General features: G+C 29.7%; 3 protein-coding genes and 2 non-coding genes across 5 annotated transcripts in view; 2 read left to right on the top strand and 3 right to left on the bottom strand.

The window, feature by feature from the left end:
- The window catches only part of LOC107446634 (L-xylulose reductase), a 13,738-nt gene extending 241 nt beyond the window's left edge, over positions 1–13,497 (bottom strand). The window contains exons 1-7 of the mRNA XM_016061325.4: positions 13,273–13,497; positions 6,722–6,819; positions 6,193–6,347; positions 4,359–4,401; positions 4,082–4,246; positions 1,237–1,363; positions 1–9 (exon numbers count right to left, since the gene is read on the bottom strand). The exon at positions 1–9 is cut by the window's left edge and continues 241 nt beyond it. Of these exons, the coding sequence (XP_015916811.1) occupies positions 1–9; positions 1,237–1,363; positions 4,082–4,246; positions 4,359–4,401; positions 6,193–6,347; positions 6,722–6,819; positions 13,273–13,324 (649 nt within the window). The 5' untranslated portion in view covers positions 13,325–13,497. The remainder of the gene's footprint in view (positions 10–1,236; positions 1,364–4,081; positions 4,247–4,358; positions 4,402–6,192; positions 6,348–6,721; positions 6,820–13,272) is intronic.
- On the top strand, positions 2,913–2,983 carry TRNAG-GCC (transfer RNA glycine (anticodon GCC)). The gene has a single exon. It is a non-coding gene; the product is annotated as a tRNA-Gly (tRNA).
- On the top strand, positions 3,215–3,285 carry TRNAG-GCC (transfer RNA glycine (anticodon GCC)). The gene has a single exon. It is a non-coding gene; the product is annotated as a tRNA-Gly (tRNA).
- Positions 13,498–25,608: 12,111 nt separating the features above from the next.
- Positions 25,609–38,481, bottom strand: LOC107446635 (peroxin 12). Its single transcript, XM_016061326.3, has 7 exons — positions 38,127–38,481; positions 37,949–38,057; positions 34,904–35,091; positions 32,542–32,762; positions 30,996–31,161; positions 27,995–28,074; positions 25,609–25,944 (listed from the first exon to the last, which is right to left on the bottom strand). The coding sequence occupies exons 1-7, from the start codon at positions 38,244–38,246 to the stop codon at positions 25,830–25,832; spliced, it is 999 nt and encodes a 332-aa protein (XP_015916812.2). The 5' UTR covers positions 38,247–38,481; the 3' UTR covers positions 25,609–25,829.
- An 8,688-nt stretch (positions 38,482–47,169) lies between these two features.
- LOC107446637 (zinc finger protein 271) lies at positions 47,170–49,020 on the bottom strand. The gene has a single exon (XM_016061327.4). The coding sequence runs from the start codon at positions 48,739–48,741 to the stop codon at positions 47,677–47,679; it is 1,065 nt and encodes a 354-aa protein (XP_015916813.3). The 5' UTR covers positions 48,742–49,020; the 3' UTR covers positions 47,170–47,676.
- Between the last annotated feature and the right edge of the window lie 23,069 nt (positions 49,021–72,089).

Raw genomic sequence — 72,089 nt, forward strand, 5'->3', positions numbered from 1 at the left:
CAGACACCTCTAAATAATTCAGAAAGAGTAAAAACAGCATATTAATTATAAAACAATATACAATGAATGACACAAAAACAAAAATAATTACATGGCTGAAAATTGAAGAGTTTAGTGAATGAGGAGTTCGGAACTTTATTATCGTCACACTAGAGCTGCATGAGGGGCTATTGGCTTCAGTTTTGGAAACATCCCCGAGGATTATCCGAAGACATGCCATCACAATTTTGATCCTCTACAGAAAAGATGGCTTTTCCGCTTCGGTAACCAAATAAACAGCGCGCGAAGTCGAGCACTATTCGGCAGAACAGTTTAACGAGAACCGATACCGCACACCCTCGGCCCCTTCACAGACTAATCAAAGTCGTCACTTATTGACAGCAATCAGTGATCCTTGCCTTTGGTGTTCCACTGAGAGCAATGTCTTTGCGATCAGTCCATTGAGGGACAGTTTAATTAAGGAAAGTTGTAAGCAAAATTTTCAAAAAAAATTGAGTTTTCTCGTGGCAGAATAGAGATTCATTTTCAATTTGTTTAACCATACAGCATCGATTTATTTTGCTAAATCATTAAGTTTCAAAAATCTCAAATAATGAAGGTACTAAATGACAATCCCTCGTTGTCGAAAAAGATTATTACGCGTGCATTTGGAGTCAAACAGTTGACAACAATCTTAGGAAGTTTTTTTTTTTTTTTTTTGTAGACGGTTGGTCCGAAAGATATTTAAATACCAAACGGGTGAGTGTCAAGACGCGATTAGTTAGAAGAGGAAGTGGTGGTTTCGCTAATTGGAAGCTTAGAAGAGTCTCTGGTCATCACACATGCTGACTTTTCCCTTCTCCGATCCAGTTGCTTGACAGTAAAAACTATGATATCTATTACTTTTAAGAAAAATCTTGTAAACTTTAATATCTTCATTTCACGATAAATTTATTTTGAAAACTTGAGAAAATTAGACAAGATGTTTTGGAAATTAAATGCACTGCATTCGTTTAAATTTGCATAATTTACAAGAGTTATCTGGCAGTTAAAAGAAATTTCGACAGTTAGACATGCTACACACTGAAGATGCAAGCGGTAAAAAAGAAGAGTGTTAAATTCCTATGCAGATGCGTTGAGGAGGTCTTCGTCGCATGCAATTGCAAAAGCATGTGAATGTGCCTCTCGTATGCCCCTTACTTAATGCTTGCCTCTTCAGTGTCTGTTTCAAGAGTCAATAATTGTAGAATAACTTACCAGCAAACCTTCTCAGAGGCGTTCTCTCTTTCATACGGTTTGCGAACTCATTACTTGGATCGAATAAACCCTGGCTTTCAGTCATTCTGGTATGAATAACAGTAGGATTGACAGAATTCACACGAATCTAGATGGAAATAAACAATCACAAATTTTAATATTTAAACAACTTCCAATCAAATTAGAGTTATGCTTCTGTCGAAGTTATGGATAAAAAAAATTATTTCTGAGTTTTGGTCAGAAATATCTTTAAATGCATGTGAATCGGACCCCAAAACAGACTTTCTCTAAATAAATTTCAGTTTTATTTCGGGGGAGGAGGGATTTGATTTTTTTCTCTCTTAAAATATGAAAAAGGGGAAGTCATAATTTAAAAAATATCGTCCAAAAATTGGTTAGACAGGAGAAAGGACAAAGGCTTGGTTCCCTAATAGCTATTTTACCTTTTATAACAATTACATAATTTTATTATAATTATAGTGACATAAGTCATAAGTATACTTCTAGTGTGGATCCCTAGAGCTATAGTTATACAAATAAAATTACTTTCACCAATTGACGAATCTTGTTTAACCAAAAATAATTGGAAAAAAGCGAGTATTTTTTAATATTTTTTCTAACCACAAGTAAGTGGATAAGAGAGTGCGCAAAAATTAGTGTAACTTGCAATTGAAATATTATTTGAAATTTAATAAATTAATCATGGATATTTAATTTATATTTTTTGCATCTCGTTGAGAAAATGAACTTCTTAAATTAATTGACAATGACGTATGATCGAGAATTAATCAGCAATAATGTATAATTAATTCTCGAGATGCGTAGGACGAAAATGCAAGAAGTAAAAATAATTTTAACCAGCAACGCGCGAACTGAGTGCGAATTAAAATCAGGGCAAATGGTGCTATTGAAAATTTTAGAAAAAACTTACTACTGAGATTTTTTTCAAAATTATAACACATAGAAAATACATTTTTTAATTTTTTTATTTTAATTGACGCGTAGACGTCATACGTACAGTAATAGAGATTTGGTCAAATGTGTATACGAATCGCAATAGAGATTCGGTTTGACGAGTATACGAATCGCAATAGAGATTTGGTCCGACGTGTATATACCCATCAAACGCACTTAACTGGTTCAGAAAAACGCAATTAACAGGATAAGAGGCCAAAACATTTGACAATTCTCAGAACTACAGTAATGAAACTATATTTTTCAACTTGTTGGGTAATGTTGCTCGCCTCCCGTGACTTAGGTTCACAGGTGTCTAAGGGATAATGTTAAATGAGCAACACTTCCAGCATCCTCCAAGGTGAGGATGGAGTGTTCAGTACCTGACATGAAATTTTTTTTTTTAACTTGCTTCAAATTCAGAACCATATTCCAAAATCAGTTTAGATAGAGCCACGCAGATGGCCGTAGTTCGATTCCCGGCCGATACACATTTATATTTTAACTGATGAAAATATTTTCTTTATTAATTACGAGAGAAGTTTTAATTCGTTTTTTTAAACAGTATATGCAACCGGAGTAATCTCTATAGAGTAAAGAATAAGAAGAGTAGGTATCACATCGCAAGTGAAAGCCAGGTGATCGCAGCTAATAATTTGAAATAACATGATTCAGTTGAACGCTCTAAATGAACGGCAAAATAATTTATTACATGTCGGTAAGCATCGGTGGTTCAGTGGTAGAATGCTCGCCTGCCACGCGGGCGGCCCGGGTTCGATTCCCGGCCGATGCATATTTCTTTTTTAACTGATGAAAATATTTTCTTTTTTAATTACGAGAGAAGTTTTAATTCGTTTTTTTAAACAGTATATGCAACCGGAGTAATCTCTATAGAGTAAAGAATAAGAAGAGTAGGTATAGCATCGCAAGTGAAAGCCAGGTGATCGCAGCTAATAATTTGAAATAACGTGATTCAGTTGAAAGCTCTCAATGAACGGCAAAATAATTTATTACATGTCGGCAAGCATCGGTGGTTCAGTGGTAGAATGCTCGCCTGCCACGCGGGCGGCCCGGGTTCGATTCCCGGCCGATGCACATTTATTTTTTAACTGATGAAAATATTTTCTTTATTAATTACGAGAGAAGTTTTAATTCGTTTTTTTAAACAGTATATGCAACCGGAGTAATCTCTATAGAGTAAAGAATAAGCAGAGTAGGTATAACATCGCAAGTGAAAGCCAGGTGATCGCAGCTAATAATTTGAAATAACGTGATTCAGTTGAACGCTCTCAATGAACGGCAAAATAATTTATTACATGTCGGCAATCATCGGTGGTTCAGTGGTAGAATGCTCTCCTGCCACGCGGGCGGCCCGGGTTCGAGTCCCGGCCGATGCATATTTATTCTTTAACGCATAAAAATATTTTTATAAGTTAACCTGCTCCCATCCCCAGTAGTGGTGAGATGGAGAGGAGAGTGCAAACTTGTTACAAGAACCTGTCTTGTTGAGCCGCTAAATGTTGTTTTTCCCTTTATACGAGGAGTCCCTGATACGAGGGAAGCATGCCTAAGCTTAGGTTTAACCATAGCTGGTTTAAATTACGCCAGTGAAAGCTAGAATCTTTCCCTTATGTATATCCTTTGCCCAACACAAGAAATTCTAGGGGGGAAAAAACGCAGTGATTTTTGCGACAGTTTAAAGATATGGAAATGAATTCGCTAAATATTCTGTAATATTCATTCATTAAATTTCGAAATTATTTTTCAATGATTACGTAGTTTTAAAAAAATCCGGAACAATGTTTCCTAAATAGTTTGTTCGTTTTTTTTTAGTGAATAGAGAATATTAATTTTATTAATAGAAACAAATCGAAAATTAAAAGTTATTTACTTTATGTGGTCCAAATTCACAAGCCATACTTCTGGTCACCTGACCCGCTGCACCTTTACTGGCACAATAAACGCCGTATGCTGGACCCACTTGCAATCCTAGCATGCTGGATACGTTCACTATCGACCCTCCTTCACCCCGTTCTTTCATCTGATTGGCTATTAACTGCAATAAATTTATTCATTTAAAATGATATTCATATTATTGACTTATAAAATAAATGTACGGGTTTTTACTTAAGTGCAAATTTAAAAAGAAATGTTTACTACACTCTTACCTGACTTATATTAATAATTGCTTTCACGTTTATGTCGAATGTCCTAACAAAAAAGAATTTCATGAATAAATAATGCATCAAATAATGATAATATGCATTACATATAGTAAGAGAAGTATATAATGTCATAAAATCATATTTTTGTCAAGTGATAGATGTATTTGTATGCTTTATATTTTTACACATTAACGAAATAAATATGAGAAAAATTGTTAAATATTTACATGCAGTAGTTTCAGTTTGAAAACTTTTTAATTTTCCAGGTTTTTATACAGGAAAAAAAGCTAATAAAAACAAATACCATTGGCATTGTTATTACCAATTTTAATATAAATTTTTAAAAACCTTGTAAAAATTTACATAAGGGGTCACATATGAGCTAAGAATAAACAAGAAAAAGAAAGTTATCAAAATCTGACTATAGAATAAGTTGGGATTAAACCAGTTTGACAGCAGGAGGCAATTTCTTCAGACATTTTCATAATATAATTATTTCAAAGCTTAAGGAACGTTTTTATTTTTTATTTTTTTAAATATTTTTTTTTATTTCCAATGAGCTGCACAATCGGTCTTGCTGATGAGCAGACCTAGTGCGTTCTCCAGAGGTGGTATCTACTTTTTCAGGACCACCACAATGGGTGAGATACCGTTTGTCATGTTAATTTGGACGTCTGGTTTCTGCCACACTGGATGACAGCACCGAGACTCTATTTGGATGCTAAAGTGCAGGTCCAGGGGTCTTTTACATAAACATACGACATGGCCGCTGATGATTTTCTGCATCCCGAAAATCCGGTGTCTGGGCCGGGGATCGAACCCGCAGACTTGGGCTCATTGGGCTCAGATGTCCGACAACAAACCAACTGAGCCACCCAGCCACTAAGGAACGTTGTATTCATAATGAGGAGGATTTTAACGATTGTTTGCAGAACCACAGTACAAAAAAATTTTAAGGAAAAAAAATGGTACTAGCACAGATTAACTTCAAATAAATTTATTTAGCAACTACAATACACTCATGATAGAACTGATAGAACATTGTAGTTAAGTTGTATTAAACAGTGGTTTACAGCTTTTAGATAGCTTTTTTAGGGTACAAATATAATCTATTTTGACAACTATGCAGACTAACGTATGGCATTTTAGAGTTTCTTGTGACAATTAGTCACAGTTTTTTCAGCAACGCAGTTTTACTAATTGTTTACCAGGGTTGGTTGCAATCTCCAATTGTTCTCTCCTGTAAGTCCCATACATGCTCAATATTACACGTTGAGGATATTTTATTTTTATTTTATTACCGCCGTTAAATAGCCGACCCAAGTTTTGGGTTTACGACTACCAATGTTTAACGCTGTATCCTTGCAATTTTTGAACTCAACCCGGAAAACAAGTGAACTCCTGGATCAAGTATTGGGAGAGATGTTGCATTCATGGAGGACTTTTTTGATGGAACAAACCATTTTCGTTACATGGAGAGGAAGACCACGAGAACATCCCATGGTTAACCTGACAGCAAGGGGACTCAAACCCATGATCCGTCTACCACTGAGGATATTTTACGTCAGCACTGTGGTTGGTGCAAGTCGGATGCGAAATTCGTTTCGACCATGTTGAGGATATTATTTTATTGCTTGTTTTATCTTAATGTAATTATTATGAGAACTTATAATTCTTAGAATTTTTACCTGTCAACTCTTTGATCGCTGATATTTCTGAACTCTTTAACGTCCATCAGCATTATTTACCAAGAAATCAATTTTACCCACATTTTTGAGTATCTCTTTTATCTTATAATGAAATTATTATGACAACTTGTTAGTCTTAGAATTTTTACCTGTCAACTTCTTGTTCGCTGATATCGCCGTACTCTTTAACATCCATGATTGCAGCATTGTTTACCAAGAAGTCAATTGGACCCACATTTTTGAGTGCTTCCTTAGTTGCACTCCACTTGCCAATGTCCAAAAGGAGAGTTTTGATCTTTGGACTCTACACAAAAAATAAATAAATTTGTTCATTAAAATTTTCTTATTCTGAATACGAATGCAAATTTTTTTTAAAATTTTATTTCAATTGCTATGAATTAACATATTATGTACCTTCATTAAATTATTGTTTTAAAAATATTTAAGTTTATATCATGGCTCCTATGAAGGACCATCATGAATAATATAATGGTTGTTATCAAAACCTTTCATCAACAAAAACCATCTAATTCTTGACGGTACCATCAAGACTGACCATTCCTCCATGTTAGGAATTGGAGCGCGAGAATGTACGAAATTCTAAAATAGCCAAATTTGATGATTTTAAGGATCATTAATTTGAAATCCAGATTGATGTCAGGAATATAAAATGCTTACAGTTTTAGTTAAAGCATCTAAATCAGATTGCGTTCTGCTAACAGCGAGCACCTCAGCTCCAAGCTCAGCAAGTTTCAATGTTAAAGCTTTTCCAACACCTGTTCAAAGAAAAAGAAAAACACTTTTAACAGCATGTATGAATGATTGACCGAATGTAAACAAGTACAGGCTTCCAAAAACCGGAAGAAATTTAGAAAACTTCCGGAGTATCCTTCCGCTTATGTTATCCTTACGAGGCGATGTGTGAACAGGCTTAATACAGTCGGACTTCTTTTTAACGAACTTCCTTTTTGCGAATTTCTCTATTTTGCGATTTTTTTCCGAGGAACCAAGAACATTTTGGAAATTTCTTCGTAAAATAGCTTCCAAATAGCGAAGTGAATTTTCTGTTTAACGAACTTTTCTTTGAGATCCCCTTACCCTGTTTCCCAAAGTATTTCAAAACATTCCAAACTTGTTAACGCATTTCATGGGGGAAATAGCCATAAATTGATTTTCGAAGCTTCTTAACTTTCAGAGAAAGCAATAAAATCCCTTTCCTTTTTTGTTTGCATTTCGAATGAAAAACTCTGACAAAATGAACGGATTTTATCAGTAGCAACTAAACTTAAGAACGCATGTGGTAATGTACGTTTGAAATTACTTTTATAATAAATGCAGATATAATTTCATGCATAAATTTAGCTTTTTTTTTTAGTTGAGAATGTATCTCGCGTGATAGTGTAACACTGGATAATGTTTTGCTTTATTCTTGCTTTCCGTGCAGATTTCTTTCATGGTTAAGATTTATAAAATAAATAGTAGATACCAGTTACAAAATAAAGGTGTATCAATTGTTATTTTAATTATGCCTAGTGTTTATGAAAATGTGTGTTGAGTTGTACTTCAAAAGGTAATTTTCTATTTTACGAATTTTCTATATAACGAACATATTATCGGTATTTAGCGACTTCGTTAAATAGAGGTCCGACTGTATTTATTATCGTGATGTGTGTTTAAATTTACGCGTAATTTTACCAATCTTAAGAGTTTTCTGTAATTTATAAATTCCAACAGATCGTGAGAGTAAAACAAATATGAGAAAATTGATTTCACAGCCATAAATAAAGTGTAAGGTTTACCATGTTTTGAGCGTTATCCTTCATTTGGCTATATTTGTGTCCAAAAAAAATCACCTTTTATTTTATTTTTGATGGCATCATTGTAAGCTTGTATAGTCTCCGAATTCATTTGTTGTTCGTTTAGTTGAAATTTAAATTGAAAGAACGCGTTATATTGTAAACATTACGAGTTATTACACTCGTAATGTTTACGGGAGTATCGGATGGCGGTACGGATTACGGGTGTAACGGAATATCGGATGGCGCGCTTTTCAAGCATAGGCGTGAAAATCAATTGAAAGTAGTAACTCGGAAGTCTTACGACTAATTTTAATCACTAGCGCCATCTGTGCTTAGTTTTACAAGCTCAACCATCCATAGTTTTAATGAAGTCAAACAGGAGATTTCAGCAAAGTTCTTTTTATGTAAATGACTGCATACATAACTTCGTAAAACTCAAAATATTGTTCAAGAAAGAATATTTTTGTTTCAATATTCAATATTTTCTAAATTCAGACTGAGCCAGTCTCAGACAAATTTTTATCTTAGCACTCAATTTTAAAGGCAAAAATAATTTTGCCTAAACTGATATCAAAGTTGAGTAATCCTAAGAAACTGAAGTGGAAAGATGTTATTGTATCTCGGGATCTTTTCGGATATTGGTTTGAAAAATCGGTTTGGCAAAAAAAAAGTCCTTTAAAGTAAAATTTACTGATAGGACTTTTTAATTACTAATGTAACTATAATTAACAATAGCAAATGCATGTACAATCTGGTTTTCACAAATTTTCTTTGTTTAAAATGTTAGCAAATGTTTTATTGGACATTTTAATCACAAATTCAACACGATAACATTTTCGTCAAATCTTAAAAATTCCTCAAAACGCCCAAAATCTAAATGTGCAAACATGCAAAAGGTATAAACTCAACCAACTCTGACACCATCAATATGATTTTATACTTAAATATTATTTCAATTTTTGAATGCATAATTTTAAATCTCGAAATATTTGAAATTCTGCTTTTTTAAAAATGCGGACCAGCTGATCGCTGGTGGCGGCTAGTTATAATTAAAGGGCCAAAAATAATTTTACTCGTAAGGCACGTGGCTTACTTTGTTTTCAATTTTACTCTCGGAACTTATTTTTAAAATTATTTAAGAACATAGAAAACAAAAACGAATGCATCAAAACGATTCATTAATCAGGTAAAATCTATTTTGTATCCATAGTTACAAGGAAAAACATAAAAAAGCTTTTTGCGTTTAAACATGCAACTAGATACATTGTATACATGAAATCCAAGGTTTATTCCAAAGTAAACCAAGAAAGAAAAAAAACCGAGTTGTTAAAAAAATAATAACAAAAATTATACTCGTGAAACTCATTAAATTGTACAATTTATGAGTTTTTATTTTTCCACGAAAAAAAACAATTTTTTTTTAATCCATTATTATCCATTTAGTTGTGTAGTTAACATATTTTTACGTAGTTTTTGAGCCGGGATAAGTTTTAGCATATTTTAAGAGAAATATTATTCACCATCGAGCTTCTCACGGTATTTCGTTTGTATATTCATAAGGTTTATAAATTTTTTGAAACAAATTTAAAATTCTAGTAAAGTATAAACTTTTATTTAACATTTAATTTCGCCATTTTATTTTTAAATTTCAATTAAATCGAAATTAAAATTATATTTTAGACATTAAAATTTAAAATTAATCTATTTTTAAAACAATGCGTTTCAGCAATAATTAGGTACTTGCACTTCAAGAAGATCACGGATACCTACACATGTGACCTATGACGTCAACGATAGGTGATCATTTATAAGCAAATTGGTGTGTTGAAGTTGAGCTAAGTTTTGGTCACATAAGATAGAATGTTAATTAACATGAAGTTAATTAAACACAGCGTCGTATCTTACACCGAATTTGTTGAAATATACTCCTTTCTTGTCTGCGTCTTTAACAAAACTTAGATTTATTATTTGTTTATGAATTTTATAATAATCTTGGTAAATTTTCGATTTGTGTACTTAGCAACTTCGATGCATACTTAGTTTATGTTCTACATAGCTTCATACCAATCCTTGTGCGATGTGAGAAGTATATAGTGAAAGAAATGAAATCTTAGTGAAAGAATCTTTTTGTAAGAATGAAGAATGTGTCGCTTAATATTTGACGGGCTTGGCTTACTCGAAAGAGAATAGAAAGAACAGTTGCTAACGTAAGCAAATGCCACTTTTCAACAACCAATCAAGATCTAAATACCCAAAACTACGTCACTTGCAGGTATGCCATTAAGCTAAAGATTTAAAAATTACAGAAAGATGATATAAAAATTTTAAAAACAATGTTTATCAAGTAGATTGGAAAAGAAGAAGTAGCATTATTTTTGACAGATATAAATTTAGCACGCATCAAGATGTTGGGAAAAATTTCAGTGATGATAAAAGTTATATCGGGTCCATATTTCCCAGATTGCAGCTATCATCTAAATTTTGGGGGGGGGGGTCAGAAATCCGAATCAGTAGAAAAAAAGGTATATTTATTGAGAGGAAATACGTTGAATCTAATTAACTTAAAATATCATTACTAATTAATTAACATATTTGAGGTAACCTCCTCAAAACATTGCGATCGAGTGAAGATCCGATCGTTAAATCAAAAGTTATTCAGGGTAGTGCGTTTATTTTTTTGCGCACTATACAATAAAAAAATATTTGATTTATATGTAGCTAAACTTTCAATTTTTCAATAAGAAAAGCAATAGTTTCGTAACACGTAATTTACTATAAATAATCTTTATCTGCAGCGACAAGTGCTAAAAGATAAATAAATAAAGTGATACATTCGATTACAATTTAGCGACGTCAAGTAAGTACAATTAAGTACAATTAAGCACAATTAAGTACAATTAATTACAATTAAGTACAATTAAACACATTAACATACTTCAATTTTGGTTCATCAAATCATCGTCAGTGCTCAAACCCATATCTTTGATTGAGGACACTGATGAAGGTTTTTTTACATTACAGAACCGAAACTATATTGTTTATGTGTTACAATATGCACTTTCCTTACGTTGTTCATATTTATTCATAAAAGCACAACGTTTGCCAATTTATAACTTGAAATCGATAAGTTTTATTGAAAAATACATTTATTAGAAAACATGCAGAGTATTAATAAAATGACAACAAATGTTCCGATAAAAAATAATAGACACAGTAACAATCATGACAAAATCGCAATTTTACATTTAAAAAAAAACTAATTCTCTAGTCTGAAATAGTTATTTTAAATTCTTTAAAATTTACATCTGAATCATACCTATACTTTAGAAAAATTATGATCAAAATATATCATAAAAGAATTATACAATTTTGGGTGAATTCAGAGTGTTCCGTAATTGCCCCCTTTAATGCATATCTTTAGAGTCTTTTTAAGAGATAAAAAACTGTGGATCAAGTTTTATTTGAATAAAAACTGAACAACTGAATAAAAACGAGTTTGTCAAAACTCAAAAGAACGCGTTTTTTTTAGTTTTTTATTTTTTTTAATTTTTTTTTCGCTGTCCGGTTTATTTATGAAATATTTGGATTTTTATTATAATTTTTTTAAACCTTTCTGAAAACAACGATGAAGAAAGCGAAAGTTGATATAAAAGGAAAAAAATTATTACTTTTTAAGCAGCCAAAAGATTTTCTGAGTTTATTATATTCATATTTTAAAAAAGTCGTGTATTTAAAATTCGATTTCTCACAAACTATTCCACCGATTTCGTTCAAAATTTGTATTTTGCCAAATAAAAATACATTCTTTTTAATGGGATTTAAATTGATACAGTTTACAGCTCAAATTTTTTTTACGACAAGTATTAAATAAATCAATAAGAAAAAAAGTATTTATCAAAAAGTATTTTTTGTATATAATCACTTTTAGCGAATTTTAAAATTGAGCACAAAAATTTTCTCGATTTGCTAAATCTTTTTTCGAGACATAGCAAAATAAGCAAAAAGTAAAATTAACCATAATGAGTCCCCACTTTCGAACGCTCACTCTTGGGACCTTATTTTCAGATTGCAACCAAACTTTCCTTATGTTGGCAGTCAGGAATTCAAATTCGTCGAGAAAAAAAAGGTATTTTTATTTACAGTAAGTATGTTTATGCAAATTCTTTGGTTTATGTGTCTGATTTCGCGGTTTGGGTGAAAATTTTCTTCGAATTCGAAACTTCGCTGACCCATAATTTTGCGCGAATAAAACTTCATTGATCTGTAAGTTAGCAGGTACAAGACTTCAATGGTCTTCATAAATCAACCTAGAGCAGGGATGGCGAACCTTTATACACCAACGTGCCATTTTTTCTAAAAAATTGTTTCATGAGGTCATAGACGTGCCGGCAAATAATTTTGAGTTCGTGATTATTGGGAAAATAATAATACTAAATACTATCAACTCAAAAAACTCTTTATTTACATTGAAAGAAAAAAAACACTTTGCCAAGTCTTAAAAGAACTTAAAGTATCATCAATGTGACTTCTGTTGATGCAGATTCGATGACAAATAACTTATATTAGGTTGTAAGATGTTAGTTTAAGCAGGATTATTAATGTTTTTTTTTGCTTGTTATTCATTGTTAGCTTGCTTTTTATGGTTATTAATTGTTTTTTTAGCATTAATTATTAATTTTTTTATTAATAATTGTTTATTATTTTGTTTGTTTTTTGTGAATTTTAATTTAATTGTTACATATGCTTCATAGTGTAATAACATTTGTGTAATAACAATTCATAGTGTAATAACAATTGTGATCGGTGGCGTGCCCAAAATATTGTGTCGCGTGCCATTGGTCCGCTATCCCTGACCTAGAGCTTGGTACGCAGGTCTACAACTAAAAAAAAAAAAAAAAAAAANAAAAAAAAATGAAATAAAAAAAAAAAATTAAAGGAGGATCAGGGGGGAGGGGAGTAGATTATGCAGAGAGAACATTTCGGCCATTTCCTTGAACAGATTAATCACCCGAATGACGGCTGGCACCCGACCACAGTGGTGACATCTTAGAGTGACATAAAATATCCTCAGTGGACGTGTTAGTCAGATCATGGGGTAGAGTCCCTTTGCTGTCGGGTTAACTGTGGGAACTTTTACGCAAATTGATGCAGGATTGCTTATATAATTATTATAATAGCTTTAATCACTATTTTATTTATAAAAATTGCAATACCAAATCACAAATATATAAATTTTCTTCAGTTTTCAGATTAATTTTTTTATGAAAAAATATTGGTTTTTTAGTGTTTTGTATGGTTTTTTAAACTAAAATAATAGTACTAATAATCAGTTAAAATCTTATGCTGTTTCACTGAAACTATAAAATTCCTCTTCCTGTTGTAATAAATGTATGATTTATAACGCCGATAAATAACCAAGAAAAATCTTACCTTTCCCAGCTCCGGTCACCAAAGCTCTTTTTCCTGCGAAATTAAAATTCATTGTTCTAACTGCAATATTTCTGTTTCGAGCTAAATTGTATTTAGCATCCACTGTATTCTGAATCAGGCAAGAGTTCCCCGTGTTTAAAACAATGAATCGAGACTCAATTATTTCTGAAATTCGTGATGAGATAAAAAAGACCCAACGCAAAATTCAACTTAATCGAATGCTATAGTATGATTGGTCGCTGTTGCGTGACGTAGGTAAATAAAAACAATTTTTTATTGGCTCACGTCCAGGTTTGTTTACCTTGAGAACTTGAAATAATTAGAATGATGAAGTTTAAAGATTTAACATATTGTATATAGAGTAAAATCATAAAACATTTTAATTCAGTTGGAAGATATTACCTTTTTTTTAGTATCTTCTTTTATTCTTTTATTTATAGCTTTCATTATTATCAGTAACAAAAAATTTTAAGTTGGTCTTAAATAATTTAAAAGATCGAAATAAAAATTATTTAATCCAAAGGAATGTTTTAGAACGTGAAGGTAAACTGAAAATATTTGCCTTTCAGAACGTCTAGAGGTTTATCTTATAATATAGACTTTATTTATTTACTTATTTANCAAACTATTGAATTCGAAATTATTATATATATATATATATATATGTATTGAAGGAGGTATAAGTCGAAATGTTTCAAGCTTCAGAAAAAGAAAGCCATTTTCAAGACTCGCCAAACATGAATGAGGAAAACTAAAGTGATTTGACGCAGAGAACGTAAAGTTTTGAACGAAAAGATGGAAAATAGATAAAGGTGAAAAACAAAACTAGAAAAACATCAGTAGCAGAAAGTGAAACAGCGGTATAAAAGTAAAGTTGTAAAAGAAACATGAAAAATAAGTAAAAATGAAAAAACGAAACTAGAAAAACCGCCGTGACCGAGAGAGGCAAACCAGAACAGGATGACGGGCATTTGATGCATTAAATTACTTGAGATGCAGACCAAACGTGCTTTGGTTTAAGAGTTTTCAATCAGCATAATTATTATCTCGATGTAATAATTGCTCGATCATAATAATTGTTCGATAATCAACCACCCTTAATATATGTTTTTAAAACACGTGTCTAAGATGAAGTAAAAAAAATACATGCTAGTTTACAAATTAATAGTTCTGGAAAACAAATAAACTCTGTTAAGCTATCATTATAGAGGGGGAAAAATTTCCATTGGAAACAGAGAGGCGATAATAAAAATTCCTTCAAATTTGCTTTGATATTTTTAATTCTACCTCCTTAAGCAATGACCCATCCGATTTTAATAAGATTTTTTTTCTTCTTTTTCTAACTTGTTTATTTTTAATTAAGATTCAAAGTAAACATATTAAGCGCGGTTATTACGCTTTACCTCGGGCATCTCTAAGAGATTCAACTTAAACCACGAAGACTGCAGTTTGAACATACATACAAACCCAAACATCGGAATAGAAACTATTCAAGGTGTTAGGGATTTTATTTTTGTCACATATTTTGATAAATAAATCAATAACAAACTGTCCTAGAGCAATTTGCCTAGCACCATTTTTCCGGATTTTTACTGTATAAGACTAATAAAAACTTGTCATAAACATAAAATCTTACTAAAAAGGATTTTTATTGAATATTTTTTAAATAAATTCAAAATAATTTGAACGAAGCATTTTAAAACATATATATTTCACTGATTCATATAATATTATCATAATCACTTTTATGATTCTAACATCACTTTTTCATAAGCACTATTATTCTCCAAACATTATTGATGTAACGTTTTTTCCAACGATTATATATTTTATGTTGTCAGGACGAATTTATGTTATGATAACTACCTGGTATCTCTCACAAACCAGGAAGTCTTCGATAATCGCGGTAAAGCGCGATGACAAAGCGGTTGTCCTTGAAAATCTACCGTGGGGAAGTTACATTTCCATTGATGTTAAGTATACAATGTGGCGTCCAGGAAGCTGACTGAGCTCCTTGGAAATAATGAGACAGGCTTTTATAAATAAATATATATATATTTTTTTTATTTCTAGTAACTTGACGGCTTTTATCGGCGTTGCTTAGTAAATTAAAAAAGAAAAAAAAAGAAGAAAAGAAAAAATAGAAGTAATCATTTCAAGGTAAAACTGTCACGAACTTGAAAGACATGTTGAAGTGGTTTTCATTGTTCTTTTGATTTATATATTTTTTTGCTGTACAATAAACAGACTTTAAGATATCCGACTAGTTTTGACATTTTTTTTTAAAAAATATTAATATAAAATTTTAAAAAACTAGTCCATTTGCTTTATTATGAGTAAAAGCTTATGAAACTAGCAAAACATTTACAGTATTATATTTTTGTTTTTTAAATGACCATTTTTCGATTAAAGAAAATAGAGCAGTTTTTTGCATATACACTAAACACCGTAAAAAAATTTAGAAGGCTATCAACTATGTTTTGAACTATTGTCTTAAAAGCAAGTGCATATACTACTGAATTAAGGATCAATGTAGCTTTAAAAAAAAAAAAAAAAAAAAAAAAAAAAAAAAAAAAATTTTTTTAAAAAAGNAAAAAAAAAAAAAAAAAAAAAAAAAAAAAAAAATATTTTTTAAAAAATTTCAGCACTTGTCTTAGCGAAAAAAAACATGCATAAAAAATGAAATTCTACTTTTTCTCTTAGTCTGTAGTTCGAAACATGTTTGCTATAATCATAAACACTCATGAAAAATAGTGGACAATTATTTCAAAAACAACAGGAGATATGGTGTTTAAAGTGGTGTGAAATGTGAAAAAATCTGATTTAGAGATAAACTTAAAAGCCCCAGTCTATCCACTGTTTTCACCTTGTACAAAAACTGCTATAACTTTATAAATAAATAGAGTACAAACAAAAGTGAAGTATTTTTAGAAAGTTAAGAGTACAGGAATTCTAAATTTATACTAAACTCAATTTCGAAAATTTTGTCCAAAATCATGTTTTTGCACTAGTTACTAGATACCTTAATGATTAATTCTATATTGATATATAAGTTACAGTCATTACTGTTACAGCAAATTATTGACAAGCGTTTTTCCCTCTCTTTACGCCAAAACTATTGCTTGTAGACAAAGTTTGAGACAAAGAGACAAAGACTCACTTGTTTCAAAAATATACAAATTGGAAATAACTATGGATTTATTTTAATGTAGTTGTAGTTTTATTTACGTCACACTAGAGCTGCACTATGGGCTATTGGCGACGGTCTGAGAAACGTCCCTGAGGATGATCCGAAGGCCTGCGATCACAATTTTGATCCTCTGTGGAGGGGATGGCACAGCCGCTTCGGTAGCCCGACGACCTGCGCACGAAGTCGAGCACTTTACGGCAGAACAGTTTAACGAGGACCCATACCACACACCCTCGATCCCTTCGTAGACTGATCCAAGTGGCGACCCACCCGCATACTGACAGCAGCCAGTGATACTTGACTTCGGTGTTCTACTGGGAACCGTGTCTTAACGATCAGTTAACTTTGTTTTAAGCGCACAAAAATAGGGGCCCATTTTCAAGACTAGTGTAAAATAATTAATCTAGTTTTAAAAATAGGAGCCTATTTTAGAGCCCTTGAAACATGTTGACTGTTGTTTCTAATTTAAATATTTTTGAAGCGAATGAGGTTTTTAATCAAGTAATATCTTACCACTTCAGTTATTTTGGGATTATTTATTTGTTAAAACTATTGGATGAAAACAAGTAAAATTTGCACATTATGAGAAAAATGATTGAAGAACACTCTGAAGGGAAAATGTCATTCGAGCGATATTAGTTATTTTTATAAAAAAGTTGATTTTTTATTTACATTCTTTTTACTTTTTTAAAGCTAAGTAGTTCAGCTTAACCAAGTGAAAACCATTACAAGTAGTAGTATGACTTTTTGCCGTCACCAAGCAATCTTTTTAAATTTCGAATTAGTTATAGAGCTATTAAATTTTTCCGCTTCTCTCAGTATACAGTTTTTCGATATATTTTAATGTAAAGTAAAAAAAAGAAAATATTCGAAGTAAAGTTATAATTTTTACATATTCTTTTGGGTCTAAAAAAAAATGCTTAAAAAAATTCAATTGTTTTGGGGATAATTCCATTCGAAAGCTTTCGGGCTTTTTTTTAATGAAACAAATTTATGCAATCCTAAAAAATAAAAAAAAAGTTTTTTTTTCTTTTTTTTTAAATTTTCATATCTTTTGAAGCGCCGGCCAGGTGGCCGAGCGGTTAGCGTGCCTGACTGCGAATCCATAGGCTGCGGGTTCGAATCCCGCTCTGGGCATGGATGTTTCTCACTCTTTCTCTCNCAGTATACAGTTTTTCGATATATTTTAATGTAAAGTAAAAAAAAGAAAATATTCGAAGTAAAGTTATAATTTTTACATATTCTTTTGGGTCTAAAAAAAAATGCCTAAAAAAATTCAATTGTTTTGGGGATAATTCCATTCGAAAGCTTTCGGGCTTTTTTTTAATGAAACAAATTTATGTAATCCTAAAAAATAAAAAAAAGTTTTTTTATTTTTTTTTATTTTTTTTAAATTTTTCATATTTTTTGAAGCGCCGGCCAGGTGGCCGAGCGATTAGCGTGCCTGACTGCGAATCCATAGGCTGCGGGTTTGAATCCCGCTCTGGGCATGGATGTTTCTCACTCTCTTTGTGCTATCCTCTGTTGTGTGTGTGTATGATGTGTGAATGTGGCCCACCCTATAAACGGGTTTGTGGCAGTGTGGCGTGGGTAATGTTGCTCGCCTCCATGACGTTGGTTCACAGGTGCCCACTGGGTAACGCGAAATGAGCTACAATTCTGGCATAGTATAGGCAAAGATTCAAATTCAATGCCTCCCATTGGAAAAAAAAATATATATATATATTTTTTGAAGCTGTAAAGTTTGATAACATGCTCGGTTATGCAGTCAAATTTAATTTAGAATAAAAAAATACAATATTTTAAATAAGAGGGACTCGCTATTAATATTTACCTAACTAATAAAGACATATTTTCCACAGTCAATTTCTTCGCTTTTGAATCTGCTTTCTGTGTACGTAGTCATGCACAGGGCCTGATTATCGCCTAGGCCCAATAGGCATGGGCCTAAGGCCCCCAATATCTGAGTGGCCTCAAAAATTAGTAAAAAGTCATCAATATTAAGGTGTCTTTTAAATACTGAAAGAAAGAAAAAACAGCGTTTCTCAAAAAATGCATTTATTTTATTTCAATTTTTTTTAATTTTTTATATATCGTGCTACAACCAAATTCACATAAACATTGCAATAATCAAATTCGAAAGTGCAGCTGAATTTTAATCGGGACAATTTGTACGCTTAAATGAATGTTTTAAACTGACTTACGTGCTTCTACAATATTAAAATTTTGATTTTCCTGATAGTTTTGGAATGATGAAACCTATGAATCTGGTTGTGCAAGAAGAGAAAAAAAGTTTTAAATGATGAATCCAAAAATTAAAAAAAAAAAAAAATGATGAGAAATTCTTTATTAAAATATTTCTCTGTTGATAAATTAGAGCCATCTGTTTCTGATGAAGCTGCTGTTATTGAGAATTAGATTAAATTTTTTGTTTAAGACTTTTAATTGAATGCATTGAGAGATTTAAATGTATCAATATTTTGAAAATGACTTTCTCATTGAATATGTTAATTTTTTAAAATGTGTTACATATAAATAAATTATTATTTAAACGTGTTTTAAATTTTCTATGAGTAAATATAATTTTGTCTCTTATTGGATATCTTTTCTGTGCTGAAATAGACTTTTTAATTCAAGTTATTATTAATAAAACCTTAATATCTTAGCATACAAGCTGAACTTAACGTTAAATTTTATTAAAGGTGGGCTAGTTTTGTGTTGGTTTAAGTACTAAATAAAAAATATTTACAACTTACAATAAAAAATAATTCAGCTAATCAGTGACTTTTAGCAAAAACACTGATTTCAATTGCTTGAGGTCACCAAATTATTTTCATTTCGATATAATATTGTTTTGTTGCTTCATATTTTGCTTTGAAGCGTAATAGATTAGTGCTCTCGATCGATGCGTAAACTTTATCTTAGAAAAAAAATCTTCAATTGTCTACTTTCAAAATTTCTTAGAACATTTCTTTTGAATCATGCAGTTCAATAGATTCTTTTTTATTGTTAGGACTACTGTACAGCAATTTAATTTCAAAATATTTAGTAAGAGGCCCAGAAAATTTGGCGGGCCTTGGGCCTGAATTAGTCTTGAGCGGTCCCTTACCATGCATCGAGCAAAACGCCGAAGCACATTTTTCGCTTATCAGAAAATTATGTTCATTATAATTATAGTTAGGTAAAAGGAATCAACAAAGTTATTCTAATTAACAGAATCAGTTCACTTTGATGATTAGAATCACGGATTCGGATCACTAAATCGAATCCTGATTCGAACCACTATTGATTCGAATTTTCAATTCGGATCACTGATTTGAATTAACTGATTTTTTTAATGAAAGTCAGGTTTCTGCATCTAAGTTAAATTTTTAAATGCATGAAAAATTGAATATTTCAAAATTGCTAAATTTTAATTGAAGTATTTAAAAAGAAAATCTTTATTTTTAATTTATGTTTTATAACTCACAATTTTCTTGAAAGCTAGGGAACGTGGGTGCTTTTTAGATGCTTTTTAGTGAAAATCTTCACTAAAAATGGTTGAGAGATCACTTTCAAAATAAGTTTTATATTTTTTTTACACATGAACATTAAAGAGTTCAGTGTTGCACACTCTTTTAGAATAAAAACTAAAAATTTTTCCATTTCAAAAGATACATCTTCTGTCAAGCTTATGGATGAGAATGTCTGGTTGTAGTACTTTTGAACTAGATAATGTGACTGGACATAGTCCATTTGTAACAGCATATTGGTTTAAAAAAAAAAACTACAGTATCAGTAGCTTTACTAAGATTTTATACCAATTCAAAATTTCGTAGAACATTTTTAATAAATAGAGTCGACGTTATATATGGTTGATTCTTTTTAAACATGACAATTCGGACCAAAAATTTTCTTAAAATTTAAAGTCTTCAAAATAATCTAAAATTTTTTTGTATACTTCTTTAGTTACACTTATTAATATCTTACAGGCAGCAGTGTAGTTTATTGACATTTCCTAGAGAAAAAAAAAATTTAATAGAAATCCACCAAATCTTGAATGCCAGGAAAATGACATATTAGTTTAGAAGTTTAAAAACAGCCATTTTAAGTTAATAGTAAGTAACTCAATTTAAGCCTTTATGTTAGATGTACCATAAATTGCTTAAATTAATTCTTTTTATCTACTGTAGAAAGAATAAAAAAAATTTGTTGCTGATATGTACAGAATAAAATTGTGTATAATAATCAATCATTAAATAAGTAAATAACTTTGATTACATCCAAGCTTGGTATTAGGTTAATATTTGCTTTCCCTCCTTACAGTATTAGCAGTTAAAAACAATTCTGGTAACACTTCAATGTCCTGGCATTTATAAGCCAGGATTTTTCTGGCTGTCATTTCAAATTCGCCATTTTATAGCATATAACTTTACTTTAAATTAATATTTTGGCCTAAGACGTTTATATTCTGCAGAAAACAACAGGATTTCTTAAAATAACTCAGATAAATCTATGTAGTTTATGTTATTAATGATTTCAAGAAGCCAGGAAAATGACAACACAAAAACCTACTCACCTTTAAAAAATTTTTGAAATAGATTTTGAATCAGAAAATTGGTTCTTCATTCATGCAACAAGACATGTTCATATAGGAGCGTATCTAATCAATCTATTAACATAAGATATTGATTGCTGGATTTATTTATTTTGGTTATAAACCACTAAATAAAAGTAGCCAGGAAAATGACTGATTTTTTTGAGACAAACAAATTATTGACAAAAAAATTATTTTAAACGAAGTTTTTGTAAATAATACCCTCTGCGTATATTCTAGAAATGCTTACACCGGTTGAGATAAAAAAATAGATATTGAAAAATTTACTGGACGTTTTAAAGCTAGTTATTATTGGAAACATTGTTTGTGACATGCCAGAAACATGAAATTTTGAAGTTCAATTAAATTTTTTAACTATACAAAACAGTCAAAGCTAGTGCAAGGTCATTTCAAAATGCTAACAGCAATGCTATTTATAAATTTTTTTTTAAAAAAAGTTCTTTTAGTATTATAGTATTAGATCTTGGAGTAAGGGACAGTGAATTGTCATATTTCGTGAGAATCACTCATATAACGAGCCTCTGGTCTAAACGAAAAAGGTCTCTATAAAGAGACGTCACTATATGGTAACTACATTAATTAGTACAAATATTTACACAAATACCAGATTTATTTTAACAAAAGCAAACACTTTATATAAAATTATGAAAATAACTATATCAATTAAAAGTATTATTTAATACAGTATATCAAGTAAAAGTATTATTTAATAAAGTACATTAAAAGTTAAAAATATATTTAAATTTTTTTCAAATGACATTTTTAATTATTGTGCATAAAAGTTAGCTAGTCAGTGCTTTTAAGAATGTTAAAATTTTGCTTAACGAGTACGATGTCATGAAACTAAAAGACTTTGTACTTTTGCTTTTAGAAATACATCAGGATTTTTAATTATTGTAAACGGAGTGCTTTTCGAAATCTTAAACATATTATCAATTTGTGTTATTCTTCTATCCAATCCCTTCATAATTTTTTTATTTCAACTCAAAGTATATAACATTACACTGAGCCATTTCTGTTAAATAACAAATGTCCAGAGATAATTGAGCAAAACTAAAATAAAAAAAAAGGATACAAATAATACCACATATTTTAACCCCAAAATTTACCACCTCATACAAAAGAGTGAGTTTCTGTCAAGAGAAATATATGATTGATGAATCTATTGAACTCTTAGGATTATAACTTGTTATGGTTATACAGGAAACTCCCATATCTGAATGACATTGATATATATATCCTTCAAGTTCTCAAAGATGGTAAATAATCCGTATCTCAGGCCGGGATAGCTTGGTTTGGTAGGGCGATGGACTCACTTTCGTGAGAACAGGAGTTCGAAGTGCCACTGACCGGTATGCCCAACATCAATTTTTCCTAAGGTCAAGTGCCACTGGCCAATATGCATTTAAACGGTACTCCGAACACTGATGTTTCTCCTAAACTATCCTCAGCAGACATTAAAATATCGAATAAATAGAATAATATCAAGGAATAAATTCATATCAAATCGAATATAACAAATATTTCGGGTATTTATCAAAGTGACTATGTGATTGTTGACATTCACCAGTGAAAGTCGACATTCTCTTGATTTCGGTCATTCAGGGCAACACATATATTTTTCTTTCTTTATCATTCACTCAATTCATTATTTCCTTGTTTACAGCAGAAAGAACAAAATATTGTACTGTTTTCATGTCCGATCTGCACCAATATAGTTTAAGAATATGTTGGAGCCATGTTTTTTTTGGGTAAGGGCTGTTCGAAAATAAAAATCAAACGATAGAAAATTTTCGATAAGCAAATTCTATATACATTTTCTTTGTGTCAACAAAATTGCCAAGTTTTGTTTAAACACTTCAAATGTCTTACAGCTAGATTTAGAATACCCTTTTCATAGGAATTTGCCGCCTTTCCAATAACCAAGAGGTCACGGCAGTTTTCACGTTTTCGGTTTCCGCCCAAAATGATGTTTAAAATATCGGAAAAGGTGAGAATCGCTCGTCGCAAGATCTGAGATGCAGAGGGGAGGGTCCAAAACTTCTTAGTCAAAAGAGTCCAATAAAGCTCTGATCTGCTGTCATTGCAGTAGCTCCGTAAACTTCAAGAATCTGATGATATTTGTAGCAGAAAGGTTTTTTGCAAACAAAGAAACGGGCGGGAAATTAAAAAATCTTTAAACATTTTAAAGACACAGAACTGACCGCGTACAGGTTACCTACACAGCGTTGTTCCCAAGGAATGCTGGAACACGACACAAGCACTCATTGCTACTCTCGCGCCACCTAAATGCAAAACGGTTCTTACTTAAGGAACACGCCTTGTATGTATATATTGCACAAGAAGAAAATTAACATTACAACAGAATATTAATCTTAAAAAATACACCAATAACGTTGATATTCAACAATGCCAATTTAATTAGTAAGCGTCATGTTTTTTTTTAAATTATTTTTTAATTGAAGGACATCTGTTTTGTCTCCTTTAGTTTTTGTTTGAAAAGAAATCAACAAAAGTCTGAAATCTTATTGCAGAATATTAGGCCTAAGTCTGTGTGTCTATCTTCACAATCTTCTTTCCTCATAGTAGCACCTGAAAACTCTTCCACACTATTTAATGTAAAGTGTTGCGAAAATGTAAGTGAAATGTTTACAGCAAAATAATCACTTAAAACTCGTGGCTAAAAAAAAAAATATTAATTACCAACGATAAAAATACCAGAAGTTCTATTATAGATGAAATTTTTTTTTTAAATGTTGATTCATCTATTCATTACCTGTTGTAAGTTAAGAAGAAACTAATATTCCTATGGAGAGAGCCTGTTTGCATCTAAGTACACGCTAAAATGGATGCCAAGATCCCAGCCTATACGAATATCAAAATCGTCAACTCTTGAATCTTAAATCGTGTACAATGAGGAAATTAAAACTTATTAAATAAAATCTATTGCTTTTCCCCTGTAAAATTAAAGAATTGCATAATAATAGAATTTTACAGGCATTATTTTTCTAAGAATGTATCAGAAAGTGCATTTGAATAAATAAAAATTGCTATTCTTTACACATGGAATATCTTTTGCAGACAATTATTTTCTACAGCGAAATAAAAGTAAAAATTCTTTATCCTGCATTTGATTTGTTAAGAGCATGTCAGCATAAGATGCACTAGTTTTAGTTGTCCAATCAAATACAATGCTCTTGCAACGTCATACAGTTTTTTTCCTTTCCTTTTCAAAAACGAATACTCTCTTTATTTATCGAAACATCTCGCCAACTCAAGGATTCCAGTAAGACTACAAAACTATAACCCTTTTTTAATAATTCTATGGTATATATTGTAAAAGTTGGCATGAATTAAATTTCCTTTTGACATGTTTAACTTTTAAATTGTTTTGAAATGCATATTTGTATAATTTTTTAACGAAATAAAACCGCACTATATGCAGTTGCAGATGATTATTTAAATCATAAGCTGCAATGATCTTTTCTCAACTTGCAACAGAATCTAGTTTCCACAAAAAGAAAATGTTATTTCTCTAAGATGAGATGAAGAGAATATTGAGAGAAAAATTCACAAGATTAATTTATTTGGAACACTTTTGAACTCTATACTCATGTCATTGAAATGCATTACTTATTCTAGCCTTTTAAAATCATTTAAATATTAAAATTCAAACCGCATAACAAATAATAATAAATAAGTAAAAAATACTTTTAACGACTGTTAAACATCAAGTTATATGATATTTTAAATTATCTATCATATTTTTTGTTCGTTCGTTGTAGTGGAACTGGGCATCTGAGGCCTTATGGCCCTTTTCCCATTCATCCTGAAATTAAACTAAGAAACATACATGACAAAATTAATGATTGGGGAGCAAATAAATCTATCATATTTTTATCTTTCATTAATAGTTTTAAGTTTAAACAATCCATTTTCATTGAAATTTCCTACATTAGTGGCAATTTATTACACAAAAATCCCTTATGCATGAAAAATTGCCACAAAATGGATTTTTTATGTCATAAAAAGAGGCCAGAGATTTTCTTTGGTCCTTCCTTCAATTGGAATTTTATTAATTATGTTTAAAAGGATTGAAAATAAATTATATTTATAAAAACCTCCGGTAAAAAAAAATTTTATGTGATAAAATATCATTTAAATTGTGCGACTATAAAAGACTCAGGGGTGTAAGGGAGAGTCTTAACACTAAAGGAGAGTCTTACTCATTTTTTTAACAAAAAATCTTTAAAAATAACGGAATTTTTAACATAATCAAAACTCCAAATAGCATTTACAGCTTCCCAGCTATACCACTAAAGTAATAGGTTTCGCAGCTGTTTCCACAATAATAATACAGAAACTTGCCTTATTTCATTTTAGAAGAAAAGGTTCTAAGAAAGGTTTTCATTTTATGTCCTAAGAAAGAAAAAAATTATTTCAAAATTCTAAGGTTTCACATAAGTGCCACGTTCAAGATTTTTATGTATCACAAACATGGGACTTGGTGTATGGTTTTGTTGCTTTCTCAATAAATACAAGACTCCAGTTTTTTTTTTTGACTAATTTTTTTAATAAGTAATAAACCTTTTTTTGGCAGTAATTGCATTAGTTCGTTTCAATCTATAATACAACACTTAAAAGAAACATCCACTATGTACAAGACACATAAACTTAAAAAAAAATTAAAAACAAGAATAAATAACAAATACACTATTCATACATATATATATATATATCATATATGTATATAAGTCATATATATATATATCATTCCTGATGATACAGTTTAATAAGTTGATTCAGTGAAGATTTATAACCAGTGATTGGGCATTCACGATTGACTTCCACATACTTGAATATACAAGGATAGCAGAAAACAAATCTACAAAAAAGAAAAATACATTAATTTTGTATATTTGCATTAACATGTGCAATTTAAAAAACAGTCATAACTTAATTATGGATAAACAGCATGACAATGATTGAGCTATATAAAATCATAATATAAAATTATGCATAGCAGAGTATATCACTATACTGTGTTATGCATAATATTTCTATAAACAAGCTATGCTTGTCTATAGAAAGAACTCCCCTCACCATGTCGTCTAAGGCTGGCTGCAAGGGAAACAAGAAATAGCGCATTTCAAAGTGGGGAGCTTCTTTTTCCCCTGATCCCCTTTCTGAGTCAAAACCTGTCTTAAATATTGACCCACTACTTGAAATTGTTAAACCTCCTAACTATATTAACCACCACCACTCCAAACGAATGGCTAGGGGAGTTCTTTACAGAGACAAACTACACAAGTGTCTGCACACTGACACTCGCATTCTCCTATGCATAATGTTTAGCTGAATTTAAAATCTTTCGTTTATCAGTAACAAGTAAATGTGGTTTAAATGTTTCAGCAGGTTTTAATGGTGAGTGGGATTTTTATTTATTTTTTCAGCAGTCATCGTGAAGCTTGAAATGTTCAGATTTTATCTGAAATTTAATTCTTTCCTCCTTGCTTGCATTAATCTTCGACGCAAAGTAATTTTGAACTATCAGACGTTACTCAAATTTAGATAAATCATGATATATTTTTTTGCACTCATCATTAGTGAAAATAATGCAAGATAAGTAGCAGAATCAACAAAGGTTTGCTTATTAAACATCCATTTCAGCAAAAATAGTAGTATATATATATTTCTTTTTAAGAAAATGAAACAAACCAACAAGGATGTGTTCGATTCTACTAAAAAATAAGCCTCAATTAGAAATTTTTAAAATAATTTTATTAAGAATACATGATCCCCGAACTAGTCTTTCAAACTATCGTAAGAATGGAAAAAAAATTTATTTTAAAGAAAGGTATTATGTTTACGTCGTCCTAGCGATGCACAATGGACTATTGGCGACGGCCTAAGAAACGTCCCCAAAGATTGTCTGAAGACATGAAATCACAATTTTGATTCTCTGCATAGGGGANACACGACAGGCTCGCACCACAGTTTTAATGTAACTGTGGTGCGAGCGTTGGTGCGTCATTCGACCAGTTGAGCGAGTAATGGTGACGTCATTCGACCAGTTCTAGCTCTGCAGGTTCGGTGACGTCAGCACTATACCACAAGAGCGCGGGGAAAAGAAACACCGTTCTCGATTGGGAGAAGGAGCTGACGTGAAAGGGGCGGGGAATAGGATTACGTGACGTCATCTTAAGAAAAATGTGAAAATTAGCTACTGGGTTTACTTTCCGGGTAAAATGTATATCTTTGCGGAGTGCCCGGAGTACACTGGAATTTCCGGAGATGCTCCGGAAATTCCGGGGTTGTTAGCGGGTATGTGATCCCCGAACTATTCTTTCAAACTATCGTAAGAATGGAAAAAATATTAATTTTAAAGAAAGGTATTATGTTTACGTCGTCCTAGCGATGCACAATGGACTATTGGCGACGGCCTAAGAAACGTCCCCAAAGATTGTCTGAAGACATGAAATCACAATTTTGATTCTCTGCATAGGGGATGGTTCCTCCACTGGTTCAACGACCTGGGTGCAAAGTCGAGCACTTTACAGTAGAACAGTTTAACAAGGACCAATATCGTGCACCCTCGATTCCGTCATAGCCTGATCAAAGTGGTCACCCACCCGCTTACTGACCACAGCCAGTGATACTTGACTTTGGTGCTCTACAGGGCACCATGTCTTTATGATCAGTTCACTGAAGGACAATTAATTTTAAGAAAAACAAAATAAGATAGAGATCAATGTATGATTGTAGCAAGCTGCGTAAAAATAAAAATCTAAGCAAAATATGATTTTTAAAATTCCTTCAAAGTTATAGCAGCATTGCTCAAGAAGTTTCTATTACAAATAGATGATAATAAATATTTAAACTACATAAAACGTTAACTTATAAATATGACAAAAATCAAAAATAAAACAACATACCCACTGCTAGCCAATGCGGTATCATTAGACCTGCTCTTTTTGCATATAAAACAAATATCTACAGGAATATCACAGGGCCACTGAAATACAAGAAACAGATGTTTAATAATGACAAAAACAATCTTTACAATAAAGAGTTTTAACATCTGCAAAAAAAATATTAAAAGAAAATAATTTTCGGCAACTAGTCTGGCCACAGTCAATACTTTTTACAATTTTGGAAGGAAATTTTTTTTTATTATTAGAAGTTTCATGCTATACCATTTCAATTTTGATTAAATAAATTTGATTTACAATGATTGTGACTACTTCCAAACATGTGCAGGGGATAGAGCGTTTGCATTCTAATGAGGTGAACCGGGTTCGAATCCCAGCGATGACAGGTCGCTACAAATTCCGCATCTGGCTTGCACCAACCACAGAGTTGACGTAAAATATCCTCAAAGGGGTCATGGGATAGAGTCCCCTAGTCGCTAAGCTAACCGTGGGAGGTTTTCCTCTCCAAGTAATGCAAATGCGGATACGTTTCATCAAAAAAGTCCTCCACGAAGGCAAATTTCTCCCAATGCTTGATCCAGGAACTTCCTTGTCTTCTATATTTGGTTCGAAACTACAAGGCGACGCAGATGAACATCAGTAGTCATAAACCCAAAACTAGGGCTGGTTGTTCAACGACGATTATGAATTATAAATACCTCTGAACATAAACGATTTAAACAAATATATAAGACTTGAGGACTGTTTGGTGAAACTTTTAAGTGATGGTAAATTTAAACAAACTAAACTTAACTGTTATTTCCCCACTACCTAAAATATTCTGGGAAGCTTAGGATTTCTGGGATGGAAATTTGTAAAGAGAGCTGTATTTTTAGGAAATATCAACCCTTGACTGTAACGTAATTTACAGAGGTGTCGGGAAAGTATATACCATTTTAGAAAAACTCATGAAACAAATGCTTTTTCAAAACAAGATTTAATATTACATGATATTTCAAAACTATTTTTCCACATAGTTCAGACATTTGATATAGAGAGAAATAAACTTGTCTATAATACCATTTTTTAAAAAATAAATAAATAAAAATGGCATCAGTAGAGTCAGCCACTTCCTAAGATCTGAATGTGAGCTAACATTTGATAACCATGGAAATGCATCAAAAACCATTCTTATTGTGAACTGCCTGTCTTCATTCTCTGAATTTTTTAAACAAACCCTCACAGACAACTAAAAGTTGTCAACACTATATTTCATTTGCTACATTAAATGTCATCAGCATGAATTCAATAATATTTAGAATGATATTTACCTGCAAATATATTTATCCCTTATACAATGGTTTTCACTAATAATATGATCACTTCCCAATAACAATTATCATCCCTTTCTAATGTTATTCTTGGTTATTATTATGCTTTTGATTATTATTTAAAATTTAAAAATTATCACTAAAAGTGGTTTTCCTTTATTATCAGGGTCCGCACGCTGATCATTCGCCACTTCACCAAATGCGATCCTCAAAATTACGTCAAAATGAATTTTTCTAAGCAAAACAATATTTTTTATTCGACTACAATAATTTTCGGTAGATGTGCTGCATAACCAATTAGAATTGGGTAAAAATAATACAAGCCTGAAACAAATTACCGTAAAATAGGTTTTATGCGAGAAAAATTAATCAAAAATTTTTTTTTAAGATTTGCATTTGGCGAAAAATTTTGATATTTCTGTATTTACTGGATAATAATTTTAAATCATTTGTGTCGGCCCCGATTATATTATAGAGAAATCATGAGATATTACATAATTATGCAACATTTTATGATAAAGGTACAATTTTATAGCTTTTAAACAGTACATAAGTTATATTTACTTTAGTAATATATTTTATATAAAACTCAAGTGTTCAGTTAACATATGATTACAAAATAACAATTTAAAATTCTCAAAGATTATTAGGAGTTTACTTTTCCCACTGTTGCTACATAATCTTTTTTTAAAAAATAAGAAGAAAAAAAATATTTAAGAAGTTCCATAGTAACCAAAAATTATATAAAAATGTAAGAAACAATATTGTGGACAAAGATGTAAATGGATCGAAAAGGATTTGGTTTTAAATTTTATCTCAATAAAATCAGAAACTAAATCTGTATAACAGGGTTGCCACAAAAAAAAATTAGCAATATAGTTGCTTTTAGCTGCCTAAAGCATGAAAATAGTTGCCTGAATAAGAACAATAATATGACTAAAATTTTACTAAATGACTTGATTGTCATAGACCATGATCCATTCAGTCAAGTTGGTGGCAAATATGATAATTTTTATACAAAAAAAATTAGTATATTTGCAGAAAATTAAATACTTTTAATCACTAGAAATCATTCAAAGAAAATATTTTTTTCATTAAAAAAAACTTACTTTTTCTAAAAAACTTTCAGTTTAACCTATAATTGATTTAGTTAATATATATATTGTGAAAAGTGATCATTCAAATACGAAATTCACGCATCATAATATCGTATTAAAAACTGCTTTTTTTAAAATCATGCAGAATTTCATAGCAATAACCGTTGCAAAGGCGATTGCGAAACAAAATAGATTCACAATGGAATCCGTGCAAATTAAGCGCGTCAAAAAGTGATGACTCAAATTTGCAATTCAACATTTTCTTATTTTTTAAGAAGAAAAAAATCATTATGTTCAGAAGCTACCATGGGGTGCAGGTTGTCAACCCAATTTAAGCTAAAAAAACATCACTAAGAGCACAGAAAAGTCTCCCAATAGTCACCTTTTCCTGAAAATAGTTGCTTTTTTAGCTTTTCAGGCAAAAAAAAGTTGCCATGGTCGCCTGATGTCGAAAATAGTTGCAAATAGTCGCATTTTAATCGTCTGTAGCAACCCTGTATATTACACAAATATTTTTCTTTTGTTGATAAAAATTAACATAAATGAAAGAGCTGAAAAAGGATTAAAAATATAATTAAGGTTTGAATGGTAACTTACTTTCTTAGGAGGTGGAGGCACAGGGAGAGGGGTGAGGTTTGTAGTATTGCCCTCTCGACTGTACCACCAGTTCAAAAACTGTGTGAGGAATGATCCAACAGATATAGAAAGAGTGATACCACCAATGAAAACATTAACTAGATTCCAAATGGTGTTCGAAAGCTTCCTGAAAAGAAATATTTCAATAAAGTTATATACATTACAATACTATCTAAAATGTACGTATGTTTATATATATATATATATATATTACATTACTATGTAATAAAATTAGTGGAAAACCCCTGATTGTTTTGAGCTTTTTTTCAAAAAGTACAAAAACTACTTAAAAAATAGCATGAAAGTTTTTACATTAATATTTAAATCAGATTTTTTTCATTAGTTGCCAAATGCAATTTATAACAAATTTATGAAAAAATAACTAAAAAAATTTTTTTGCGTGTGTGTAGTACAAATTAATTACTTTAAATACTCATTATTTTGCATATTTTAAATTTTTTTTCAAATTTCTAAACAATAATTTTGTAATTAATCTTAAATTGCCTCAAAAATTTTATTTAATTTTACTGAATATTTTTAAAACTATAGCAAAAATTATTGAGACAAAAAAATAAGTTTTTTTATAAAAATGTTCACAACTCCATAACTATTAAAGCAGGATTTGCAAAATTTTATGCAGTTATCGCAAATAACAACCAAATTAATTTATAAAAATTGCAAGATTATATTGCTTGATTTTCTAGCCTAGAGTGTTCAAAAATACTTGTTTTCTTTCATAATTAATTGTCAGTCTCTCACACCTCTGAAAGCTTTAAACTTTATTGCAAAGTGTGAAAAATTGCCTGAACTAACAATTTCTAGTTACAAAATAATCCTCTAAATATTTCATAAAAATAAAAAAAAACTGAAAGAGTTTTTTTTCATAATTGTTGGGTGGTGTATAATAAGTAAAACTAAAATTAGAAACCTAAACTTTTGATAGATTTCATTAATAAATTATTCGGCATACAATTTACAAGTTGTGAATTCCCCTCGTATTTTAACAGATCAGAATCCGTAAATAAGTAGTTATTCAGTGAAAGTTCATCATAAATCCCAATTAATCTTTTGCATGACTTAACTTTAATATTTAGTTGTTTTTTTTTTTAACCATTCAAGCTGCATATTAGTCCATTTTTAAACATAATATGTATTCCAATCATTAGGTCAAAAGTTAATGCAATTTTTTTCTTCATTGTACATTTTTAAACACTTATTAAGAAAAAAAAATTTATTTAAAAAACTTGTTTCGATTTTATGAATATTAAGCTATAAATTTTGAATAAGTAATAAAATACTTAATCAAGTGCCTTGATAAAAAAAAGAAAAGAAAATCTCTAATTATCTCTAAACAAAAATTTTGAAAAAAAAAAATCTGTTGTAGGAATCAAAAAGGATTTCACCCTTTTAGCCAAATTTGACCACTATCTAATATTCAAAAGCAGAATATCAATTTGCTAATGTGCACAGTAAGCAAAAAAAAGTTCAAATAAATTGCTGGTCATACTTATGTTGTTCTTTTGGAATGTGTTGCTTCCATGCATCATCAGACAAATCAATCATTGTGAGATGCGTTAGTGTTGTTGAGGTCAAATGCATGAGTGGTGAATGGTAACTTGATTTTCCCAAAGCATACGCTAAGTAGTAGCAAAGAACTGACGTCTCGGAAAGAAAATGGTACACAGGATACACTTTCAGATACAGAAGAGCCAATTTATTTTTAGTTCCCTAGTAAATTAGTAGAAGATTAAATTCTTTAAGAAGACAGTCAAACATGCATAAGAAGTACTGGAAAGAAAGCCTTAAACCTTTTGTGATATAAAAATTGCAATATAATATTTTAGTACAAATAATACCCGTGTTGCTTTAAAAATTAAAAAGCATTTCCATATTTACTTTAGATAACATTTAATTCAAACTCAAACGTCATATAATTTTTGATTTTTCATTTGAATTTATAATTCGCTGAAATCTTTTTATTTGATCATTTAACTCATCTAATATATCTCTGAATGATATAGACTTTATTAATGTTTCTGATCTTTCCCAATTATAATGTTATGCAGGAATATTGTTTACAGTAACTACTTTCATAACTATTAGTATACTTTAGATTTATTAAATTAGCATTCTTCGTTTGAATTTATATTTTGCTGAAGCCTTTCTGTTTGATCATTTAACTTATCTAATAAATCTCTCAGTGATAGAGACTTAATTAATATTTCTAATATTTCCCAATCACCATGTAGTACTGCAATATTGTTTACAGTAACAGCTTTCTCATAAGTACCAGTATATCTTAGATTTATTAAATTAGCAAGTTTCATTCGATGTCATGAGCAGATCATATTTTAACACAGATAAATAAAAGGATACATAACTTCTTGGTATCAATATAAGTATGAAAGTAAAAAGAATAGGCATTACAACTTGTCTTATCAACTTGGTTATGGTGTCATTCAAATTTGTCAGCATAAATAATTTGTAGGAAATAATATACCTCATTAGTCTATATAGTAGTCTTTATGTTTTTCCCACTTTTGTTAAGAAAATCAAAAGTGGTAGCTTAAGTTCACCTTGTGAGTGGGGAAAATTTTTAGGTTTCTAGATTGTAGATGAATAATTTTTTTTTAAACAACTAACGTATAACCCTAATTGTTTAGAAAGTTATTGACAAGACTAGTTCTGTGACACGGAAACTAGCCTAGGAAACTAACTAAAGAAAGCATAATTTTTAAATTCATACCTGTATGAAAGTTGAGTCTGAATTTCAAGTGCTTTTTTGCAATTCTTTTTCTTTAAATAATAAATATTTATTCATTGTGGTAGAAAAAATAATCATTCTTGCAATTTTCATTTTATAAGACTCAATCAAAGTTAATTCCCTTGATGACAAAAGACAATAAAAAACGAATAAATAAAAAACAAGAGAGAAATTAAATGTTGTCAGATATTATATCTTAAAAATTATACGAAAATTTTTAAAAATAAATAGATTGAAGAGAAATAAGAACTGTTTTCAATGCTTACTGTTATATGATATGAGGTTATTGTTACATATTATTAACAAATAAAATTAATTCTTGTATCACAGTTTCTGCATTTCTAAGTTTAAATTTTTATTTTTAAGTACAGTTCATTAATTTTCAAATCCAAGTATCCTTCTATTTTTTTTTTGTTAACACTGAGATATTAATAAAATGCACTAATAAAATCAAAGTGATTTTACCGCTGACAAATTATTGATAGAGACATCATAAATATTGACCTCTGATAAATTATGTAAGATATTTTAAATTCAAATGTTAAAATTTCTTAGTAAGTCATTCTATAAAAAAAAATTTATAATTTTTATGGACTTTTATAAAATAGAGAAAAACAGTTTATGTTCAGTTGATTCTGAGAAAAAATGAACTTGCCATCGAAAGCAACTGTTTACCATAATGCAGTCCCATCTTCACTGAGTAATAATTCTCCGAGAAGTGAGGGTACTGATTTTCCAAAATTCCGTCCTCAGAGTGCAACAGATGGCACTCGAATTAAATTTTTGGAACAAATAGACATAAACGGTTCCTCCTCCTTGATATTCAATGATGGAGGTTTGTGAGTTACCATTTGAACTGGTGAGTGCAATGAACAAAGGACGGAGCCGCCTAGTCGTGAAAAATACATATTTGTCTTCTGGCAGAAAAATGTCAGATTCATTATCATAAGAAGATATGATTTCATAAAAATGATGAAAAGGAACACTTTTAATATGCTGAGGAATGGGATTCAGATATTAGAAGTTTTGTGTAATGGAGCATTGGAAAATCAGAGAACTCTAATGAAATGTAGTAGAAGGAAAAGAATGAAGAGAGAAAACTCACTTTTGAAGCGAGGCTTCCACGGGAATGATCATCACGCATATTCTTATAGACTTCTTCCAGTTGCCTTTGCAAGTAAGGATAAACTACAGCACATATTACCCACAATGCCACTTTTCTCCTTGAAACATTCAGGGAACGGGGATCTGGGATTCTTTTTAAGCTGTAAAAGGTCTCAGTGAATAATCCTCCTACAGAAGAATAAGAATGATTAGTATGATATTAATAGCAATTGCATCAAAATTAAAATATTAGACTAAAAAGAAATGAACAGGAAAACTGCTTTTGTACAAGTGCTTGGTTGAAATAAGCTTATTTATAAAGTTTGAAAGATATAACAGTAAAAAATGAATAACAGACTGCATAAGCATATTTTATTTTAAATATAAGAGCTAGAAAATTAAATCATTAATATAGGTATACTTTAACCTTTTGTAGTCTTATATTAGACTGAGTCTGACTTCATAAATCAGCCATTCACTAGTGTCTGACACAGGACTATGTCATTTTAATTTGCAATATAAAATGAGTCATATAGTTATTTACTATTTCTGTTTTAGTCAAAATGAACCTTTTTCATTGAGAAAATAATCAGACCAGGAGAGAAAATCATTTTTCAATTATTTTATTAAGCTTCCTTCACCCATTTTTTGGGTAGTTTTTAATCTTCTTCTTTTTTGTGGAAAATTAGATAGTCAATGTGGCGTTACGTATGTATTTGTGTGTACGGTGATAAATGTGATGCAATGATTTGGAGAGTGGGATAAGCAAAGGTTTGGACTTTATAGTTTCACACCTTTTTCATTTATTTTTCTTTCAGATTTAACTGTAATTGCATGGAATAAATTTATGTCACTACACTAATGCTTCTTTTAAGGTAAAATAATTGCCCATATTGATTAGTATTGGGTTTTCATATTAACTTTGACACAATTCTTCATATGTTTACTTTAAGTCCCCTCGGAATTCACTGAGCCAAGGTAAAAGATTTCTTTAAAATATCTATGTACATTGTCTAGATAAAACGAAAACGCTTAAATTAATTTTGAGGTGATGCACAAAATCTTAGTATGTGGATAATGTTTTATAATTGAGGTATCTTGATCTGAACAGTGCATGGGAATGTTGAATTTGCTGGTTTATGAAAGACTTGTTGCGTTTGAAAAGATGCCAGTGGAATCAATTTAAAAAAAAAAAAGCATTCATTATTGCAGTTCGTCTGCTAAAAGGATAATTTAAGAGAGGCATGATTTTAAGGTATTTTGATGGAACGAAGTAGGATACATGTCTTATAAGTGAGTAACTTCACTGTGTTTATACTTTAAATGTTTACTACTGTTTTTTTATGATATGCATTCATAGTATCGTTAAATAATAGAGTTGCATAAATATATGGCATTATTTTTATGAAACTAGCAGCAGAGTGGTAACAAAACATGGTTCACATTGTAAAATAATAGTCTTGAGTCTGTACTATGTTTTAATGAAATTTGCAGTAGAATGGTAATATTAATTAACATTTAATATAGATCTGCTATTTTTTAATTTTTGAAGTGAATATTTATTGTTTAATAATGGTGTTTTATGCATTTATTGTTATTTTTTGATGAAATTTACAGCAGAGTGATAATTAAATAGTTGCCTATGGTTGATATAGATTTGCTGATTTCTTATTTATGAAAAACGTATTTTGCGTAAAAAAATGACATTAATGAGAGTGAACTTATTAATCTAACCCTATTAAATTATAGGGATTCAATATTTGATTTTGCTTTCAATATGTGACAAAAGTTAATGAAAATGCACCAAAACAAGACAAAAATCTGAAATTATCATGCGCAAGCCATGAGTCAATTATATTTTTTTAATATTTTTGCAATTACAAAAGAAAAATAGTAAAAAATAAAGTTTAAAAAAATAAAATGGCTTGTTAAATTGCTTTTTTTTCTTCAGATTTATACAGATTATGGAAATATATTTCTATGAAGGAGAGGAAGTTCATTACAAGTGGCAGCAGATCTTTGGCGCCTTGGTAATTGGGGTTAGTGTATATTGATATCGATATGGGAATATTCCCAAATTACTTATCAATTATTAGTATCATATAATTCTCAAAATATATACTGTAGGTTTTTCTAAATTAAATTTTACAAAGACTAGCTTTTTAATGGGGATTTTTAAGTCATGTCAACTATAATCGCCAAGGCTCGAAATAACATTAAAGGTGCAATATTTTTTAAAATCAAAAACACGAGGCTACAAACTATACCCTTCAAGGAGGTCCCCTACTGTGATTTTTTTCAGATTTTTTGTAGGCTTTTACCCGAAAGTTGCGAAGATTTGTTAATTATTTCGTCACAGAAAGGATTAAGGAATTTTTTCTCTTTTTAAACTAAAAATGCAGATGCTGAAATATTAATTAAACAAAGACTTTTAAAAATTCCGATGAACTAAACCATATCTCTGTATCAGTAACCGAGACAAAATGGTTGCCAAGGTTTGCAATAGTACATCCATCAAGAACGGAAAAATATGCATCAAAACTGGGTATTCAAAGGGTCATTTTACTAGCCACCTCAGGTCAAGTCACTTGTATAAATTTCACGTACAAGAACCAGGCAGTTTGATTTGATGCAAAAAGGTTACAATATAAAAATATCCCCGTCACTTATTAAATTATAACAACATTCCAAAATAGTATATTACAGCTGAAAAGCCAACTTTATGTTTTCATAACTCAATTCAAATGGAATATCAACTCAATTGGAAAGAAAAATATCATCAAAACAAAACACGCTGGAATAAATACAAATTGAGTAATTTTTCCCCAACTGCACACTAAATCAAATAAACTCGTCTTACCAGACATATCAACAACCATTAAAATTTATTTGTAAAGCTAATAAAATAGTGTGCATGACTATTTCGCATTTATAACAGTTTAATCATTAAGTTTCATATTTAATCAATTAAGTATTTTGGATTCATTACTAACATTTGATTTGTAAAAATTAAAGAAATGATTTAAGTAAAATGACAAAAACTAACCTTTTAACCGAAGATGGAGATATTGAAATATTGAATCAACTAAGACGTATAATTCATCGAAGTTCCGATAAATTAAGCCATATCTCATAGGGTTGTTTTCTGCTAACACCTAAAAAAAGAATATAAATCAAACAGAAAAAAATCTGCAATATATCTTTTTAGAAAAAACTGTTTTTACCTTAAAGAGATGTAGAAAAGCAGCTCTCAGAGATGATGCTAAATTATCATGGCCAATTACTTCAAAAATTGAAGGTTTCGAAAAATTCGATATAACATGATGGATACCGTACTCAGCCATTGTAATATTAATTGAGTTATGAAGAATGACAGGCAATCATAATTAAATATAATACAGAGAATATAGTTTTACTATAAAACTTGTCTAATACACCGTGGAAAAATTGTCCCAAACTTAATATTTCGTCTGCTTATTTACATCAAGCATATTGCCAACTTGAAATAATTAATTTTGAAACGCCAACTCAGCACTATGTAGTGAGTTGTTTCAATTTAACTGTAAACTGATAAGGTATAACAATCTGGCAATGAATGAATGATTACGCTATACTGATTTAGTTAATAGGGATTCATAAGCGGAAATGTTGTGTTTCTTTTGAAAATGGCAACAAAAAACAAGGTTTGCTGTAATTCGGAGGTTTATCACTCGACTGGCGTCAAATTAAAGAATGTCAAAATCAATATTTGTTGCTCAGTCGAATAAATGCTTGCATACAGTTCTAGTATTCTTTTATTTATAGTTCTATTCAGTGTTTTGGTGAGCCCTCAATTTAAATATTTTTATGTAACAAATTGCAATATTATGAGTAACATTTTACAATTATTTCTAAAATATATAACGAAAATATAAACGTAAAATGAATCAGTGAGTACACTTTTTTCATATTTGAAATATATAAAGTCCCCATTAGATTTTTCTGGAACCTACATATTTGGGTGTCATGAATTAATATGTGAGAGGGGTGAGAAAGTAAATAAGAAAGTAACATTTTTATCAAAACCTAAGGAATAGGGTTGGTATGATGATCTTCAAAACATCTTCAGTTAAAAAAAATTTAAGTGTATATTACTATAATTTTAAACTGCAATTAATAACGCGTCGGTACCATGTCAAAACTAAAGAGTTTGCTCAGCTACTCAGTCAATTGTCAGACACGTTCATATAGCACAATATTAACAAACTAAAAGATTTTATTAAAAAATTTTTTAAACTAAGTGTAATAATTTTCACTGGTCATTATTACTTCCATCAAATATTTTTTAGTATGGTAACGTAAATTTCTGTTACAATTGAAAAAAAAAGTTCAGATGTCCACCTGANCATATATATATATATATATATACATTTTTATTAAAAAATTAAGAAGTTTAGATAATTTTTGATGAATTCTAAAATAATTTCGTGATTATGACATTTATGTATTTGTAATTGATATCTTCAAAACATTTTCAGTTAAAAAAATTTAAATGTATATTACTATAATTTCAAACTGCAATTAATAACGCGTCGGCACCATGTCAAAACTAAAGAGTTTGCTCTGCTACTCAGTCAATTATCAGACACGTTCATATAGCACAATATTAACAAACTAAAAGATTTTATTAAAATAATTTTTTAACTAAGTGTAATAATTTTCACTGGTCATTATTACTTCCATCAAATATTTTTTAGTATGGTAGCATAAATTTCTGTTACAATTGAAAAAAAAAGTTCAGATGTCCACCTGAATGCAATCATTTGTATGTTTTTTCAAACGTAATTTCAATAATTTAAAAATTACTGTCTCTTACTATCAAAACCATTATTATTTTGGTTGAGCTGGAAAATAACAGTTGTAGCAATTTTATAGAAATCTTTTTTTTATTTATTTTATTTTTTTCACTTCAAGCTTTAACGAAGAGCGAGCCTATATAAAATAAAATTCTTAAGAAAGAAGCTTCCTGTTACTCATTACGGCTATATATACATATGGTCAGTAATTGAAAAAAAAGTGACTTAAATAAAAAGAAACTTGTTTCATTTTGGGGAATGCGATTTCTTGCGTGTAAAAAAAATTGAAAATCAACTCTCAATTTCAGCAGTATCAATCAGGTAAGTTAGAAAGAAAGTATGATTAGCATAAAAAACTGAATGAATTCTGGACATTCACAGGCTTAGATTATTTTTTATTCGTTTTTGAAATTTCTTAAATTTAAATTTTGAAAAACTCTTTTACAGATTTTTTTTACGAGCTAAAAGTGTTCTGAAAATGCAAAAAAGAAAAACTAAATTTTGGAAAAATTCAGTTACCTATGCCACAAAAAGGAGTTTATTTTTATATGGGTTTCATGATCCCAATTTTACTAAGTAATATTTTATTTTGGAACAGTCTGAGTTTATAGTATCTAACCTAGATTACATAACATGATTTAATTTGGTTCCGTACTGCTGATTTCTGCAATTGAGAATAAAATTCTACATTCAACTCTACTTGTTAATTCCTTTCATAAACCGCAGGTTGAGAACTGCTGATTTCTGCAATTGAAAATAAAATACTATGTTCAACTCTGCTTGTTAATTCCTTTCATAAACAGCAGGTTCAGTACTGCTGATTTCTGCAATTGAGAATAAAATTCTACTTGTTAGTTCCGTTCATAAACAGCAATAATTCTTTCAAGATTTATTACTTTAATCAACATGGATAAATTTTTTGGATGTGATTCACGAACTTTATATCCGTATAATTTTTAATTATATAATTAAATTTTGTCAATAAAGATTTTTTTCTACTTCCCGTAACCTTGATACTGAATATATCGGTTAATTTTAGAATATATTAATCATTATGCATCAATATACAGTAAAAACTGCCAAAATGACCTTTATCATTAAGAAACAAATTATTCCTTACATTAAATGGGCATAAAACCCTTGAAATCTGATCACTTGTTTATCTTTTATGTTGATATAAATCAAATTTGCCTAACAGTAATATTGAATGCTATACTAAATCCTTCATAATAGAGTTAATAAAAAAAATATTTTTTGAATAATTTAAGGCAATTAAGTTATGTAATTAGAACTTCACTAAATTGGTGAATTAGAATTGAAAACTAACTTACGCTCTGTTGAGTATTGACCATACAGGAAAATATTAAGTGCCTTTGTTAAATAATTTGCAAGGTAAAAAACCGAATATGCATAGATTTTTTCAAAAAAATTGAATTTAATATTAGATTTGCGTATATTCTTTTATTTATTAAAGTATTTTAAAAATTCTTTTCGGTAATGATTCTAATTTTAATACTATATAAAATTTTAAAAGCATGTTAAAAAATTAAGTTCTTAATCTATATTCTATAATTTGGTTAATAATAAGAAGATTAGCAATAAGAATGATATAATATATGATTAAAAGGAAATTAACACATTCCTTCTGTTCATGTTGATCAACTATCTAAGTGACTACAAAAGCAATGAATTACATTTGGTCAAATTGTTCAGGTTTCACTATAATGTATATTGAAATTAAGTTTATCTCTAAAGCATTCATAAAAGAAAAATAAATTTTGTTAGCTCCACTTAATACCTGAAATTTGTGACAGAAAGCATAATAGGTTTGCATTAGTTTTCTGAGTTACTAATTATAGTTTTTTTGTAGTCAAGCCTGTTTGGAAAAAAAAAAGCCTCCTACCTTCACAGTTTTTTTTTTTTTTTTTTTTTGCAAAACCTGTTTTAAATAGTGCTTCATAATAATAATTATTTTTTTACCCGAAATAATCTCTATGTTAACCAATTTAAAAATAGGTTCAAAGATAGTGGAAAGTTCCATTAATATGATGAAAAAAAATAAAAGTAGAACTAATGTATTCCGTATTTTTATCGCATCTATAAATTGTTAAGACTAAATTAATGCTACAACTGAAAGTTCGAAATGAAGTTAAGTTTGCAATTCAAAAAGTTAAATAAATTGTTAAGATGTTTATGGAAATAAAGGCATAAGTCATAAAAAATTGAGTTATTGCAATTTTACTCCACTGAATGAAAATATTGTTCAATCACTTTCTTTTTATTTTCATCGGTCAAAACAATTATAACTTTGAAATTTTTTTTAATTACGCCCTTTAGTTGCTCTTTCAAGCATGAGAAGTCTTGCAGTCCAAAGCAAATGAGAAGAATCTCCAGAAGTGGAGAGCGTCTTAAAATAAGAATTACGAGCATGTTTGAGGGCAGAACAGTTTCACAGGATGCTCGCCATGTCTACATGTTCCTTACATAAAATGCAGTCAGTAAGCTGTAAGATGCAGACAAAAGCTATAACAAATTTAACGTTATATCCAGGGTGCAACACGAGGAGGCCTGTTACACTACACCAGAGGTCGCCAAAGTGGTCTATATAGACCCCCAGGGGTCTATTTAACATAAGCGGGGGTCGATCTGAGTCAGGGGGTCGATCCGAACCGGAAGGGTCGATTGGTTGAAGGATTATCAGTATTTTTCAGATATGTGACAATTAGAAATAAAAGAAGAAGACNAGATATAAATAATAATAAAAAAAAANAAAGTTTCAAATTAAAGGTAATTTGCAAATTAACCAAACTTGCACTTCAGATTAAAAATAAGGGAAATAGCTAGATCAGTCAAAAATTAAAAACTGATTTACCTTAATACCGTATTAAATTTGAAAGTTTGTTTTGGATTTCAATTAGCGATTGTGTTAAACAGGTTGTAATGCAAAATCTGAGAAGACTGATCACCTTTTCTAATTATAAAAGCAATTTGTCTTTACATATTTCCTGAAATCCGGGTTAATAAAAGCAATAAAAATACCAATAAAGAAGAAGTATAAATAAATATAGAAAGTAGATAGAAGAATAAGAGAGAAAAAGAAAGGAAAATTTTTTACAGAAGGCAAATTTTGGACATAAAAAAAAGAAAGAAATTTTTTCGGATATTTTGCTATTAAAGTGATAAATATGTAAGGTAAATAATAAATAAAGTGAATGAAGACAATACTGAAATCTTGGACTTCAGAATAACAACCAATGCGTCATTTTTTTTTATTTTATTTTTTTTTCAAACAAGGTAAACAATACTCAAGTCTAATTTCAAATTGAAATTTTTCCTGTAAAACTGTTTTTTGCATTTTGTGTTTTACATTTTAACTTACACATTTTTAAAAATGTTTACAAATTTTTTTATCATGATTGAAGAGTTAACTTAAATTGTGTTATTATGAAGAATACTTTTTATGGTGAAAAAACCGTAATGTGATCTTTAAACAAGATACTTTTGAAACTGAAAATATTGTTAAGTCAAAAAAATTGTTGAAAATGAAAATCTTAAAATTGCTGATAATGCTACTGCAGATTTTTGATTGTGTCAAAATTTTTACCATGAGAGCATGCATAAATGTTTTATAATTCATTTTACTTTTATATAATGTTAACATTACAAATTTGAAATTTTTTTTCATTTTAATTGTATTTCTACCATAGGGAAGATTTTGCAAATAGATAATTTTTAAAATTTTTGATTTGTAACTAAGCATTTTTGGCGAGGGGGGATGAAACATAAAAAGCTTCTATTAATCTTTTTATGTTAGTTTCTTTGCTATAAAACAAATCCTACTTTATTACTAATTAATTATTCAAATCGAAATACTTTCTCACTTCTTTAATTACTTTAATTAATTACTTCTTTAATTATAATACATTTTTAACATCTTCCAATTTTTAAAGCATTGAATATTTTTTTCGCATCATCATATGGAAAATGTTCTACATCTACTTTTTCATCAGCTATTCTCATTAGGTTGCTCAAATGCGTGCTTGTTTCGTTTTGATCGTTTCTACCCACATTTGTTTCATTTTCATTTGTCCGTTTCGGAGTAGAAGATATAGCCTTTACAAGGTATTTGTCCATCTTACATTAAAGAGCAAAAAATTTGAACTTCTTACATGGAGAAACCTTGCCTACGGTAAACACGTGGTTGCAGAGAAATGCGTTCTGAAAGAGGTTCCGAGGGATGGTGTTCTGTTGTTCTTAAAGGCTCTGAACAATACTGGAAGCTAGATAATGGGGCAGATGTTGAAAATAATGAAAGATCCAGGAAGAAAAGTGAAACGGATTTCATTCTAAATGGCGCAATGAGAATTTTTTTTCAAAATGCAAGAAATTCGCGAATTTTGAAATTGGTTTATAGAATGCGCGAATTTCTCGAGGTAATCATTTTTTAATGCGAGAAAAGAAAAAAATGTTTGAGATTCTCGCGCTGTAGTGAAAACACTGCAAGGAGATCAGTTTTTTTAAAATAATTATAAAGAATTATTTATACAGAGCTGAAAACTCGAAAAACATTTTTCTATTTTATTGTATTGAAGAAATGGTAAAGAAGAAAGCAGTTATGGCATTTTTTTGGGTTCATTCATTATAAATCTTTACATAATTAGAAAAATCATAGAAGCAAAAAATAAAAACTAAACTTAAATTTTTTTTAAAAATAATTATTTAAACTAGGCTTTCAAATGCAAAATTCCTCACTTCTTAGAAGCACTAATCGTAAGTAATTGTACATAAAAAAAATATAATCATAAATAGACTAAATATTTAAAAGAAAAAAATTTCTTAGTTGCTATTGTTCTTAAGAAGGAACTTCAAAAAAGAGAAATTAGATAAATTTCAATTCAAAGATAAAAATTTAGACTCCTGGGTGATTCCACTTTGTAAGAGCACTGCAGAAGTTAAATTTTTAAAAAAAAGTCCCAGAAAATGTCTTCTTCTTTAGGGCAGTGTTTCTAAACCTGGGGGTAGTGTTGAAAAATGAGAGGGATTGTGAAATTAAAAATAACAGACATATAAATTAATAAAAGCTCTTCACTTACTCAAACTAAAGAGAAAAAAAACAAAACTTTAAAAAATTACAGTACAAGTTAGTGTTGTATTACAATATTAAGTGATTCTCAAAATAAGAGACTTTTTAATAAAATCTTAAAATATTATTTTTAGCAAAATTAAAAAAATATATATATAGCAGTTGTAGTCTTTACCTGTAGTCAGCAGAGCTAAATATTCAAAATTTTTTTTAAAAAATAGTTAAAATTTCATGCGCCACACTAATGACAATTAAGCCAGGTCAATGACAATCGGACCATGCTAACCATGGTGGTTCAGAGGATAGAGCGCTCGCCTTCCAAGGAGGTGACTCAGTTTCGAATAATTGGTCGATTTGAATTCTGCATTTGGGTCGCACTGACCACAGTGTTTACGTAAAATATCCTCATATCATGGGCTAGAATCCATTTGCTGTTAGGCTAACCATAGGGGGTTTTCATGTTTTTTTAGAATAGCCAGTTTTTAGAAATATTTAAAATAAATAAAAAACTGAGTAACCACTGCTAAAAAAACTAAAATGGTAAAGTTGAAAAAAGAAAAAGGGAAATAGAAAAATATCCTCATAATTCTTAAAACAAAACTTTAATGCTAAAAATAATATTTTCTAGAAAAACATTATCCATAAAATGTTAAGAGAGAGATAATCTATAAATATACAGTGCTATCACAAAAGCGCCCATAAAAAAGATTATATATAAAAGTTAAATAGAATAAAATAAAAATCGATCCTAATTTTTGAAAAAAAAATTTAAAGTTAAACATATCAGTGTTCCAATTAATGTATTTTCAAAAAAAAAATTAATAAAGTCTAATGCAAAACCTTTTAATTGCGATGTCATAATAAAAACATTAAAAAAAATAAATGATTAATTAAATGATCAAACAATTTGCTTATATTTGGTATAATTTTAAAGGAAATTTATTGTAATTTATGAATTCAGGAGTTATTTTTAGGTGTTATTATAGTAAAATTTGTAATAAGTAGAGAGCATTCATTATTTTGACTTATTCTGCCAAAAAACCAAAACGAAAATCGTTTTTAATTTAAAAAAAAAAAAAAAAAAAAAAAAATTAAGCATTAAAAATCTCAATTAAACTTTTTTACATTGCCCATATTTTTTGAAAAAAAGTGACCATAAAAGTTCATTAGAAACGCTCTTTAAAAAATGCTGTGTAATAATAAAAATGCTGATAAAAAGAGAACTTAATAATAAAAAAAAAAGCAAAAGTGAAACAGAAAAAAATTGTTCTCAGTTCTAAAATGTAACACTGAAAATCACACTTTTCTAAGTTACCTGTCTTACCATACAGGAAAAAAGTGACAATAAAAAATAAAGTCTATAAGAAATGCTCCGTTATAATCCTGCAGAACAAAAAACAGCGAAAATGAAACAAACTAAAAAAAGTTCTCAATTCTTGAAAGAAAAAAAAAGTGTTGAAAAGATGATAAAATAGACACATTTGATTGTAATTTAAAAAAAAAAATCAGCAGTACATAACTTATAATTCAGTATAAAGTAATCTAGTTTCAATTTTTCTAAGTTTTGCTTTTCCATGTCTTTTAGAACTTAAAAAATATTTGTAAAACTGAACAATATGTATTTCTAATAATGTGCTGTTTTAAATTATTCTTTATTAAATCTATTCAAATTCTCCCAAAAAAAACATTGCTGAAAAATACTTTTCCAAAAAATACATTGCCGAATATTTGGCCTGGCCAAACGATTGGCCAACCGAATATTTGTTACATCCCAAGCTTAAATCGAATACTTTATTTTTAAAGTAGTTATTAGTTGTTCAATTCAAATTTACAAAACACTATAATAAAAAAAATTCTTATTGATTTTTTAAGCTTCAAACTTTATTGTTGCATTACTAATAATTAGGAACACCACATAAGTTCTTGAGATGTAATAAATAGCAGCATTAAGAAATAACTGTTTGAAAATCTTCAAATTCTTTAGAATTTTTGAGAAAGTAATTTAAGAGTAGTGAAAATTTAAAGCAGTTTTTCATGTATATTTATACACCTGTTAGAAATAGTTTTTAGTAAGAATTTTTTTGCTAACTTCATGATGGCCAAATTAAAAGTTTTTGTATCCTTTAAAGACTTACTATGCCTAAAAGAAACTATCATGATAAAGCATATAAGATAGTTGTTTAAAATATAAACTTAGATTACTTTTTCTAGCAAATTTCTTTTTTAAGTTAATGATTCAGCTATATTTTTTAGAAAGATTTGCGAACCTTTAGACAAGGCAAGGTGTAAGACAACACACTTTAATTTACTATTTTAAAAATTAAAAAGTCTATAAAATTAATTTAACAATTTGTTAATTTCAGCCTGTTTTTAATTAGTCTATAATAACACAGTATTATTTCATTTTTGATAAATTTCAAACATGCAATTGTCCACATTACACATAATAATGAAACAATTTTTAATACAGTGAAATTGTTTAATATGTATTGTTATAATTTTTTTTCAAGAATGTTTCAATCAATAATGAAATTGAATAAATTACAAACTATAGTTCATAAAAGTATCTTTAAGAAATAATTAAACCAACGTAATTTTTTTTCTCTATTTTTTAAAAAAAAACATGATTTTTGATTATGGAGTTGCAGGAGTGAAAAGGTTGAGTAACATTGCTTTTAAGCCATGCTAAATCAGTTCTTATGTAAAATACAGATAGTTTACAATTCTTCATATGCAAATGTTTTACCATATTTATTACATGGATATTACTTCTTTTAAGTTTGACTGCAAGAATTTTAATTTAAAATCTTGCATGAATTTTACATCAAATATTACATACAGTTCTTGCTTTCAGCACTAACTGCTTAAGACTTCTATATTTAATGTTTTTGTTTTAGCATGAACTCTAGAATGTTGCAATAAATATCTTTTTTGCTTAAATGATTTATTACATATGCTGCATGAAAAAGGCTTGGACTCAGTATGAATGCTACAATGTTTAGTCAAATTACTCTTCAATGCAAATACTTTATTGCACACATTGCATGAATAAGGTGTCTCTCGAGTATGAACAGTGGAATGTTGAACTAAATTGCTTTTAAAGGCAAATGTTTTATCACATACATTACATAAATAAGGTTTTTCTCCAGTATGAAGAACATAATGTTGTTTTAAGCTTCTTCTATAACTAAATGTTTGATCACAAACAGTACATGAATAAGGTTTTTCATTAACAAAAGAGAGTTTATTTAAATTAGTTGAGTCAAATGTTTTTTCGCACACAAAAGGTTTAACAGCAGAATGATTCTGATTATGTTTATCTAAATTATCTCTTCGTGTGAATGTTTCATTACACACAAGGCACGAATAAGGTTTTTCTTTAGTATGAACTTGAGTATGTTGAACTAAATGACTTTTGTTGGTAAAGGATTTTTCACACACATTGCATGAGTAGTGCTTTTCTCCAGTATGAATCTGAGAATGTTGAACTAAATTGTTTTTTAGAGCGAAATTTTTTTCACACACATCGCACGAGTAAGGTTTTTCTCCGGTATGAACTCGAGAATGTGTAACTAGATTATTTTTGAAGGTAAAAGTTTTTTTACACACATTGCAGGAGTAGGGTTTTTCTCCAGTATGAACTCGAGAATGTTGAACTAAATTAGTTTTTAAGGCAAAAGTTTTTTTACACACACCACATGAAAATGGCTTCTCTCCTGTATGAGTTAAAATATGTATTTTTAAGCCATTTTTGTCTGCAAAAGTTCTGTCACAAACACTGCATGAATATGGCTTTTCGTTGCTATGAACAAGACGAGAATGTCGAATTAAACTTGCCTTCACCGTGAAAGTTTTATTGCACACAGAACAGAAAAATGATTTGCTTTTACCAAGAATAACTGACACCGTGCAGCTGTTCATTTATAAAGTGTTATAACACACATTGCTAGAAGAATATTCTTTAGGATGAGTAAAAAAGTATTCTTTAAGTTGATTGCACAGTAATTGCTTCTTCATACACATTGCATTTACTCATATTAATACATGTGCAAAGGTTCCTTGCATCTAAGAATATATTTCAGCTGAAATAGACAAAAGGTTTAGTCAAATAAATTACTAATTGAACTTGTAAATTTCTCACTTTCAACAGAATCAATATTTACATTCGTTAGCTAACGTTTCCGGCTCTCTATTTCTATGCTACTCTTAGTTCACAAGTTCATAAATGAAATAGATGGTTTTTCTGCACAAGGGGGCGCTGCTAGCTCTTGACCGCCTATACTTCCGAGTTACTGCTTTTAATGTGTTTTAAAGCCACTTGGCTCAGAACGTGATCATTGTATTTTGAGACTTTCCTGAGTAGTATTTATTCTATACGTGTATTTGTTAACTGATTTTTCATTTGCGTTTAAAGAAAGGATCGTCATGAAAATTGTCATTGGAAGACCTGTTATTCTAAGGCGTGAGAACTGTCATTTAAAAAAAGAATCGTTATAAAACACTTCTTTAAACAGTAACCCGGATTACTACTTCAAACTGAGTCTCGCACCTAATCATGAAAAAGCATGCCATATAATGTTATACTTGTAGTGTTTTCATTAAAACGCGTTCCTTCAATTTAACTTTCAACGAGAAAACAACACCAAATAAATTCGGAACAACTCCAAAATAATTTGAAAATAATTCGAAACAACTACACAAGTTTACTATGATGCTGTCCAAAAAATTACAAGCATCGCTATTATATATACAAATACAGCCAAATAATAGATAACACTCAAAACATGGCCACCGAAGTATACCTTAATATTAGATAACCTCCAGAAAACCAGAGAAATCTAACGTTATTTTGCATAACTTTCGAATAATAGAACGATACAACTGTCACTGTTTTCTCAGCATTATATAAAATTAGATTCCATACAAGCTAATACGATCTAGCGTCAGCGGGTAATATCATTTTGCATTGGCTTTTATGCTATATAATATAAGATTTTTTATTTTCTGTTATTATCTTGATTCGTTTTTTATTTTTTTGAATAAGTAAGAGAAAGATTTGGATGGTCGTAGAATAATTCAGCGATATAATTTTTCTTAATTTTCTGTATTGTTGTGAATCAGTAAAACGTAGAATAATAGTTTTGTAATGTCTTTCCTTGCATTATTTACTTTGCAATACAGAAATAATAAAATTTTATGATCGAAATCTGATACCATCTATTTACCTACCTCTTATTCCAAAGTATTTCTTGCTTTTAATTGATTTTTTTGAATGAATATTTTAATTCTGATTAAGAATAAATACTTGAATAGCAAAACTTTGATTGAAATTTTTTCCCTTTATATAATGAGTTTTCTGATGAAATTTAAATAATTAACTATTTTAAGTGATTTATTTCAAATGTATTCCTAATTTTTTTCTTGAAATGAGCCAATTTTATTAAAATCTTAATTGAATTTGTAAATTTATAACACATGTTCTATAATAGTCATTACTTTAGACATTTGTAATTTCACAATTATCAAGCATTTATATTACGAAATTATGTAATAAAAACCACCTTTTTTAATTGTTTTAATATCGCAAATTTGTTTACAGACAATTATTTTTATCTTTATCATTGTTACAGAAAATTCTGTCATGGGTGAATGACTAAGCAAACGTTGATTTACAAGCATATTCTGAACCAGTACTTATCATTTATATCTAGATAATACGTTTTAACAGAGAAGTCAATTACTAAGCGCGAACTAAATACAGTCGTCCCCATTTAATTGCATATCGGATAATTGAATAACCCTCTTATACGAATAAAATTTAGTAGAACCAAATCATTTTATATGAAACTAATGTTAAATTCCTCGTTTAAATGGATATTTGTTATTTCCAGTCCTCGCTTATTTGCATAAAGAAGAGGTACTGAAATGAAAAGAATCTGTTTATTTTTAAGAAATGTTTCACTAGCCACCATGAAATTTTCAGTTAAGAAGATAAGAATACAATAGGTGGTCACTTCAATATGGACTTCCTGTTAATAGCAAATAGCAAACTGAAATAGCAAATTAATTTGAAATTTCTCAAATTTCGAGAATAAAAAAAAAATAAAAATTGAAATTCTTCAAAAGAAATACGCAAGTTATGAAAGTCTTAGTAAAAGAAGAAAGGGAAAATCGAATTTTGATAAATTAACGAAATAAAGGTATAAACACAATGTTCAAATACAGATTTTTTCGAAAGGAACACAATAATATTATAGTACCTGTATTACTTTTTTCATTAACGTAGATTTACCTTTATATAACTTTAAATGGCATTTATATTTTATAATAATAACACAGATACTTTAAATTATAATTGTTTATTGATCATAAAATTGAGTTTACTTATAAGATAAAACGCTGTACTATGCATCAGATATCATTAAGAAGTAAAATTCGACTGAATAATGCACTCCTCTTAGTTAACTTTCCTCGAATAACCCTCTTAGTTGAATAGTATTGACTGGAACCAATGGTATTCCTTTAAGCGGGGTTGGCTGTGTTAGTAATGAACACAGATAATAATAATTTAATGATCCTGTATCTACTGAAGTCAGTAATATCTACTGACTTTTCTAGATACATGATCATTAAATTAATACTTAAATGCTTTGTACAAACGATCAAGATTAAGTACGTCTGAATGTTTCTATTACATCCTCCTCTCTAACACATGCTTTGAAGTGCTTTATGTTACTTTTCTAGCTGAATTTTAAGTGAAGTAAAAAACATTACCTACTATACTAATTTGATATTTTAAGTAACTATTATTGAAATTTATAAAGTTAGATAAAAATTTATTGAATTATAAATACCCTTGAAGTTGAAGTGATTCATTCTAGCTGCCAATCTCGAACAATATAGCTATGTAAGCAATCGTGAAGAAATTACAGTTCAACAGTTGAAAAAAAAATTTCAGTTCATTGTTCGCGAACCAAATTTACTTCCACTAATATTTTTTTGCTTTATGGAAAATTTTAATTTAATTTTTTCTTCCACAAATAAATTTTTGTTCATTATTAATGGTGCTCTTTCCCAAAAGAGTGGCCCCAGTCCTTAATTAATGAAATATACGATAATTTTAAAAGTTCGAATGTTTGATCGAATACTATTTAATTTTACATAATATTGGGTCTAACATTAGGAGATAGGATTCAGGAATCTAGCTTTTTCTAGTATGGCAGTATTATATTGCACTTTTCTAATATTAGATAAAATCGTTCTGCTACCTGGTAAACCTTACACTTTATTTTTATTGTGATTTTGATTCTCTTAAATTTGTTTATGGCTCACGAGCTGTTAGAATTTATAAATTACAGAAAACTCTTATGAATGGTAAAATTACGCATACATTTAAACACAAATCACAATAATAAAACTTCCTATAAAATTAAGTCTGCTCAAAGATAGCCTCGTAAGCATAACATAAACGGAGGGATACACCGGAAGTTATTTAAATTTCTTCCGATTTCATTAAGTTTGTTATTGTTTACATTCAGTCAACCATCTATATTTTTATTGTATACGGTTGGCACAAGGAAATTAGGTATTATTAAAGCTCCTCTAGAGGCTCTAGGTAATATGAGAACCTTGATTGGTGGAATATATTGCGTTACGCTATGGTTTCATGTTAACGTTAGAGCCCCTGAATTAGAGTATGGGAGAATTAGTTAACGTCAACGCAAACCATAATTGAGCTTTATTGCGCATGAGCGAAAATTAACGTTAAAAAGATAACGTACGCCATTAAATACAGATTTTGCATTACGCATTTAACGCTAATTTACGCATTACGCCATTTACGCATTAAAACATTTAACGCTATTTCTCGAGCTTTCTCTTTGTGTACCGTTTGTTTGCGTTTTTGAAAGCTTTTGTTTTTCTTTATTTTCATATAATTTATTTTTTCATTTATATTCATTACTCTTTATTTTAATTTTTCTCTATTTTCATTAATATTCATTTCATTAATCTTTATTTTCATTATACTTAATTTCCATTCTACTTTTCAAAATATGAATAATTTGTTGGAATTGGCGATGTACGATGGTATGGATGAGGAGGTAATAAAGGAAACACTTTAGCTGCAATTGCTGCAAAATATCAAGTAACAAAATTGATTAATCACGGAATAGAATTTGGTAACAGATCGTAATTTATATAAAAAAATAAGCTATGTACTAAAAATCAAAACTTATGGAGAAATGGTACTAATTCTATTAAGAGAAACGTAAAAAAATCGCCAGGTTATTATTGACGCCTTTGATACTTAATTAATTTCAGTGATAGGTTCTAGTTGATATAAAAAATGATCTTTGTACTAGAAAGTTAGCTAAAAGAATAAATGGTCTAATTCATTTAAGAAAAACGTAAATAATCACCATAACATTATTGAACTACTTCTAAAGTAATTTAGAAGAGAAGACAGGTACGAAAAAGTAATTGTAACTCCTTAGATTTTAATTTTATTGAAAATGTAAAGATAAATCTTAAATGAAGCTTATTCTAATTGCAATATATATGTACTACTATACTCACTTTGATCAATTGCAGAGTGCAGTAATTTTAAAAGAAGTTTTTATCTTTCAGTGCAGTAATTTTTATAATAATAATTTTTCGTTCAATGCAGTAATTTTTTCAATACTGTGAAAATATTGATTTCGTAACAGAATTACTATTTCTGTACTCGGTTCAGCGAGAACAAAAAGCGAAAATTGCGAAGCGAAGTCACCTGACATTCGGCATAAGTTTCAACTGATAACACCAAGGTCATAACCATAACTATCAGCGTTAATATGAATAATAGTCAGTACAGAAAGAATCGCCGACTCATTGAGCAATTGGCGGAAGTAGGTAATGTTGACGATAAACTGCAAACCGTAACCTTTAATTTCCACTATCATTTCTCGCCGAAACAAAAGTTTAGTAATAGTGGTTTTATAATAAAAATTTTTTTTTCACAGTCTTGCACTCTTATTTTAAAATTATCGTTATCTGCAATCGATTAAAATAAAAATGGGAGTACAGAGGGCAAAAAAGGACCGCCCTGAATAACTTTTGATCTAATGATCGGATCTTGGCATTCTGGGACTCAATCTTAATGATTCGAAAAGGTGATCTTAAATACGTTAATTATCAAGAACAGACGATATTTTAAGTTACGAAATCAGACACAAAAGATTCCTTCCTATGAATAAATATACTTTTTTGTTGTTGACGGATTCGGATATCTGATCTCCAAAATATAGGAGGTAATCGTAATCTGGGAAATACTGTCCCATTGGTTTGGTCAGGAGAGGGCTCCAAATTTTTGACCCTTTAATGTTAATTTTACTTTTTGCGTATTTCACTATATCTCGGAATCTTTTTTAACAAATTTAAGCCCCTAAGGTACATAAACGTTTTCGAAATTGAAATTTGAAAAATATCACTAATAGGGGCCGCTATTTATTCTAGAAATTCACCTTTATGCAATATTTAGTCTTGTTTTGAAATTTTATTTTGAAATTTTTTATTAATATAACATATTTAATTCAGGGATAAAAAATATTTTCTATTTGAACTGCTGTAATGACATGAGCATTGTTAACGAGTGTTAATTACTTTCCTTTTAGTTTTCCTTATTGAGTCACAGAATTTGTATTCCAAAGTAAAAAAAAATTCTTATACAGTTGATATTTTTTCTAAAACCCAGATAATCGTCCATTTTACTACGATTTACATATTAACAAAATTTTTGTAACATAAAATTATGATGGTTATTAATTTTATCCACAGAATATACCTTTTTTGTGTGTGGAAAATATCAACATAAGAAAACAATCAGTGATGCATGAAAATAAATTGGTGAGAGCTGCTGGGGCAGTGTGCCAAGCCCCCTAAGCATAATAATAAATTTCAATAAACAATCAAATTATATTTTCGATTGCTACAGTGTAAAAACGAATATAAATGTACAGGGAAGGAAAAAGAAATCAGCATGAAATGTTTCAATTTTATTTTCGTTTATATGCCTTTTGAAATCTGAGAAAAAAAATCAGGATATCGAGATACACGCACGAATTTTTCTTCTTTTGTTCGCCAACAATGTTTCATTTATCGAAAATTCTGTCAACTGAGAAAAATTCAAACACCGTGAACTTTCCCTCCCTACAGAGAATCCGTTTACAAGAAAGGAAGATTTTTACAGAAGTTTAGAAACAGAGCATAGACAGAGTGTTCGACTTTCTTCTTTTGTTCTTTGTTCTTTTTTTGTCTTAGTCTTGATAAGGTGTGTCCTTAAACTGAAAATGTTATCTAAGAACTATTGTTGAGGTTTGTATAAAAATAATGTAGAGCGTAAAAGTGGATTACAATAAAATATTTGTTAGAAAATTCATTGATAGGGAAAGAAAAAAGAAGAATTGGATCTGGAAGCTGTCGTATTCGGTTCAAACTAGATTTTACAATCATATTTCATGTTAGAAATTATTAGCATTTAACTTTAAAATTTGGCATAACTTTTATATTAATCCCTGAACTTGAAACTAGATTTTACAGTCATACTTCTTGTTAGAAATGATTAGCATTTAACTTTAAAATTTGGCACAACTTTTATAGTAATCCCTGAACTTGAAACTAGATTTTACAGTCATACTTCATGTTACAACTTATTAGCATTTAACTTTAAAATTTGGCACAACTTTTATAGTAATCCCTGATCTTGAAACTGAATTTTACAGTCATACTTTACGTTAGGAATTATTAGTAATTAATTTTAAAATTTTTCATGATTTTCATATTAATTCCTGAATCTAATGTGAACCCTCGCCTGAAAAAATCGCATGAGATGATCAATGCTAGAGCCCCTAAATTAGAGAAACCGACTCATCTGCCATTTTGAAGAAATTTTTCAACCAAAGCGTATGAGCTACAAGTTTTGCAACTTATCGTTACAAACGAACCTCAACTAGGATAATTCATAAAGAATAGCGAGTTTGCGTAAATCGATTCACAATGTTTTTCGAAAACTTTTTTTTAATGCTCGAACAATTTCATTAAAAAATGTTATTGTTATTTAAAATAAAAATATTATTCATTACTAGATAGTAACAGTTTGTATACATTTATGGTTCTTTAATAATTATAAAAAAAAAAAAAAATCGCGAAGAATTTGCAAATTTATATTGGCGTTAGTTTTAAGCTTATCTAAAATTGATCCTGGTTTTGGAATTAATTATTTCAACAGTTATTATGCAGAAACTATTTCATTAATTTAACACAAGAATTTTAAAGGACGAAAAAAACACACACAATTTATGGACCCAAGAACGTAAAACATATGAAAGATCGTATATTAAATAGATTTCTTATTATAAATGTAAACAAACCGTTTCGTCTTTAAGCGATATATTATCATAAGCTACTAAAAAAAATTAAATAAGCGAGGATTAAAAACCTAAGTATATGATATATTATATGATGTAAATATTTATTTTTAACAAAAAAAGAAAAAGAAAAGGGAAATACTTAAAAGTGAGTACAAAATTTGGTGATTCTGAGATAAGTTCAATCTCTTGCCTTTATTTATTTGGTTTTATACCCTACAAACACTCAAAATTGTTAAATAAATAATTAAATGTTGTTTAAAGCTCATTATTTAAATAAATATTTACTTAATAAATGTAATTTTCAACGAAACTTTTTTTTTAAAAAAAAGACAAAAACAAGCATTTAGATACAAATTCTAACAACTTAAGGTCGTTTATATCCTACATATGTAAGAAAATAAATTCAATAAATTATAAATAAATGAGTTTTTACCTCACATAAGCGAGGCTGATAGTTTAACTTCAGCAATTTATTACCCATTTCTTCTTTCTTTCGAGATCTGATGGAAATCCTAACAATAGAAAGCCTTTTTTCTTTTAAACTGTTTGCCCAATTCATCGCTGTGCAATTACCCATATCAATAATTTTATGTATCTAAATGGGCTTTCAAACTCTCACGCCAATGTTAACACTATGTAACTAGCGAACTTGTTTGCTCCATAATGGCGAACAGTTCAGCTTTTACTATAGGGGAGCCTTAATCAAGGCAAGGGTGCATTGTTTGTTGTAGATACGCTAACAATCTACCTTTGGGGTAAAGAGACGTCATTGTTTTCCAGTCCGTTTTGTTTTCGCTCAAACGCTGATGACGAATACTCGCCGGTGACTATTCAAAACTTGCTTATAATTACCACTGCATGTATATGCAATTTTAATCAATACATTAAATATGTGTTGCTTCGTATACTTATGAAATAGAGACATTCTTTTTTACTTACCCCTTATTACTGTACAGATTGATGGAAATGGCAATCTAGTGTAGAAACGACGGTGGAAAAAAAATACTAAATAGTTTCGTTAAATATACAAAAAAACTAAAANAAAAAAAAAAAAAAAAAAAAAAAAAAAAAAAAAAAAAATTAGTAAAATTGTTGAAATTTTAGAGTTACGCAAAAGTTTATTCAGAAAATAATTTCGAAAATTTAGGTACAATTTAATTCCTCCTTTGCAGCGCTTTGTATTGTTTCTTAGTTGCATTTTATGTAGAAACTACAAAAGCATTAGTACCAATTTTCTCTCTACATTAAACATCGTAAGCTACGCTTAATAATAACGTAAACAACGTAAACAAAGTAAGGGTATTTAGCTGCACGTTATAATTTGTTTTGTTGCACAAAAGCTATAAGATTCAGAAACTGGTGTGTGCATAGGAAAATGTATAAGTTGTGCGATGGAATCAAAAACGTAAATATTCGATAATTTTTTCAAGAATTATGAAATGTAAAACTTGTAATAATAAATACCATGCGGATTACCCTGCTGCCCGCAAGAATCAGGGTTGAAACTGAAAGTGGTGAATAGGCCGTTTGCATGTGTATGAACTTCATTGAATTTTATTTTTTGGAAATTCCAATTTGTTCGATATTATTGCAAATTTAAGTGCTTTTTCGCGAATTTTTTCCTACTTTTTTTTAACCTAAATAATGACCATTTATCCCTTGATGACGGAAATTTTCTTTTCCTCAAGGTCTTTGTTTTATAAGCTCGCTTTTCAGTTAATATGGAAAGTAATAAGAAAAAAGAAGTTGCTGTAAGACATAAATCTTAACATTTATATTTATATTTTGAAAAATTATATGCAGAAAAAGATGAATCAAGCGAGGTAAAAATTAGAGGGTAATACTAATTCTGATTTATTTCTTCGAATTAAGTCTCACAATCTGCATTTTTAAGTTTAATTTTTTTTGCAGTTAAATATATTTTAAAGCTAGATAATTTTTCATTTTGTTAAGATTATCATATAAACAAAGTGTTCTTACATAAAACTATAATGTTTATATTAAAAAAGTGTTCATTGTTTATGTAGAAAAAAAGAAAAGAAGGAAAGATTAATAAAACATCGGTAAAGGAAAAGCAATCAAGGAAGATGGTGGGGGGGGAGCATTCTAGCTGCTTATAATATCTTTCAAAAGTAAACATCAAAAACATACTATTTTATTTAAAATAACTAAAATGTAACCAAAATTTAACAAACGAAAATACAGTAAACAAATAGCAGAGAAGAAGCATGATACGAAAAAACTACTTCTATCATATTTATGGCACTTTTATTCATACGATAAACTTATGTTCATGACCCCTCTTTTTAATTAATCTAATGAACCATAGATGAGTTGTTTAGTCTCTCTAAAAGCGGATAAAAACATAATTTTCCAAAGATATTAAGTTGAAAAAAAAAGGTTTTTTAAAAAAACTTGTGTAAAAAACAGTGAGTTTAAATTCTCGCTTAGAAAACTTTATTACCTTGCATTCGTCTACCATTCTCTATAATTGAATTTTTATTATTCCATTATAGAATTCTTTTAAATTACATTTCTAGAAAATAATTACACTATGAAAAATATATGAGCTCAAATTTTTAAAGGTTGATGCAGAAAACGATTTATTTTGAAAAGAATAAAAAAACAACAACATCGAAATCTTATCATCCCATTTAAATAAAAAATGGAATTTTTCAGTCTGTCATATCCTACTTACCTAATGGTACTTTACCCTAAAAGAATACTTTATTCATATCATTCAAGGTGACCATTAAATGTGTATTTAATATTCGAACATCTTTGCACGCAAACTTATTTTGTTCCGAACACGATCCAGTTCTTGTTCGCACGCCATAATAAACATAACAAACCGTTAAGATCGCACCTAGACGACCTTACTACTTCCCTATACCCTCGAGCGAATCATAAAAAGAAAGAAAAAAGATAAATAAAAGAAACAAAAAAAAGTTGACCTCAACATCTTCACTTAATTCTAACGGAGGTCAAATTAAACAAGTATCCATCCCCATTTGGGTGACTGATATACCTGACATTATACCTCAATGCTTCAGTTTCTCTCCAGAATTGCAAGTTGAACGACCTGAGTTTCTGTCTTGTTTTGATTTCGGAAAAAAATATACAAACAAAAAGTTTTTATTTTTTTTCGTTCGGACTAACGGTACTTTTCTGGAGTGCTTTTTTTGTTTACTTTCTGAAAAGTAGATTTAAATCGCCTTACTGACTATCTAAATACATTTCGAATACTCCTGGAGCATTTTCTTTGGAGTACATTTTCTCAGGATTTACTTAACATTCTGAAGAAGAAGGATTTTTGTGCTTTAGATTTCGGATTCGATTTCTTGGAACGGTATGTTTATATTTAATTTTTTTTCTCTTTCAATTTGAAATTTTCGATAAGATTGTTCTTTTTGAATAGTATTTTTGCTGAGTTGTATTGTTCGTATGAGACGGAATTGTTTGAAGATGTCATTGTGAGATGTTAAATGAGAGTGCGATTTTCAGTTCATTCAAATCGAGCTCAAATCACTTCATATCAAAAACTTACATTTTGAAGTTTTCGTCATTTTTTTTTACATCTTGTTTTGTCGTTATGTAAATTTTATATGTTACTTGTAGTTTAAATTACATTACAATGAAATAATTTTTATATACAGTTGGTCTTCCTTTGACTAATATTAGTTGGTCTTCCTTTAACTAATATTAGTTGGTCTTCCTTTAACTAGTACTATTGTTTGATAAATAGAATCACAGGAACAAGGGGGGTGGCTACTGGGCTACTTTATCGATCATACCTCTTTGTTGATTTAAGTCTTGAAATCAAATTAATAACACTAGGGAACAGATTTTTTGTTGCATTTATACAAAGACTTGATTTGTGGGAATTTCAAATCTGCAATCAGTTTCTCTCTTCAAGTTACAGTTTATTTTAAATGACGTTTTTAGTTGAAATGTGCAGGTTTAAAAACGTTATTTAAAACAGGGGATCGCTTAAACGTTGCGATAAACTTTTAGGGGTGGTAGGGTGTACCATCAGGATTAAAATTGCATAAGAACCTATTCCCGAGTACGGGGCTAGGACGCTTTCCTATTCTGCCTTTTCAGAAGCACACGGAAGAAACAGTTCATAACAGAGAAGTGCCTCTAGCGGTGCATGAGGATTTCATATGAAATTTTAAAATCCTGTTGAAAGTTTAAAATATTTGCTCATCCAAAAGTTTGCTATTAATAATGTTTATATATAAAGTTTTTAAACTCGTAGATTTCTTTAAAAAATGGATTAAAAATATCACTTAAAAAAAATCTGTAGCTCGGAGAGAGAAACCGATCGCAGATTTGAAATCAGTGACGTGAATATTTCCGTGATCCATTCAAAACTCTCATGCAACAGGAAAATAAATGTTACCCAGTGTAAATTTGTAATGAATAAACAATAAAAAAATGTAACAAATAAAAATATGAAGCGATTCCATCATACAAATAGGTCAGTACAACCATCTCACTCAATGAAAGACATTTTCAATCAGTACTCTAAACAATTATCTAATGTAGGAAGCATTGATTTACCAAAGATATTTCAACATTGCGAGTCTATGGAGATATTTTTGGTATCACATGATTAGGGATCGCACCAACAATGGAAATTTATTGCTCAATAGTACCACCTAGGTATTTATTTAATGGCCCAAAAACTAAATATGGTAGACAAACTTGAGAAAAATCGAACTTTACAATTGCATAATTCATATTATGGTAAAAATTTCATATCGCCATCTGTAGCACCCTGAAACTTATTATGTTCGTTAGACATTAAAAAGGACTGAGTAAATAGAGCGTACTATGATATAAGATATTAAATAAAGGCAAATAAGAGAGTAAAGGCAAATATGGGTNAAATGAGCAAAAATGGCACATTTAAATTCATAATGTGTGTCGTAAATCATAAAACAAAGAAAACAGCTTATCGTATTTGCACAATCGTAAATTTGATCTAAAATTTATTTTATTTTAAAAATTCACAATTCCACATTCGACTAAATATTTTATCACGTCCAACAAGTTTATAAATTCGAAAGTGTTGTTTGAATGCAATAATCTCTCAGGTTAAAATTACAGATAAATTAACACCAGAATGTTCTCGAAGCAGGCCACACTGAATGCTTTATTATTTATACTGCTTACGACAATATTTAGAAATTCAATCTTCCACACAGGTTTCTCGTATCGTAAAATTTTAGGGAATTGAATTTCTCCTTCGCTTTTAATCAAACACCGTAGATTGTAGGGGGGAAAGGATTAATGAATGCGGAGAGGTAAATAAGGATTGCACGGGGTTTCAATCTCTAAGAGCAGCACGCCTTGATTCGAATTCCATCGCTAATTCCGTAATCTTTCAAGACCACACGGAACAAAATATATTGAATGGCCACAAAACGCAACTCTTGAACTAAATACAAATAAACTTTCGCAAATGCTTATGTTAATTAAGTTTTAGAATTTAATTTTCCCTACTCGGCTTTATCGAAATATTTCTAAGGTTATGAATTAGTGAAGAGAGCAATTTCGTCAGAAACACATTCAGTGTGTAGAAGAGAGTCGTTGCACCAGAATTGGGTTTTGGGACAGAACATGTGGGTTTTACTGTTTTAAAGTGTCCCAAATTGACTAAAAGTTCTCATAACTTTGAATTTAATAAAGATAAAAATTTTATGTTTAACCATGGAAAACACAATTAGACCTACTAAAGTTTGATGTTTTTTTCTCATTAGCTTTAACTTACTTTAACTTATTAACCCTTTGATGCAGATGGGACACCGGTGTCTCATTTATTGGTTCCTTACTGACTCCGTTCTTTTTGAGACGTGGGTTTTAAAGTCTTCAAGTGCCCCAAATTGACTAAAGATGTTCATAACTTTGAATTTGTAAAAGATAAAAATATCATTCATAGCCATGGAAAACGCAATTAGACACACTAGAGATTGATGTTTTTTTATTTACAATTTACTTTCATTATTAACCCTTTGACGCAAATGGGACACTGGCAGTTTTTTCCTGACTATATAGCTATAGAACTATATAGTCTAATACTGACTATATTACTATTATATAGTTCTTCAATGACTCTGACTACAAGCAAAAATATATTTAGATATTTTTTAAGTATAACAGTTATTAAAAAATCTATTAGATCATCGAAATTGCATTTGAACTAAAATATAATATTCAAAAAAAAAAAAAAAAAACTCTATTCGAAAGCAAAATTTTTTCCTTCGTTTTCAAAAATTTATCAATAACTAATATTGTAAATTAAAGTAATTTTAATGGTGAATAAATGTATCTCTTAGATTTAAATAACTGCATATAAGTTCAAATTTGAAAAATTATTGTTTGGAATTGAGCCCTGTTCGGAAGATTTTACCTTTAACGTAGAAAAAGACACCGGTATTTCCTGCTGTATTTCCTAATTATAAATTATTAAAATAGGAACTGGAACTAAATTGATTTTACGGGGAGAATACACAAAAAGTACTTATCCCCAGTATAAAAGTTGTTTTGCCTAAGGAATAATTTCCTTGAAATGAAAAGTTTACATGAGTTTTTTAAATTATTAAAATACAAAATAGAATATTTTTCACTTATTTTAACTTTAATTAATACTAAGTAATTAAAAAAATATAAAAAATATGTTCAATAAAATTCTACACCAGAGGGAAAAAATAATAAAATGTAAAAAATTTTTAAACTAATTAAAATTTCATAATTCCTTAAGCACAGATATAGACATTGATTATGAAACTACGTTTCTGAATAAAGTAATGCAATATGAAAAAAAATTATAAATTATTTAGGTATTCATAAAACCTAGTGTTTTTATTTCATATCCTGTTCAAAAATGGACCATTTTTTAAAATATTAAATAAAGTACTCGAATCTATATTGGTAACACTAAAATTTACAAAAACGATTGACTGGAAAGCATAAGCGATTGTAAAGGGCATTTTTTTACATGTCTATAAACACAAGTGAATATTGGAAAGTCAGACATTTTTTAGAGTAATATCAATAAGACATTATTGTACATTTTAATAAGAATTCATAATTTTGTGTAATTAATAAAATATCGAACTTTACTCTTGTATTAATTATTCATATATAATTAAAGCAAAGATTATTTTAAAGTTTACTTAATTGTAATCTGAATGAGATGATTCAATGCATTCGAAATAATATTGAATTAAACATTTTGCGCAAGCAATATTTTATGAATCTTGGTGGTAATGGCTATTGAAAAGGGATTCCTTAATTAAGAGAAGACATAAAAAGAAATAATGTTAACAAAAGGTTTTTAATTAAAATAATATTCATGCGAGAATTTTTGATTTCGTGAATTTCTTTGAAAAAACTGGAAAAACAAATGGCGTGGAATTAATGAGCGGAAGTGTGTGTGCAATAAGTCAAAACTTATAGAGCTACGCAATAAAGGCGCACTTTTTTTAAAAATATACATTTTTATGTGACAGATTCTGTTGTTTTACCTTCAAAATATTAAACATAGCTGCAAGCAGGAAAATATGTTCCCAATGCTGGAAAGTCAGGACAAGAAAAAAGTTTGGACCTCTTTATTTTGATTTTACTTTTAATTGATTTAATTCAAGGAGTAAAAAAAAAGTCATGTTTGCACCCAATTCAAAAGTATGTTTTCTTGAATATCATTTCACAAAAAAACAGTTTTCAATAGTTTTTTNCGGTAGTTTCTCGTTCCAGGTACTTTTTTATAACGTCTGACCATTTTTCTGTCGGAAAAAAAAACGAATGAAACTTCGTACAAAGTAGCCCCAAAGTGCATTTTTTTCATTTTCCGTTTATTTGCTATTAATTTTCAAATTTTTTTAACGCTAGCATGATATAATTGTTTATTAATATATAGATCAAAAATTTTGCACTTACGACAATTGTTTTATCAGCGTCTTTGCATTTCACAGCTAAAGTTTCCATGCACACTTTTCGACATCCGACGTCCTCGGAAAGTTGTTGACATTGGATGAACGAAACACACTCTGAGATTGTTTTAAAATTCGAAAATTTTTTTGTAGTAATAGAAAAGACTTCTATCTTCAAATTTCACACATTTTTAACGTGAAATAAACATAATACTGAATAGCAGCACTTGAAAAGTGCCAAATTCGAATTTGCACAAAGTAGCCCCCGCTGCTCATGAGTTATACAGAGTGATTTGCTTTTTTTTTTCTCACTATATGCATTATCTATGTAGAGGTTCGGAGGTAATAACGCACTTCCTATATTAATATTTATTTAAACTTCACTCAGAAGATAAAGGAACTATCATGCCACATACCAGAAAAAACTCATAATTTTTGAGCACTTGATGAGATAACCCAACCAATAATTTAAGTTCTGTTTAACATAGGGGCAATATTTTATGTTAACGCCTTGGGTCATGCTAGTTCAGAAGTTCAGATATGAAATCAACATTCATAACTAGATTTGCGTACGGTTTTCATAAGAATAAGAAGCGAGAGCTTTATTCATAAAGTCATCCTGGTTTTTGTGAAGTATAAGAATAGATTTTTGCAAATTTTTTTCTCTCCATATTTTCAAATTTGTTCCTCTATCCCAAAAAACTAGGTATTTCATTTTTGTGGACATTCAAATATTACGTAAGCATGCAAATACATGACGTCAGCATGCATCGCAAACATTTCTGCCCATGCTTACGTAAGAAACTCACAACAGTCCTTATTTTTTGACTTTTACTTTAGTCCCTTAATTTTAGGATTAAATTTAAAAATAAAAAATATGTTTTTGCAAAAAAAAAAATTTAGGTTTTAAATAATTTCATAAAATTTTGATTAGAATATTCTTCTGTAATCTTTTGTTTTCCTGTGACAGGAATTCAAAATTCTTAAAATTCCTTGAAGTTATTGTTCTTCATGATCTTTTTTCCCTTAATGTGACATTTTTCCAAATTTTTTTCCAAATTTTGTGTGATATTTTTGTTTTGCATTTTAAGAAAAGTTTGTAAACAAAGAGGTTTTTTTTATCTGACGTAGACATTGCTCAAATCAGTCCTCTCTTTATCAGCAAAATAAGGAAATCGCAAACTTTCTCTTCCCTTAGGGGTTTAGTTAATATTTGAGCGGCTTTGATGTTGTAAGAAAAGTTTTATCTTCAGTCAAAAATTAAGATTGTTTTGGAGTATATAATCTCAAAGCACGTGGCAAAAAGAATATATATTTTTAAATTTCAAAATTTAAACTTTCATTGTTCGTGCATCCACTAGCAAGTCAAGGAAAACTTCGCTAATATAATTCTTTCAGAAACTTAGGAGAGTTTTTTTTAAACACATATTTTTAAATTGATTTTTCTTTTTCTCTCAAGTTTAGATTTTGAATTTAGTGTTTAGATTTCGAATATAAAATGTAATTTTGCTGGAGGCAATAAAAACTTAAGTGTTTTTGAAACACCACACAAATTGTAGAAATTTTTACAGAGTTGTACTAGTTACATTAACTACCTTATATATGGAGTAAAAATGAAACGAAAAAGGATTTTCTAAGCTGTTAACTTAAAATTAAAAATAAAAGCAAATATTTTCATCATGTTTCAAGATTATGAAATTAGAATAATGGCGAAAAAAATTATAAATGAAACTTCAAAGTAGTATAACAAATTCACTTTTGTCTTTAGTAAACAAAGCAATTTAATAAATGAGAGCTTACAAAATCATATTCTAATCTTAAGAGAACAAAGCTTGTAAAACAATTTATTTTCAAATCATTTTGTTACAAAGAAATAAAAACTCAAATTTTTGGAAAAAAAGAAAAAAAAACTTGTAAAAACAGTTTTATGAGGTAAGATGAAGTGTTGTATTTCAGAAAACGACAAAGCGAGATAGTTTTATGGAGAGAGAGAGAGATAAAACTTTTGCCTTTTATTAGGAAGTGCGACTTTTCTTAATGATTGCCTTTAAAATGGAACCTCGATGAAGCGAGTTAATGAAAAGGCGAAAAAAAGTATAAAATTTAACAACTTAATTAAGCTTTGCAAAGATAATTTATTCCTCCATTTTGGGTCTTATGAAACTGGTTAGTTTCAAGCAATTATAGAAAATCCATATATTTGTACAACAACAGTTTTTCATTTACAATAGATAATATTTATTTAATATTTGTCTATATTTTTACTTCATCAACAATTCGTATGGTGTATTATTGTTGAAGATATATTTATTTTTTATATAACCACGCCATTCAAAAGAATTCCCGCTATGTTTTGACTTTATGCCAATTCGGATACAATGAAAGCTGACAGGAACTGTGAAATACTGATGAACCGGATTCGTAACCGCATTAAAGAATGTTGGAGGTTCTATTTTATTTTATAACCGTCGTAGAAAGCCGACCCAATTTTTTGGGTTTTCGACTACTAATGTTCAATTCTGCAGCCTTGTAATTTTAAACCCAACCCAGAGGACAAGGGAACTCCTGGAACAAGTGTAGGGAGAAATTTGTCTTCGCGGAGAACTTTTTGAGGGAACTAACCTGCATTTGCGTTACATGGGGAGGAAAACAACGAAAACCTCCCGTGGTTAGCCTCACGGCAAGTGGAAGATAGCCCATGATCCATCAACCACTGAGAATATTTTACGTCAGCACGGTGGTCAGTGAGAGGCGGGTGTGGAATTCGAATCAACCTGCCTTTGTTGGAATTCGAAACCGGTTCAACTCATTGGAAGAGGAATATTCGATCCCCTGAGCCACCTGTCCATTCTGCGCCATTGTGTTTGCCAAATCTCATCCTTTAAACCGTAAATCTTCAGTAAAAGTTTTTATGGAACGTCATCCCACTCTCCCTTTATGGTCTGGATTTATCACACTGTGACTTCTCTTGAATTTGAAATTGCATTGTGTGGTCTTGCTGACATTGGACAAATTAATCGCAGCCTTAAACTTCGTTTTAAGGAGCATGAAAGATATGTCTTAATTCAGAAGATTTAACCGATCTTTTATCGCCTGCATAGTTGAAATTCTAATCGCAGGTTTAAGTTTTTTTCTTCAAAAATAATTTCCACACTGTTCTTTAGCTACTTTTGACCACAAATGATATAATTTAGTTTTTTTTTTTGCCACCCTTACTTTTGCTGTAATAGTTAAAATAAGTTTTTTTGGGGCAGCGTAAAGTAAGCGCCTGTTTTTACAGGAAGCACCGCATTTGACTTTTTAAAATATAAAATATATTAGAAATACGATTTATTTAAAATTTGATTTCTCAGGAACTGCTTAACCGACTTCACTCAATTTTTTTTAAATAATTTTTTTTAAAAATGATATAAAAAATTGTCTGCCTTACAATTCCAATTCTTTCGACTATTATTAAATAATACAATAAAAAATTATGAATATTAACTAAAAGCAAATTTTTGCATTGAATTATATTTGGATTAACGATTTTTATAATTGTATTCAAACATTTTTAAATTTGCTTACAAAGTTTTCGAGATATGGTGAAATACACAAAAAGTAAATTAAACATCAATGAGTTCAAATTTTGGATTGCTTTCCTCACCAAACTATGCTGTTAATATTTCACAGATTTAGAAAGCCTCCCATATCTTGAGGCTCAGAAATGCGAATTTTTCAAAAAAAAAAAAGGTATATTTATTCAGAGAAAATACGTATTTGTGTCCTATTTCGTAATTTGAAATATCGCCTGTACTAATTTATTCCCGTAGTTGAGGTCACCTTCTCGAACCATTAAGATTGAGTCTTGGAACGTGAAGATCCGATCATTAGATTAAAAGTTATTAAAGGTTATTCGTTTTTTTGTGCACTTTACCTAAAAGAAATTTGCAAGTAATTAGAGAATTTGCGAAGTGAAAATCAAAACTTTCCAAAGCAATCGAAGTTGGCAAACAAATAGCATACATTTTCTTAAAAAATTTATCTCCAAATAACATGGTGACTGTTAGTTATTTGTTTCTTGCGATTCACGATAAACAAAAGCATAGATACAGCTGAAAGTGCCGGATTTCAATTTTATCTATAAATTGAAATCCGGCACTTATCATAATCATGATGTTCTCCCACAAAGCACCTAATCTGTTACCAAAAATGTCTTCTCTATAGTTTGCAGTTTGGCTTTCTAAGATCTGGGGTATCAGATGATGGACTCAGTAATAGTTAATCAATAATCTTGATAGGACGTAGAGTCAATCTAATTTTAAATTAAAACTAGTAGCAAACTAAAATAATCGATAATTAAAATGAATATTTTCTTTTCAAAAAGGTACAATTTTTCGACACTTTAACACTTTAAAAGAGATCATAATCACGGTGTTCTCCCACAAAGCACCTAATCTGTTACCAAAAATGTCTTCTTTATTAGGTAGTTTGATTTTCTACGAGTTGAGGGATCAGATGATGAACTCAATAATAGTTAATCAGTTCTTTTTACATTTTCTATGGATGTGACACAGTGTCACGCCTTTTTTTTAAAATTAGAAATAAAACTCTTTTTTTATTGATTGGATGAGTGGCGTGAAATAATTTAATCGGCATAAAAGAAATCAAAAGTCATCGCTTTCTTTTTCTTTCCATTCCTTTTCGAATTAATTGAACAGGGGTTGCTCCACGAAGAACTCATCTTATCATTCCATTCAATTTTTTTTTCTCCTTCTGATTATAATTAATCTTTCAATTTCGTAAAGAAACTGCGAAACTGAATTTTTTTTTTTACTCTTTCGTTTATTGTCTTTCATTTCTTTCCCAAATACTTTAATGAATATAATTTAACAAGTGAGAATGAGAATAAAATCTGAATAACATAATAATAAGAAGAGAAAAATCCCATTAAAATTAACACTTTGAATGTTGATTGATTTTAAGGAAATGATAAATGATTCCCGGAGTGCTTTTCGGTAAGATCTTAATGGCATTTAACGCTTTAACATTTATTTTTCTTTTAATGAAATGTCGTTTTGATTGAAATCAATTTATTTATTAGTTCAGTGGAGGATTAATTGGGTATAATATGACTAACTTGAAATATTGGAGCTAACGAAAAAAATTAATATATTTTACAGTAATAAAATGTCTTCCTCCAATACTCATCTAACTGTAGTATAAAATATTTCAAATAACATATAGTGAGAAATATTTTGTACTAATAGTATTTTATAATATTTTGGAGTGTAGGAGGCTTCACCACAGTTCGCTCCGCCCGTGATGCTCTCTCATTTATTTTTTCCCTTTAAAATTCCATAATTTTTTTTAAATAAGAAGACCATTTGTTTACAAAACATGTAATTATTGTAATTTTATGTAAGAATATTTTGTTACTGTATTAAACGTAACAGCCACATTTGGTGACCCGGGGGGGGCGCAAATAGTCCCTATGTGTGTAGGAGAAGGAGACTAAAATGGACCCAGCATCTAGGGCAGAGGTCGCCAAAGTGGTCTATATAGACCCCCAAGGGGTCTACTTAACAAAAGTGGGGATCGATCTGAACCAAGGGGTCGAATGGGGGTCGATCCGAAGAGGAAGAGTCGATTGGAGGTCGAAGAAAAAACAGTTCTTAGTACGTAAATCCCAAATATCTAATTGAGTATGTAAAATTTTTGAATTTTTTTTATAATTGACTTAATATCAGTTTCTTTATAGAACATAAATTAATAAACGCATCATCAAAAACGTGGACGTCAACCTGCAAGATGAGTTTGCTCAATTATTATCGGATCTTGAAGCAAAGACGCGTTTTAAAAATTTAACAATAAGTAAATTTTGAACGAATATAAATATAATGTAAAAATATGTAAAGCTTTATGAAATAGCTCAGCCTTTTTATGCTAGCTTTTCCAAGTTCCTATATGGTTGAAGCCGGTTTCAGTCACGTAAATTCAATCTTAACCAAGTACAGAAATAAATTAGATGTGGAGTTACGAGGGGATTTAACCAATTTTGAAACCAATATAGCGAACCTTGCAAAAAACACCAGGCACACTCATCTCATTGGTTAAGAAGCAATAAATCTGTAGTTACTTTACTTATTATTTCTACTTATTTATAATTACTTATTATTTAATAAATATTAAGGTATTTAAATTTCAACATTAATATATTTTTCATAAAACTATTGTTACACAATATACTATTACATTAATAAATGCTTAAATCATAAAATAAATGTACAAACACAGTATCTAATAGATTTTTATCTTAATTAACGGAAAATTACTTTTATGGGGTCGATGGAGATTTCGAAAAAATATTTAGGGGTCGATGATGAAAAAAGTTAGGCGATCAATGATCTAGGGTATAGCCAGGTTGGGCGTGAGGCTAACTACCTCACCCCGGAAAACAAATCTAGTTCAGAAATCTAGCTACAAGTCGAACTGTCTGAAAGAGTCAGACTAGGCCGTAGTGCTGTTAAAGAAGAAGATTAATCGTAACAAAATAAACGATTACTTGGAATTGAAAAATAATCAATTAATCTTGCAAAATATTTAAACTTTGGAATATAAGAAGTAATAAAGAAGAAGCAATTTTACTAGTTAGCAATCTATAATTCTTATATCACTATAACAGTTCATATTGGAATTTTTTTTTTTTATCCATCTGGAAAAATGAAAACTTTGATTGCGACAACTTATGGGTGGAGGCCGGGATAGCCTGGTCGGTAGGGCGCTGGGCCCATATCCAAGAGGTCGTGGGTTCGATCCTCGCCGGCCGAAGACTCCCCGTGTAGTAAATGGTGACTGATGCACGTTAAATCTGTCGAGTCTCAAAGTCCTCCATGTTCCCACAACAAATCAATACCTCTGGGGGTACTGATCCAGGAGTTTCCTTGTCTTCTGGATTGGTTCAAAATTACAAGGCTACGGAGTTGAACGTAAGTAGTCGTAAACCCATGAAATTGGGTCGGCTGTTCAACGACGGTTATAAAATAAAATTAAAAAAAAAATTTATGGGCGGAAACGTTCGACTGATAAGAGAAATTATTTTTTATTTATTTATTTTTAAGCTTTTTGGACCGGGGAAGATCAACTCAGTTTTCTATCCCTTCAGTGGGTCAATAAAATGAATACACATTGAATATATAATGACAGTAAATGAGTGAAATGCATTTACCAGCGGAAAACTCGCCGATTGGGTTCTCGTTCACATCTCCGTATTCGCTTCTGTGATTTTTCTCATGCAGTGTGAATTCTCCCTAAGCTCTGAGGTTTCACGCTTCGGCTGACTACACAAACGGAACATTTGCTTCTGTGTCCTAAAGCCCAAGGTCAAGGAATGGACACAGTAGGCTTTGGCCCTGTATGGGCTGTCAATTAGTTTATTTTTAAGCTGTTTATTTATTTATTTGAAACAATGAAATTTGTGTTGCTCAGTTGAATATTTCAGGAATCTCTACAATTCAATAATACGACTGAAATGAAGATGAAGAGATGAGTAACGATGATATTTTGTATGGTTCAATAATCCTTGAGCTGTATTTTGCTATTTTTGACACTTCTTTCATCACTGAATCATGCGATTTTTGTCGCAACGTAGATTCTTAAATATTTCAAGATGCTGTGTCCTCCCTTATGTGTCATCTCTGTGCATTCTGAGCTAACACAACACTTTTGTTCAGATTTTAAAACTGCTTGAACTGTATGACGGAATGGCATATAAGCTAGTGCACTCGTTTAATAAGCAGACTTACCGGATTTTGTACGTGAGAAAGGTAAAGTACTTATTCAGTTTATTCCTTTTATTTTATGTCATACTTTTGAATATCCTATGCTGTTTCATTAAGCCTAATTCCTTTGAAATTTGTATCCTCAAACAAAAAAGATGGCA

The sequence above is a fragment of the Parasteatoda tepidariorum genome, chromosome 2 (genome assembly GCF_043381705.1).
Source record: "Parasteatoda tepidariorum isolate YZ-2023 chromosome 2, CAS_Ptep_4.0, whole genome shotgun sequence".
Lineage (NCBI taxonomy): Eukaryota > Metazoa > Arthropoda > Arachnida > Araneae > Theridiidae > Parasteatoda > Parasteatoda tepidariorum.

Coding starts and splice junctions, on each gene's coding strand:
- LOC107446635 (XM_016061326.3), bottom strand. CDS start 38,246: ATGGCTGAGTACGGTATCCATCATGTTATATCGAATTTTTCGAAACCT. Junction 35,092..37,948: donor TCTCCATCTTCGGTTAAAAG/GTTAGTTTTTGT, acceptor ATTCTTCTGTAG/GAGGATTATTCACTGAGACC. Junction 28,075..30,995: donor TGCCTCCACCTCCTAAGAAA/GTAAGTTACCAT, acceptor CTTGTATTTCAG/TGGCCCTGTGATATTCCTGT.
- LOC107446637 (XM_016061327.4), bottom strand. CDS start 48,741: ATGAACAGCTGCACGGTGTCAGTTATTCTTGGTAAAAGCAAATCATTT.